Genomic DNA, 62798 nt, shown 5'->3' with positions numbered 1-62798 from the left:
AAGTCATTATATTCTATACGAGAATTAATATACATTGATTCCATTAAAGTATCCTTGACCGGCAAATGATAAAAGTGGACATTGGGTATTATGAATCGTATGAGAAATATGAATGATCTAGATGGGATTTAACCCTCATATTTTAGGATTGATATTATTGGCCTCTTGTGTGAGTTAGACTATGAAATGCGTGGCCACACTCAAATGTTGATATGATATGATAGTCTACTCATTGATCAATGAAACTTGGATTAAACTGTGATGAGGATGACACATTGCATGTCTCTAGTTTAATCTATAATATTTAGTTAAAGGGATTATATTACATTGTACATTATTCATAAAAGATTTAATCGATCACCGGTTCAATTATTATTATTTGGGTAACAATGATGTATTACTAGATGCTGCTCATTGTTTGCGATTTTAAATTAGATTTAAAATTTGTTGCTAACGTAATAATAACCTATAGGGTCACACACTAAGAATGTTTTGAAGGATTATTTAATTTAAATTGGATTAAATTATATTAAAGTAATTCGAATTATTTATAATATAATTAAGTATGGACTTAATTAATTAGATAAATATTGATTTTCGAATTTACTAATATAATTATGAAATTTATTTGTTAAATAATTAAGTGAGACTTGATTATAATACAAATAGGAATTTCGAATTAATAATAACTCCTAATTAGTTATGAGTTATAATTCATTTTTTCTACTCTCTATATAATATCGCTTGTGTGGCTGATATTGCAAGCAAGACTTTTACTAAAATCCTAGCCACCAAGGGAGAAGATGGAGAGAGCAAGAAAAAACGAGTTTGTGCTAGTACACATTCAATCCTTGAGTCCAAGCATTCGTGTGGATACCGATAGAACGTAGATCGCGAGAGCGGGATGCGTGGTGATTGAACAAGCTTTGGATCTCCATTAGTCAACCAATTTGTAAAGCTTCTTAAGGTAAATAATATGATCTACGAATTAAATATCTACTTTTTGCATGGACCCTACGGCGGGTTTCGAAATTCTGATTTTTCATACTTTAATTACTGTTTCCGTTACGTTTATGTGCTCGAAACCCAACAATTATCACATATAAGCGTGTTTGTGAAATCACACTACCAACAAATCATAGACAAATTCAAAGTAGTACACCCCTTACACTCTAAATGAGATATTTTGATTAAATTTGTTCTATATATTACTGATTTTCTGCTATTATTTTTCATTTTCAATCTAACTTTTAATTTAATTTACTTTAAGTATATGAAATGATAAAAGCACACAAATTTCTTTTTATCAGTTTAGTGTAATTGATTAATATCAGTTTTCTATTTATCATTTATTTTTGAAGAATTTCCTTAATCACTTTTCTTAAACATACACACCGAAGTAGAAACTACATCCCTCAATTCGTACTTAGAATACATTTGTACCGGGCTTTGCAAGAGATAAATGTAAATCTGAGACAAATGGGCAAATGGGCTAGATAGGCTGCTTACTTTGAATTAACATAACCACGAACTTGCTCTAGAATTAAATATATCAAACAATATAATATTCATGCTCTAGACTGTAGTATTTAATATAAATACTATCATTATATTCACTACAATCAATGTTCTAAAAGTCGGAAATAAATTGGGATTAATCGGCAATTAATTACCGTTCGGTAGGAAATTGAACCCATCAAGCGAAAATCGGGTCAAACATCATTTTTTTACGAAAATCGGTCAAAACTCAGGTTAATCGGTAAAAAATTGGCCTCCATGGTAATTTTTTGAAAAACATTTAGAAAAATAGAAAATATAAAAATATATAAATTTAAAAAAAATTAAAAAAAATTATATCCTTTTATACATATATATACTTTTTTAAATGATTAAATAATAAACTTTCTTAATTTTTCATCTCAAATTTCTCAATTTATAAGTTAGATCTTGATAGGGATAAATAAATTATGATTGTATAATTAAATACTGCATTAATTGTACAAGTTGTGGGCTGCTAGGCCCAATAAAAAGATATATGAAACTCAGACCAGAAAGGTTAAGCCTGATGGACCAGATCAGGCCTGATGGAATAAAAAAGGCCCAAAAGCCCTAATTATTAATTAATTTCGTAATTAATTAATAAGGGAAAAATCAGCTATTGAGAAGAGTCCCGATAAGGATATAAATCCTTATAGATTAGCCTCAAGGGGACCTAAAAGGATAAGGAATCAGCTTCCTACTTCCTAGGACTCCTAAGTCTATCCTAATTCAGAGGCTTGTCCACCAAGTCTCCTATACCAAGTCCAATTCAAGGACTCCCACATCTATATAAGGGGTCTCACCCCCACCAATCAGAACTACGTTTTTTGGCTTGATTCTCTAATTCACAGAGATACGTAGGCATCTCGTAAAGGAAGATTGAGTCACGAAACACGAGAGCAGCCATTAAAGGCCTTGAGCTCCCGAATCTTAGTATTAAATACAGCAAGTAATAACCTTGGTTTTTTATCCATAACATTTGGCGCCGTCTGTGGGAAAAACGGAACAACAACCATGGCGAGAACACGGAGAACAACCAGCACTCTGGAGGAGGGAACACCATCAGGGACAACCCAGGTGATTTCATCAACCGTGGAGGTTCCTCCCCATTCAACTTATGCATCTACTCAGGGGGAAGCCCAGACAGGGACAACTCATCCTCAGCCACAAGGGACAACTCCCCCGACTATTCAAGGTACGAATCCTCAAGTTCAACAAATACATATACCTGTGAATTCTCGACCCGTCGGGTATGAATATTCAACTATTGTTACTACTAACCCCCCTTATGGGATGCCCCTTCACCCTGAGGTTGGAGGAAGTGGATATGCTGGGCGAAGCGAAGCACGAGGGCGGTCGCCCCCCTATATACGAGGTTTGGATCCTATCCCTGAGGATCGGGAATTTTCTGGTCCATACACTGAGAGAGACTCCGAATCTTCGGATGATGAAGTGGCCCCGAGAAGGAGGCGTCCTGGAAAAGAGCCAATGGCCGATGGAAGGCAACGCCCCCAAAGCACCCCAGGGGCGAATCCCCAAGAAGTGCAGGAAAAGATCAGGGCTCATGAGGCCGAAATCCAAAGGCTGAGGCGTGACTTGGAGGCTCACCAAGCCACCAGAACCCACATACCACCTAGGGGGAGAAATCCTCCTCCTATCATAGACCTGGATGGTCCGGTAAGAAGAAGGGCTGCTGTCCCAAGAACTGATCCAAGCAATCTCCTTCCCCTTGGAGATCCTGATGATCCAACTCCACCCTTCACAGAAGAGATAATGAATGCCCATATCTCAAGGAAATTCAAGATGCCCACTATCAAAGCCTATGATGGCACGGGAGACCCCGCTAATCATGTTAGGACATTCTCTAATGCACTGCTGCTGCAACCCGTGAATGATGCTATAAAATGTCGGGCCTTTCCTCAAACCCTGTCGGGTATGGCTCAAAGATGGTACAGTCGCCTACCCCCAAATTCTATTGGATCATTCAGAGAACTAAGTCAGGCTTTTATTAAGCAATTCATCAGTGGAAGAGTCCATGAGAAAAGTTCAGCATCTCTTATGAGTCTTGTGCAGGGAGCTAAGGAATCCTTAAGAGATTACCTGAATCGTTTTACAAAGGAGGCTTTAAAAGTCCCAGATCTTGATGATAAGGTAGCCATGATAGCATTGCAACAAGGAACTAGGGATGAGTTTTTTAAGATGTCTTTGGCCAAACGACCCCCTGAGAGCATGTTGCAGCTCCAAGAGAGGGCAGGGAAGTATATCAAGGTTGAAGAAAGTATGAGGAAGACCGTAGTAAGTAATGAGCCCACTGGAGGCAAGAAACGAAAAACTGATTTGGAGTATATCGCTAAGGACAAATATCCTAGAACCGAACAAAACCCTGATTCAACCCCCAAGAAGGGAGGACCTGGGCAAAAGTTCACTGAATACGCTAAGCTGAATGCTCCCAGAAGTCAGATTTTGATGGAGATTGAGAAAGATAGAGATATTCGCTGGCCTAAGCCCTTGAAGGCTGATCCCGCCAAGCTAGATAAGGGCAAGTATTGCAGGTTTCACAAAGATGTTGGCCATGACACCGATGAGTGTAGGCAGTTGAAAGATGAAATTGAGTTTTTGATTCGAAAAGGAAGATTGAATAAGTATACTGGAGATGGAGGGGACAGAAATAATAATGGAAGGAAGAACTTTGAAGATCGTAGGAGGGACCAAGATGATCAGGGGCGGAATCCCCAACCTAGAGGACCAGTTATAAACACCATTTATGGAGGGCCGAGACCTCAAGGGCCTGTGATAAACACGATCTTTGGAGGTCCAACTGCTGCTGGATTGTCCAAAAATTCCAGAAAGGCATATACTAGAGAGGTTATGCATATTGTTGGAGAAGCCCCGAAGAGGGCCAGGACAGAAGTAACATTGGCTTTTGATGATTCCGACCTAGAGGGTGTGAAGTTTCCCCATGACGACCCGCTGGTCATAACACCAATAATAGGAAATAGCCCGGTTAAGAGGGTCCTTGTGGATAATGGTGCTTCTGTGGATATCTTGCCCCACGACACCTTTCTAAGGATGGGGTATAACGACTCCCAGTTAACACCAACCGACATGCCGATATATGGATTTGCTGGAGTAGAATGTCCTGTGGAAGGGATAATCAAGTTGCCAACCACCATAGGTACGGAGCCAAGGCAAGCAACGCAGATGCTGGATTTCGTAGTGGTAAAGGCTAGTTCAACTTATAATGCTATCATGGGGAGAACAGGGATACATGCCTTCAAGGCAGTCCCCTCTTCCTACCATTCAGTCATGAAGTTTCCCACCCGAAACGGGATTGGAGAAGAGAGAGGAGATCAAAAAATGGCTAGAAGCTGTTACGTGGCCTCTTTGAGGGCAGATGGAGTCGGGGGGCAGGTTCTTCCTATTGAAGATATGGATGTTCGAGAAAATGATGAGAATAGAGGAAGGCCAGCAGAAGAATTGGTTTCGGTTCCTTTAGATCCCAAGAATCCTGAGAGGATGACTTTCATTGGAGCCACATTAGAGGAGCCCCTTAGAGGGAAGTTAGTGAAATTTTTGCAAGAAAATAGTGATGTGTTTGCATGGTCAGCAGCTGATATGCCAGGCATAGACCCGGAGTTAATTACTCACAAACTAAACGTAGATCCAAGCCGGAAGACAGTGAAACAAAAGAAAAGAAATTTTGCCCCGGAAAGACAAGAGGCTATAAAGCAGGAAGTGGAAAAGCTCTTAGAGGCTGGATTCATTGAGGAGATTCAATTTCCGGAGTGGTTAGCAAACCCTGTAATGGTGAAGAAGGCTAATGGAAAGTGGAGGATGTGTATAGACTTCACCGATCTGAATGATGCATGCCCCAAAGACTGTTTTCCGCTGCCTAGAATTGATACTTTGATTGATGCCACCGCTGGACATGAGATGCTGAGTTTCATGGATGGGTTTAGCGGATACAACCAGATCAAAATGCATAAGGATGACATTCCAAAGGTATCATTTATCACTGACTTCGGTGTTTATTGTTATCTTGTTATGGCATTTGGTCTCAAGAATGCAGGAGCCACCTATCAAAGGTTGGTGAATAGAATTTTTAAGGATCTTATTGGGAAGACTATGGAAGTCTATGTTGATGACATGCTAGTCAAGAGTCTAGTAAAGACTGATCATATAACCCATTTGAGGGAAGCTTTTGAGGTCCTGAGGTACCACAAGATGATGTTGAATCCCACGAAGTGTGCTTTCGGAGTAGGATCTGGAAAATTCTTGGGATTAATGGTCTCAAAGAGGGGAATTGAGGCTAACCCCGATAAAATAAAGGCAATCCTGGACATTGAACCCCCAAAAACTGTCAAGGATGTTCAGAAACTCACAGGAAGGGTTGCTGCGCTAGGACGATTCATCTCCAAGTCAGGAGACAAGTGCTTGTCATTCTTCAAGTCATTAAAGAACATTAAAGACTTTGTATGGAGTGAGGAAAATAAGAAGGCATTTGAAGAGTTAAAGAAGTATATGGGCCAGGCCCCGTTGTTGGCCAAGCCAGTTCTGGGTGAAGTTTTATTCTTGTACTTGGCTGTTTCAGAAAACGCCTTGAGCGCGGTGTTGGTTAAGGAGGAACTGAAAGTTCAGAAACCCGTATACTATGTCAGCAAAATTTTGCATGGTGCTGAGTTGAATTATTCAGCCATTGAGAAATTCGCTTTAGCCTTGGTAATGGCTTCAAGAAAGCTGCGTCCTTATTTTCAAGCTCACCAAATTGAAGTGCTAACAAATCAGCCACTGAGAAATATCATTCACAGTCCCAAGGCAAGTGGGAGACTGATTAAGTGGGCAATAGAGTTGGGAGAGTTCGATCTCAAGTATAAGCCACGTACGGCCATAAAAGCCCAGGCACTAGCTGACTTCGTGGTGGAATGTACCATACCCAACCAAGAAGTCGGGGGGCAGGAAGATACCATACCTCAAGACAAGGGAGTCGACAATGGGGACGAGGAGAAAGAATATTGGGTTCTCTATTTTGATGGAGCATCAAAAACAAATTCCAGTGGAGCAGGGTTGGTTTTGCAAAGCCCTGATGGATTCTTAATTGAGTATGCCATGAAGCTAGACTTCCCAACAACAAACAATGAGGCAGAGTATGAAGCCCTGATTGCTGGCCTTGGTCTAGCTGGGACACTTAGAGTCAAAAACTTAAAGGTCCGTGGAGACTCGAAGCTGATCATATCCCAGGTAAAGGGAGAATTTGAGGCAAGGGATGATACGATGGCTAAGTATGTTCGCCTAGTAAGGGCTGTGATGACCCAATTTAATGAATGCCATGTTGAACACATTCCAAGGGAAGAAAATGCTAAAGCAGATGCGCTATCAAAGTTTGCTTCATCTGAGATTGAAGAAAGTTCAGGAAGTGTGTACTTCCGTGTTTTGAAAACACGAAGCATAGATGTTAAGCTTGTGGCTCCCGTAGGCTTGGGGACGTCATGGATTGATCCCATCAAGGCTCACATTCAAACCGGTTGGTTGCCAAGCGATGCAATTGAGGCACGGAAGTTAACTGTTCGAGCACTAAGGTACTCTTTGATAGAGGGGATTCTATACAAAAGATCTTTCGCGGTTCCTTACTTGAGGTGTCTCAGGCCCGATGAGGCACGCTTAGCTCTTGAGGAAGTGCATGGAGGTATTTGTGGGCAACACTTGGGGGGCAGGGCCTTGGCTCATAAGATAACTCGTTTAGGCTTCTATTGGCCAGAAATGATGGCTGATGCCAAAGAATATGTAAAGAAGTGTGATCGTTGTCAGAAGCATGCACCAGTCGCCAGACAACCCCCCGAGATGCTGACCTCTATCAACTCACCTATTCCCTTTGCTATGTGGGGGATGGATATTCTAGGGCCTTTTCCTATGGCCACAGCACAAAGGAAGTTTCTGATTGTAGCCATTGATTATTTCACCAAGTGGATCGAAGCCAAACCTTTGGCCAAAATCACAACTAAGCAGGTTGCACAATTCCTGTGGGAAAACATTATGTGCCGATATGGAATTCCCCGTATCCTCGTCACTGACAATGGAACACAATTCAACAACGAGGAATTCAAGAAGTATTGCGAAGAAAATGAAATTGAGTTACGGTTCACCTCTGTGGCTCACCCGCAAGCCAATGGGCAAGCGGAGGTAGCAAATCGGATAATCCTGGATGGACTAAAGAAGAGGATCGAGAAGTCAAGAAATAATTGGGTAGATGAGATACTTCCAATATTATGGGCCTACAGGACTACTTGTAGAGTCACGACAGATGCAACTCCTTTCATGTTGGCATATGGGGCGGAAGCAGTAGTTCCCGTGGAGATATCACATTCCTCTCCAAGGATTCAGGCCTTCGATGAGAAAGAAAATGAGGAAGGGCAGAGATTAGCCCTGGATTTAATTGATGAAGTGCGAGATAAAGCACACGCAAAGATAGTAGAATATCAGAAAAAGGCTTCATTCTACTACAACCTAAGGGTTAAAGAGAGGTTTTTCAAACAAGGTGACCTAGTCTTGAGAAAAATAGAGGCTTCTGGTGTCGGACAGAAAGGAAAGCTTGCCCCAAATTGGGAAGGGCCGTATAGAGTCAAGAGCGTTCAGGGTAGAGGAACCTACAAGCTGGAGACTATGGATGGTTGTGAAGTCCCGAGAACCTGGCACGCACAAAACCTGAAGGTTTACTACGTGTAAGATGGTCGAAGTACGATTCTCACTTGTCATTATGACAAGTAGGTTTAAAAGCACCTTGAAGCTTTGTTTGCATAGTAATGGATGGTTTTGAAGTCCCGAGAACCTGGCACGCACAAAACCTGAAGGTTTACTACGTGTAAGATGGTCGAAGTATGATTCTCACTTGTCATTATGACAAGTAGGTTTAAAAGCACCTTGAAGCTTTGTTTGCATAGTATTTTTCTATTATAGATCAGGGTCGAACCCATATTATGTAAGGTTTTGGAAAACCAGACTTGAAATTGAAGAGTTCGAAATTATTTCAACCTATGGATGTTTGAGTTGTGATAATACTTGTGTGGCCCATTAAGCCAAGTTTGAATATTAAAGTATCGGAAAAATGAAGGAGAGAATGCAAATAAGGAAAGTAGCATAGCCCCGCAGGGTAATAAGTTTTAATACAAACAAAAGTCCAGACATAAATTAAGGATAAAATTACAAAATAGAAAAACTACTCCTCCATGTGGGAGCCTTCATTCTCTTTCTCCTTATCAGCGCCTTCAGCGTCCTTCGCAGGAGAAGCGGGAGGAGAAGCAGTGTTAGGATCCAAGATACGATCATCTGGCTGAGGAGAGTCGAAGAGGGCGTCTATGCTGTCCTCTGACTCAGCCTGCTCAGGACTTATAAAGTTCTTAGGGTCGACTAAGCCCTGGTACTTCTCAGAAACAGCCTTCACGGCCGCATCCCATCCCTGAGTGAACTGTAGGGAGTAAAGACCCTCATCATGAATCTCCATGAGATTCTTAAACTTGTCAGAATCCATGTAGTCATCAATGAGCTTATCCTTATCGCTCCTAAGTTTCACCAGCTCGGAATGAGCCTTAGCCAGCTCCTCTTTCTTCGTGTCCAGCTTCTTCTCCAGGACCTTGGCTCTCTCCTCCCACTTCTTCATCTCCTTCTCAAAAACATCAGAGTTACCCTTCCAAGATCTAGCCTGATGTAGGGCCGCCTGGAAATAGGTATTACTCTGCAAAGAAATATGTATAAGTTGGCGCAAATTCATTGGGATACAAGAAAAGTTGAAATTCACAAAAGGAAGAGAAGAAAAAAGAAAATTACCGCAGCTTGGGCTTGAGAACCCAGAAGCTCAATAGTCTCGACATCACTCCCCGTAACAATGTCAGTGAAATCATGGGGAGTGATGGAATGGTACGACCAATCCTTGGCATGTTTGGTGGATCCAACCACCGTATCGCTCCTCCTGAAGCCCCAGTTAGGCCTGAAGGAATGTGCCTTAAGTGGAGGATCCACATCGTCCCCTAGCTCGACCACCGGGACGTGGGGCTTAAGGAAAGTAGGACCGTCAGGTTTGCTCCTGGGGTCCCTGTTTAACTTGGCCCTCTTCTGGCGGCCAGATTCCCCCTCCTTGGGCCTATTGACATTATTAATAGCCTCACAAGCTGAAAGGAAAAGCAGAAGGAATATTAAAATCCAGAAAAAAGAAAAAGTGCGATTAAAGAGAAGGAAAAATAATTACGCAGGTATAAATTTACCCTTATCACTGGCCTGGGAGAGACCAACTTTCTTCAAGGAAAATTCCTCTAAAAGGGTCCAGGTGTCTGTTTTCCCATCATCTGAAATTAAGGCTTGGTAGGCCACCTCCTCCTCATCAGTTAATCTGATGCTACCAGGACTACCATATGATACTTTGCAAAATGGCCTACGGAAGAGTGTGGCCCAATCACCCCCAGCCCAGGTCAGCCTGACAAACTCATCCCTCCATTTAGGGTTGTTCTCAACTATAGAGTTACTGTCAAAGATATGGGGAATTTTGGGCCGTTGGCGAATTAAAACCCAGCCCGGCTGACTCATGGAACTATTATAGAATTGGAAAACTTTCCTAAAGACTGCTACGGAAAGAGGAAAGCTATTCCTGAGACAAAGGACCATAAAACAGATAATGTTCCTCCAGGCGTTAGGAGGGAGTTGACAAGGGTTGATTCGTACATCGGCTAGTAAACGAGGAATAAATTCGTGAAATGGGAACCTAAGACCTGCGGTCAGGGCTCCTCGATAAATGAACAGGGTATCCCCCTCCCAATTACAAGTCCTATCCCCAGGGGCGGCTGGAGTGATCCTAAGGTGGGGTGGAAGTCTGTACAGGGTATTCATAGACTCTATCCTACCATCTAACTCATGAAAAGTGTTACCATGATTATACGAATCTAACTCAGACAGAGAAGGATATTCATCACCTCTCGAGTTAATCATATCAATGAGGGAAGTATATGGAGATTGAATTTGGATGTTTGTACCTCTCTTAGAGACATTCATCTTCTGCAAACGAGCTAGGTCACGGTCCGCCATTAATATGCTTCGGTTGAAGGCTTGAAACCCAGAAATACTTGAGAATGGAGGAGCTGCGGTGGCTTTGGTCGCCGGAAATCGCCTTCAAAAGGGAGAACTTTAGAGAAAAATGTGAGATGAAATGAGAAGTGGGAAGTGAAGTGAGGATTCTCACTCCACACTACACTTATATAGGCGAAAAGCTCGGAATACGAGGCGTTTTTAGGCCCATTTAGCCAGGCCCAACCTAAAGGCCCATCTACAAGAAGTATCAGGAACAATCTAGAAGCTCCTGTGGAATTTAAAAAGTCAAAAATCGACCAGAACCTTAATATGGTTCGATCAGAGTCCTGATCGATGCAAAAGAGAGTCCTGATCGATATCTTATTCGAACAGGAGGGAAGAAATCTCCTAAGATCGATCAGAGTTCTGATCGACAGAGAAGAGAGTCCTGATCGATATGCTATTCGAACAGGAGGGAAGAAATCCCCTAAGATCGATCAGAGTCCTGATCGACACAGAAGAGAGTCTTGATCGATATCTTATTCGAACAGGAGGGAAGAAATCCCCTAAGATCGACCAGAGTCCTGATCGACGGAGAACAGAGTCCTGATCGATATTCCATTCGATCAGAATGGTCGAGAGCCATTTAATTCGTTCAGAGTCCTGATCGAAATCGATCAGGAATCCTGATCGATTAAGCCCGTGTAGCAATCGACTAGGGTGTCACTTTGAAGGCCAATTCGGTCAGAATCCTGATCGAAATCGATCAGGAATCCTGTCGACCAGAGTGTAAGATCCTGAGCTAATTCGATCAGGATCCTGATCGATTTTGGCTGCATCCTGATCGATTTTGGCTGCATCCTGATCGATTTTGTCTGCATCCTGATCGATTTCGAATGCATTCTGATCGATTTTAAGCCAGAAAATTAAGGATAAGTCCCGGGAAATTAGGGAAAAATCCAGAAATTAAGGATAAATCCCAGAAATTAAGGGAAAAATCCAGAAATTAAGGAATAAATCCAGAAATTAAGGATAAATCCCAGAAATTAAGGGAAAATTCCAGAAATTAAGGATAAATCCCAGAAATTAAGGGAAAAATCCAGAAATTAAGGGAAAAATCCAGAAATTAAGGATAAATCCCAGAAATTAAGGGAAAAATCCAAAAATTAAGGGAAAATTCCAGAAATTAAGGATAAATCCCAGAAATTAAGGGAAAAATCCAGAAATTAAGGGAAAAATCCAGAAATTAAGGATAAATCCCAGAAATTAAGGGATAAATCCCAGAAATTAAGGGAAAATTCCAGAAATTAAGGATAAATCCCAGAAATTAAGGGAAAAATCCAGAAATTAAGGGAAAATCCAGAAATTAAGGATAAATCCCAGAAAAATAAGGAAAAATTCGTTGTAAACGTGTAGGTCGCTCCACACTTTACGGAAAAACGAAACCCTGTAAGGGAACAAATAGACTTAACTTCTGCGAAACCTATTCAATGTTTCCCAAAAGTTGGGGGGCAAATGATAGGGATAAATAAATTATGATTGTATAATTAAATACTGCATTAATTGTACAAGTTGTGGGCTGCTAGGCCCAATAAAAAGATATATGAAACTCAGACCAGAAAGGTTAAGCCTGATGGACCAGATCAGGCCTGATGGAATAAAAAAGGCCCAAAAGCCCTAATTATTAATTAATTTCGTAATTAATTAATAAGGGAAAAATCAGCTATTGAGAAGAGTCCCGATAAGGATATAAATCCTTATAGATTAGCCTCAAGGGGACCTAAAAGGATAAGGAATCAGCTTCCTACTTCCTAGGACTCCTAAGTCTATCCTAATTCAGAGGCTTGTCCACCAAGTCTCCTATACCAAGTCCAATTCAAGGACTCCCACATCTATATAAGGGGTCTCACCCCCACCAATCAGAACTACGTTTTTTGGCTTGATTCTCTAATTCACAGAGATACGTAGGCATCTCGTAAAGGCAGATTGAGTCACGAAACACGAGAGCAGCCATTAAAGGCCTTGAGCTCCCGAATCTTAGTATTAAATACAGCAAGTAATAACCTTGGTTTTTTATCCATAACAGATCTTAAGAATTATATTTACTCTAATAATATGACATATTTTAAATGTATTTGTATAAATATTTATCAAAATTATATATGTATAATTAAAATATTAAAATAATGTCCATATGAATAATGTCCATGTAGAGGGTTCTAAACAAAATATCTTCTTAAGTGTTGAAGTCCTTTTATAGTTTACTACATTAAATCTCGTGCAATGCATATGTTCCATTTTATTTAAATAAATTTTTAAATTTCATTCATCCAATCATATATTAATTTTAATATATTTATACAAGTATATAGTAATTATAGATTTATAATATAAATAATAAAAAAATTAGGAAATAGTTGTGATCGTAGTTTAGTATGATAAGTATTGGTCGTAGTTTAGCGCGATAAAAAGGTTATATCTTAGCAATTTAGTAGTTTAGCATGTGTATAACACTATTTATTTTAATTTTTAATTACCAAAATAAGGGGATTCCGTTGAGGCAAAATATAACCCACTACGGTTATTTTATTATAATATAGATTTTCATGTAATTTCATATTTTTCTAAATTTAAAATCTTCAAATGTTATATATTCTATTCTAGTCGCTTTCAAATTCCATGGGAACTCCTTTACTCTACTTATATATACTCAAATTATATATAGGACATAATTATATTAATATATTATAATATTTTAACTTAAATTAATTATTTTTTATTATCACTACTTACCTATTACAAATGTATTAAAAATAATTAGAGTTTATTGTAAAAATTATTTTTTCACATTGTATGTCTTATAAGGGTTGGGGAGTTTTCTAATATGATTTTAACACTGCTTGTGAAATGACATTTTTAATCATAACTACTAAATCACATAGCGATATAAAATGATATTGTTAATCATAACGATCAAATCATATAATCGTACCTTATTATCTTCATTACACTAATTATATATAGGATATAATATCAAATGTTTAAAAAATTATTTTACACCTGACGCTAGGGAACATGGTTCTAGACCAAAATGGTATGGTCATATCTTGAAGAACAGTTCTCCTAGGAAGAATCGATAACCTGCACAAAATGTAGCTAGATAATCCTTCTTTATTAAAATTGAATTCTAAAAGATTGCTTTATCATTATTTTGTGAAGTTTGTCGCATGCATGAATATATGATACGTCCCTCTTTTTTTTTTATTCGATCAGCAAGATGTTTTAATAATAAAATAATCAACTCACATCCTATTTTGTTATAGTGCACCATGCAGACTGTTCTATTTTATATTGAAATAACGGTGAGTGCGATGGTTTATGTAACAAATATAAGCATGAAACTAAACCAATTCCTAAATATAAAATAATATAGTATCTGAACACAATACACATGCACACTCTTATGTGTATAACACAGTGAGGAAGTAAACCACGATACTTCTTATTAAACCAAAACAGCGTCCAAGAGAATAAATAGAGAACAGAACAGAAATGGAACCTATAAAATAGGATCTGCTTAACTACTACTGTTTATCTAGTTAACTACTCCTACTAAACCTCTTCTGATTTTATTCAATCCTTACTCAGAAGATCCATTCCATTTTCACTCCTAATGACTTAACAAACTAATTAGATAAAACAAGCTAAGACATGTTAAGATTAAATATAACACCCAACACATTCCCCCCTAATCTTAACATGGTTCCAGAATCTAGTTCAGCTTCCTGCAGTAAGGTCTTTAACTCCTATTGCCTTCCTCATCTCTTCAAACTTGACTCTTCCCAGTGCCTTAGTTAAAATATCCGCTCTTTGCTCTTGAGTAGCCACATGCTTGACAATCAACTCTCCTCGTTCAATGCATTCACAAATGAAGTGAAATCGAACATCAATATGCTTGCTCCTACCATGTAGTACTGGATTCTTCATCAACTCAATAGCAGACCTATTATCTATATGGAGTATAACTGGACCAACTTGCTGTCTCAAGATCTCTCCCAATAACCCCCGAAGTCATATGCTCTGGCAGGCTGCTGTTGTGGCTGCCATATATTCCGCCTCACACGAGGACAGAGCAACAACCTTTTGTTTTCGTGAGTTTCACGAAATTAAGCTCCTATTTAGATAAAAACACATCCCTCCCGTGCTTCTTCTGTCAATAACATCATAGCCAAATCACTGTCCGAAAACTCGTGTAAAGTTCCACTAATCTGCTCCTTTTCATACACCAGCCCATAGTCAATCGTTCCTCTTATATACCTCAGAATATGATTAACAGCCTGTTGACCAATCACCGGACTTAACTTTTCCAGACACACATTCATCCAACATTTTGAACTTTCCACGTTGCCCGGTCATATGGTTACTAGCACCGTTATCTAGGTACCATACTTGTGATTCCTTTTGATCTTCGTTATTTGTCCGTAATTTTGGTACCACTACCTCTTCCTTCAAGAACATGACCAACTTCTCCGTTTGTCCAACCTCAGCAATCAACAGGGCCGACTCATCCTCTTGAATTCTCGAAAGGTTCGCCTCCCTTGACATGTCTCTTTCCTTCCTTGGTCTACGGCGATCCGCAGTAAAATGTCCATGTCCTTGACAATTAAAACATCTCACTCTACTTCTATACCGTACCCCACGAGTATTTCCTCCACCTCGAGTCCCCTCTATGTTACTCTTCTTTAACCATTCCTCTCGAGTTAATAACAGCTGCCCCTCGCTGCTTTCTTTTCTTTTCCACTCTTCCTCTGTCAGTAGCAATTGTCCCTTGCCTTTCTCCGTTGTTCCCGGTAACCTCTTCTCATGGGCCTTCAGAGAACTAACAACCTCTTCTATCAACATCTCTTCCAAATTCCCAAATTGTTCGATAGTCGATGCAATTTGCAGAAACTTGGAAGGAACCGCTCTGAGCAATTTCTTGACCACATAGGCCTCATCTACTTTCTCTCCCAAAACTCGAATGTTGGTGAACAAACTGTTTAGTTTCAAATAAAACTCATCCAGTTGCTCATCTTCTTTCATATACAAAGCTTCGAATTCACTCTTAAGGGTCTGTGCTCTGGCCGCTTTCACCTTATCTGCTCCCAAGAACATGGTTTTGACAGCCTTCCAAGCATCTTTCGACGCGTGTTTCTCTGAGATTGATAACATCACATCCTCTGGAACCCCCTAGTAAATCACAACAATTGCACGTTTGTCCAGTTTGTCATCTACAGCAACCTCAGGATTCTTAGGCTCGACTGCATCCCACACCCTGCGAGCTTGCATGAAGACCCTCATTTTTAGAGCCCATGCCGTGTAATTTGTTTTTGTCAACAACGGATAACTCAGACCAAACAAACCCTCTTTAGTCATGCTCTCCCCTCCATTCGAACCTATTAAAGCTCTGATACCAAGTATAGTATCTGAACATAATACACACGCACACTCTTATGTATATAACACAGTGAGTAAGTAAACCACAGTACTTCTTATTAAACCAAAACAGCGTACAAGAGAATAAATAGAGAATAGAACTAAAATAGAACCTATAAAATAGGATCTGCTTAACTACTACTACTTATCTATCTAGTTAACTACTCCTACTAAAACTCTTTTGATTTTATTCAATCCCTACTCAGAAGGTCCATTCCATTTTCACTCCTAACGACTTAACAAACTAATTAGATAAAACAAGTTAAGACATGTTAAGATTAAATATAACACCCAACAAATAATAATGACGGTTCAGGATTCAACTTTGGTTACTACCTTCTTATTATTTGATAGACTTAATAAATATGCAGAAATAAATCAGTATAATAGAACATAATAGATTGAAAATAAATATTAAGATTTACATGTTATATATCACACTTATCTCGGTATTGTCACTCCGCGCGTGGAAGGAGTTTGGCTTCTCTGGGTAGTGGCCAAACTGTTTTCTAAAGACGTAGAAGACTGATCTGAGGGTGTGAAATAGGTTGCCACAGGCATCTTTGCTGGGAGAGCAGGCAATGAAGCATCAAGATCATTAAGAACATGAATAACTTGCCTAATGGAAGGCCTACTGGTCCTATCTGGATGTGCACACCAAAGCCCGACAATCATCAATCGTTTCATTTCATGCTCATCGTAATCCCCAGAGAGTTTTGGGTCAGCTGCTTCAAGAATTTGTTCCGTTCCATAAAGGTCCCAAACCCACTTTACTAACTCTTTCCGACTTTCGTCAAGCTTAACATCAATAGGTTTTCGACCACATGCTATTTCCAATGCTACAACTCCGAAGCTGAAAACATCCGACTCCCTGCTAGCTTGTCCTGTGACAAAACATTCGGGGGCCATGTAGCCTCGTGTCCCGGCCACAATAGTTGTTTGTGAGCCCTTATCATGATCGACAAATCTGGCTAATCCGAAATCACCTAGCTTAGTGTTGAAATTTAAATCTAACATGACATTGCTTGATTTAATATCTCTATGCACTACACATTGCTCCCATTCTTCATGTAGATAAAGCAATACTGACGCCAGGCCATGAGCGATTTTATACCTTGCATTCCATGACAACAAGCTCTTCCCCTTGAAAAGATGAGAATCCAGGCTACCATTTTGCATGTACTCATAAACAAGTAAAAGATTATTTTGTTTATGGCACCAACCTATAAGCTGCACCAAATTTTTATGTCTCAAACGACTAATGATCCTCACTTCCGATGCATACTCTTTTATTCCTTGACTAGAATCTCTTGATACTCTCTTGACAGCCACATAAACATTCATTTCTGTCAAGAAGCCTTTGTAAACTTCCCCGAAGCCTCCTTCTCCAAGTTTTTCAGTTGGCGCAAAGTTACTTGTTGCTTTAGCAAGAGCATTATACGAGAACTTTTTAGGTCCAATTCCTTTCTCAAATTCACCATCCATGAAATCATCCCTAATAAGAATAGGATCTTCAATCTCGTCTATCTTTTTTTTCTTGAAGATAAGGTATATGGCCAAAATGCAAACAAGAACAAACCCCCCTACTACCAATCCAACCACCAGACCCATCTTTATATTGTTTGATTTGGAGGTTGTTGGAACATTTGTCCTCGGATTAGTTTGACTTGGACCCTCTGCATTTGGATTAGAATGACTTGGAGGCACTGCTACCGGATCCACTGGACTTGCTTCATCAAACTCCAGATTCGAATTGAATACCCATGAATTGATATGATTGAGCGATATTACCGATCCTGTTGCAGCTGAGAAGCCAAAATTGACCCATTCTGGCAAATATTCTCTTAAATCAACTACAAAGTCGAGAGTTTGATTTGCGGCATTACCAGTGCCATCTGAACTTGAACGGAAGGCAACACTAAGATTTTTCGAACTAGAAGCATAACTTATGCACGCTTCATTTGTCCACCCATTCATAATACTAGATCTGCCATTAAACCAAGGCACACTAGCATTTGATATCACAGAGTTGATATCTACACCAACATGCTCGACAACATCATCCACAAAAATCGGGTCCCAATTATCGTTGTGGAAAATGTCAAACTCAACAGCAACAAATTCATTGGCGGTGCTGTTTATATAATCATCACCATTAGCAAGTCCAAATGCTCCACCTCCTCCCTGGATCCCGCTGCCATTTGCAACTAGAAAAAACGTGATCCCGTCCCCATAATTTGTTTTATTTTGCGAATCAATCACAAATGTAAAATGGGTAGTGAAGTCAGTAAGGTTTCTTGAGGCCTTGTCCCATAGATACAAAGGTTTTTTATAAGTAACCCGTCCTATGCTTGTAACAACTGATGATCCATTTATCTTTTCGGCGAGTTGGATGGCCCCGCTGGAAAAAAAGACATCTCCCTCAGAATTAAATTCAGCAGCATCGTTAGCATTGAAACTGGTAAAGCTAAAATTTAAAGCTGCTGCAAAATGAAATATACTGAAGAATAGCAAAGAGATAATGATGCAACCCATGCTTTAAAATTGTTTGTCAACGACTGAATTCCATCTGCCGTAAAATTGTTTTCATCCTAAAGAACATGGTAATGTGCTGACCGACTTGTACCCTGTCATAATCATTTAAAAAATGTAAGATTGTAACAAGTCAGAGAATAAACTGAGATAATTATAAACCAGCTTGTTACACAGTTTAGCTAACCGGTTACTTTGACATTTGTGAAAGTAACAGATAATGAAGCATGCGTGTACTAATATTTTTATTGATCATGTATGTACGATTAATGAACAAAAAATCAATAAAATTTATTCAAGTTGGAGCATGGGTGTGCCTTGAACAGATGATGAAGCTAGTTATTTAAATTATTTATTTCTAAATATGTCACCGGACGATTGAAACAGGAGAGTTTGACATAGAAATGACAAGAGTGGGCAAGTGGTAATAAAAAATGAAAATGTGTTCTTTTTAATGGAAAGAAAACTTCTTATTAAAACATCTGCTCGGTACACAGAGTCTCCAACAATAAACTCTAGATAAGAAAATATTGTAGCTATTCGACAAACATGATATCCTAGCCAAAAGGTGACAACACAATTTGCCTGCTTCTAGACATGATTTAATAACAGATCTCTCCTCTGTTGTAGCTTCAAATGACAGAACTCAAAAATAGGTTGGACAAATTTAGTATTTTAGACTAAGTTGTGAATAATTTTGAGACTCTATATGAGTGAGACACATTATGTGTTAGTGGTGTGTATTTATTGGAACATATTCTCCTCTTCGAGGGGATTCCAACGCATATTTAAACGCTCAAAATGAGTAAAAGGTGAATGAGAACTGATGTTCCAAAGTTTTACCTTTTAATATGAAAAGTGGTTTTGTACCACATCGAGAGTAGCACAAACCTATTCCTTAGTTTTTCTTATAAATACCATGTACCACATCGAAAAGAAAAATAAGTCCTTTCAAGCCTCTCTTTATAAATAGAGTCTTAGGGCATCAGTTTTATTAAGTCAAGGGAATAAGAGTCATCTCTTTCATTCTCGGTCTCTTTAGTCTTAAATTTTTTCCAATATTCCGGTGATAGTTCTCGGGCTTAGTTCAAGTTCGCTGAGAGTATATTCGATCTATCGATTATACTGGTATCTCGTTTTATCCTGGGAGGCTATCGACTCGCACATACGGTGAGAGGCGAAATAGCTTTAAGGAGACAGTTTCAACTGGACTCGAGGATCTCCATTTGGTTATGTCCTTTCTTTCTCTGTTCGATTTCGTTTACTTACGCACACACTTATTTGATTTATATGTATTAATCGCAGATTATATTCACAAAATATGGCCAACCTTGTTGTAGTACTGCATCTCTTTAGACATTGCTTTCACAGTTGCTTCTAAGTCGCTCTCGATCTCCACATTATGCACTCCCAGATCCTTAATCCACCTTATGCCCTCCTCCACTCCACGAGCTTCGGCTTCCAGAACTGTTACTTGCCCTTGAAACCTCATATTCTTACCTTGAACAAACTGCCCATACTCATTCCTGAGCACCGTCCCCACACTGTATGACAGTTCTCCTGTAAACAGAGAAGCATCTACATTTAGATTATGCCACCTTTCTCTCGGAGGTTTCCATTTAATGTTATTATCCTTCTCTACAGGTTTCATGGACAGTGCTGCTGTCTTTAACTGTTTTGATTTCATTGCTTCCTGCCAGTCATGCTTCTGTTTCATACTAATCTCCACGACTGTTGATGGATTAATAATTTTTCCTTCCCATATTTTCCGATTTCTTGCAAACCAAATGCCCCACAATATCATAGCAACATTCTCCTTCTCGTCGATAGTTCCTGTTGACGGAGAAATCTGGTAACAACAAAGATTGAGATTTCTTGCCGGAATTAAGATCTATGACGCTGGTTATTCGCTGGAAAATCAAGCGGTGTGTGGTGGTTTGTGGTTGTTTTAGGGTGAGATTGATCAGAGTAAGTGGTGACTCTCTTATCAGCTCTTAACTTCTTACCCTCTCAATCTGCCTACGTACCCTTTATATAGGGATCAAGCCTGACGTAGTTCTTGTGGAACAAGAAATCTAATGGGCTTAGACTTCTTATTCCTAGGCCCGGTAGAAGCCCATCCAAAGTCCGTCTTCTTCTAGCTTTAGGAATGTCCAACTATGAGGCACAACCGCGAAGGCCCAAGGCTCGTCCGTAATCGCGGGACTTCACAGATAGTGCATCTCCCTGCGCAAGGATAACACTCCGCTACAGCTATTTCCCTTGATTTACGGACGCAGGTATAGCCACGGTTCACCCCAAGTGCTGGACACATCCCTGTCCCCCGAATGAGAATAACCCACTAGATAACAAGACAGGTGATCCCAAGCTCTTGGGTACAAAGTGCAGAATGACTCCAAAGTTCTCCAACGAGGACACCCGTCGAATACAAGAACAGAGTTCCCAAAACACACACCAATGTTAACCCCGCATCCCCAACGAGGACACCCGTTGAATATAGGAGGAGGCCTTCAATCATCAGGCATACCCCTGGAGGCCCTCAATCTTTTCACAGACATCCCCCTCTTTGACCGTCTCAAGGAGGGAATTCATCAAAGAGTACCTACAACAAATACATTAGTAAAAATAATCTCCACTGCTCCTCTCCATGCAAGCTTTATCCTAAAGTCACCATTGAGAATACATAGACCAGGCAGAGGACGCGTCCTAAGACCCTGGGCGCGTCCTCACCTTCATGAAACATGCATAGCCTCCTCAAAAAACCCTGGCGCAGAGCATTCCACTACACAGGGCGCATCCTAGGAAAGACAGGCGCGTCCTCCAGCTGTTATTGCCACAAAACCACATTTATCAAGTACTTTCACCAAGACTAACGCGTCCACCACGATTGAGCGCGTCCTTCCCTAATCATGCGCTCCCAAACTTCACCATTACTAGACCACTAAACATCTCCTCAAAGGTAGGCGCGTCTAACATTCCTGGACGCGTCCTAACCATCCACGATGCAATATCGGTTTTGACTATACTTAATCTGCATTCGACCCGAGTCAATCCAATGCCAAATTTTGGGTATAACAACTACCCCCCAAATTCTATTTGCAGTTGAAAACAAAATTGGAATTTTACTCACAACCATAAGCAAAATTTGGATTACCCCATTGCAGTACATTAGGATGCGTCCTAAGATATAGACGCGCCCAAGGCTTCTATTCACAACTAACCGTTGCGTTACAGCTGGCGCACACGTCATCCACCCACTTTTCTATAAATACCTCGGTCACATCACATCATTATTACATTCCTGTTTCCTCTCTCTCCAAAAACTGCCATTACCGCCACCGCAAGAAGTTAAGCCCAAGAATCCAACGATTTCACCGGCCATTAATCGATTTCCTTATCTCAATCCAACCCCCAACTTACGAGGTACACAAATCTCCTCTTATTTCTTTATTTGCCGAGCAAATCGATTTTAGTGAGCATGAAACCGTTCGTATGCTTCATTTTTACTTTGAATGTTCTTCATTTTAGTCGAGTATATATATGTGTATATATAATGAATCTCCATATTTTGCTCTTTGGATTCTTGAATTATATATTTTTAGGGTTTTATTACATTTTCCCCAAATTGCTAACAGTCGTTTAGAATTCCACTGCATTGCAACCACATAGGATGCGTCTACCCTTCAGGGTGCGTCTTATATTCCCTTGTTTAAGATGTATGTTTAAATCGTTTTAACCAAAGGCCACATAGGGGCAATACTCTACTAGGACGCGTCTTCGCAGTGCATCCCATGCGATAGATTCTTAGGACGCATCGTCGCATGTTTCCAGTATCTTCCTTCTTTTTTTTTAATATGGACGCGTCCTCAAATTTTTCTTCCTTCTTTTACAGCTGGAGGACGCGTCATCTTCATCACCTTTCCATCCATTCAAAGTCCTCAATAAACGCCTTGGGATTTACTCCCCACACTTAATCTCTTTCAAACCCGATTTTTCCGAATTTCACAAGACGAGTTCCTTCCTTGAAGCAGAAAGACGTGTCTTCGATTCCCTCAAATCAAAGAGCTCTATAATGTCTGAATCCAGTTCTGATTCTATAGATCAAGTCCCCATAAGCTCTAGAATAAAAAAGAAAGAATTCAAACAGAGAAAAACTCCAATTCTCCATGCTAGGGCCGCAATCGAAGATTGGACGGACGATGAGATTGTACCCACCACCAGCCAACAGCCCCAACGCATGACTATTTCAGACGAGGACGCGTCTCCTTCTCAGGACGCGCCAGCTTCTCAGGACGCGTCCCCTCTTAGTGTAAGCGAATTTGAAAAGAGGGTTCCAGACCTTGAGGCATATCCTGTGTCCCCCCAGAAATCTGATCCTCCCCTGGAACATTGGGAACCTTCAGATGTTGAAGTGGATTGTGACTAGACAAGGCTTGGTACTCTAACTGAGGCAGAGAAAAATGCCAGAAGGAAAAAAGAAGGTAAGCTAGCCTGTGTAGCTCTTGACTCTACGACAACTGACTGGGAAATCCAATGGCATATGAAGTACTATGACATGGAGGGCATCTGGGCGCGCCCTCTTCGTACAATGAGGCCACACATTTTTAACATTGGGAACCAAAGGATCCCAATGATAGTTCTCACACCAAAACTAATTTCCTTGAGTGTGGGCGCACCCTTACATCCATACATCAAGAAAATTTTGAAGTGGTATGATGTGGCTCCAGTCCAACTATCCCCAAACTCGTACAAGCTAGCTTGGGCTCTGTACATTATGTACCATAACCTGGGATTGGGCGCGCTCTCAATGAAAGAATTTAGCTTTTCCTACAGCATCAGGAAATCCATTCCCGGGTACCACTTCCTGGTTGTCAACAAATGGCTGAACAACAAGGGATTTAATGAAGGTAAGATCAGTCATGAACGAGACTGGAAGGAACCATTTTTCTACATTTATGATGTCAAAAGGACGCGCGCTCATTTTAATCTAGAGCCGAGTAAGCACAATGTCTAGGGCGCGTCTTCTTTCTCAGACCGCGTCTTCCATTTTGTAACCCTTTCTTTCTTTTCTTTTTGTAACCTCCAACTTTCTTCTCTAGATAAAAGGACTCAGAAAGAGCTAACAGGAAGGAAGAAAAAGAGAGCAGTGAAGGTATTGTAATATGCTGAGAAGTATTTCAACCTCAAGGATATGATCACTGAGGAGAACTTGAAGAAAATGGGAGCTTTGTCCCCACGAGTGGGTTCTCTCTGCAAATTTCAAGATTTTCATAATGGGAAGCCCATTCTCACTACCTCTGAGAAATCCAAAAGGCTCCATGCCATAGAAATTATTCAGCCAGACATTAATAAAAAGGTGGACTTAGAGCAAGGTGAGGAATTATTATGTATAGGACGCGTCATGACTCTATGACGTGCCATTTTTATGCTTACCTTTTCCCTTTAACTTAACCCGACTTATAGACGTTCCTCTACATCTGCGCTTTCATCTTGGGCGCACCTTACTCTCAGGGCGCGTCTCTTTATAAAATTATAGGACTGCTATTATCATATTACTTATGTCTTTCCATATATCCAATATGCTCTTAGTTAGGACACGTCATATCTTTAAGGCGCGTCATACTCGCACATGCATTTTCATATCTTTGCATTCATTTTCCTTGACATCTTTTCATGCACTTACATGTCTTTAACTGCATGCATGTAGAATCTTTATATTATAATATGGGCGCGTCCTATTATCTGGACGCGTCTTCTTTATTCAACTAACACCTTTCCATATTCATATCACATATATGGCTTCTCTTCCGAAAGGATTTGCTATTGGACCTTCCAAAAAGCTAAGGGCCAAGAAACAGGCCCCTGCAAAGTCTGATTCAAAGGTTAAAGACCCCACTCCTGCTGTAACTCCTTCTCCTCCACCAAAAATAATTGACACTACTGTGCTTGACATCCTTAAGAAGGAGGAGGACGCGCCCTCAAAGCATCAGAAAGTAGTCCCAGATGATCAATCCTTTGTGCTTCGATATCTGGGCACGTCCTCAGCCGGCGACTTCTCTGAAGACGAAGTTAGAGGCTGGACTTTCAGGACAGAGCAACAGACAGAGGAGGTAATGGTGAGGGCTGCAGTTGAACTTCATTTACACGCCAGGAAAAGTGCTAACATGTCTGCACGACTCAGGGCGCGTCTTGCTGCCACCGACACTGTAAAGAGCCAAGCGGAAGATAAGATAAAATCTCTGGAAAAGTACATTAATCTGCTTGTCCAAGAAAAGGATGCCGTGATCAAGCGCTTGGAGGAGGACAAGATGCGTCTTGAGGCGGAGAAAGCCGTGTTGCAAGGTAATGTCTCCTCTATGGAGAAAATGATGGAGAGTGTTATCACACTAAATTCCACCATGCAGCTAGAGCTTGACACTCTAAACGATGACAGGCTGCATGGGTGGAAAGAGGAGAAAAAGCTAGTCTACCAAAATGGCTTCGCAGCTGGGTTCGAAGAATGGTGCTCTAGGTTTATTGCAAATGACCCAGAGTACTCTTTTTCTAAGTTCGATGCAGATACCCAGATATGGGTCAATGACTTCAGAATCAGGGCTGCGGATTCCATTAAGAGTAAAAGAATTTTTCTAGGCTTGGAGGAAGAAGACGCGTCCCCTGCTCCTACTCCGCTTCAGACTCAACCTCCTCCTGCAGACAACCAAGACAAGCCTCATGATGCGCCTCCTGCCTAGGACGCGTCCTATGTTTATTCATGGAGTTTTTTACCCGAACTATTTAAGGGTGCGGGCCCCTTGAAGCCTTGCAAATTGTAATGATTACTTTTGAACTCGTTTTGTTTGCACGTTTTCATGATATTTCTTTTTAATTTGCCTCTGCATATCTTTTTCTTTATCAACTTTACTCTGTCACAAGTATGGGCGCGTCCTGTACAGAGGACGCGTCACCTTTGAAACATTATTATTCTTTCGACTATCACATATTAAACAGGTGTTATTAAAGGGCGTGTCCTTTCTATTTGGACGCGTCTGGATAGAGTTGTCTGGATAGTGTATTTTTAACGGGCATGATATGATGCTGCATTTGTGCATTTAGATAAAACAGAGTATGTGGGGCGCGTCCTTAGTAAAGATGCGTCTTCCCTTTAATTATATTTTGTCAAAATTAAAGAAACATAAAACTGTCGAAGCATCAACCAAGATAAGTTGGGCGCGTCCTTGGGAATAGTGTGCGTCTTAGTTCCATTTTCACTTGAGTTTTGTTGCCCCTTTTGACAGCCACTACTTCAATTAACATCTGTATAGAACTATCACTCAGGGCGCGCCCTATGGCTAGGACGCGTCATACAACCAAGTAAATCAACAAATAAACTGCCATTTGGAAAATTTTCAAAGTTTTTTATTAATAATGCGCTCAGGTGTCAGAAGTGCACCAGTCCCATGGCTACTATGCTCTGTGGGGAATTTATTCAAAAAAATAACCCTTCAACTAGTTCTAAGGTAAGTAGTACATGCACTACCCCCCTAGGCTAGGAGAAATTTATTTTATTCTAGTCTATGATCTGGGCATAGCCCTAAATATATAATAAAAGAGGTACGTAAGGGGCCAAGGCCGTGCCTTACTGGTAATACTTTCGGAGATGTTCCGCGTTCCACGCTCGCGGAACCAGCTTCCCTTCCATATCTTTAAGGTGATAAGTCCCTTTCCACAAGATGGCCTTTATCTTGTATGGTCCTTCCCAATTAGCTCCAAATACTCCATGTTGGGGGTTCTTCGTGTTGGGCATCACCTTCCTAAGTACCAAATCTCCCACCTTCAGAAATTGTCCCTTTACCTTTTTGTTATAATACCTTGCGGCACATTGCTGATACGCTGCGAGCCTCAGCTGAGAATTTTCCCTTGTTTCTTCCAAGAGATCCAAATGAAGCCTTTGATTAATCTCTGCATCCTCCTCTATGTAACGGTCTCTGCGAAGCGATCTCGAACCAACTTCCATGGAGACCATAGCTTCATATCCGTAAGTAAGAATAAACGGAGTTTCTCCCATAGTAGATCATGGTGTAGTGTTGTATGACCACATCACTTTCGGGTGTTCTTCAGGCCAATTTCCTTTGCGCTATTCCAGCTTGGCTTTGAGGGTATGCTTTATTATTTTATTCACAGCTTCTGTCTGCCCATTGCTTTGAGGATGATAGACCGTCGTAAACTCCTTCTTAATTTTTAAATCCTCATACAGTTGTCGCAACTCCTTGCTGTCAAATTGCTTCCCTTTGTCAGATACAAGCTTGTACGGGATTCCAAACCTGCACACGATGGAGTTGAAGACAAAATCTCTGATTTTCTTTGCCGTGATGGTTGTCAACGGCATAGCCTCCGCCCACTTAGTAAAGTAATCAACTACGACCACCGCATATTTGACATCCCCTCTAGCTTTGGGCAACTCCCCAATAAGATCTATCCCCCACATGGCAAATGGCCACGGGCTTATCATAGACGTCAAGAGCGTTGCTGGCATAGATGAGTAATTCGCAAAACGCTGGCAGCGATCACATGCCCTGACAAAATTTACAGCATCCCCTCTCATTGTTGGCCAATAATATCCTTGGCGCAAAACTTTCATCGCCAATGAGCTACCCCCCGAGTGATTGCCACAGATTCCTTCATGTATTTCCCTCTGGATGTAATTTCCTTCTTCTTTATCAACACATCTAAGCAGCTGTTGATTGAACCCTCTCTTGTATAGAACTTCGTCGTACATCACATATCTTGCAGCCTGATAGCGGAGTCGACGAGCCTTAAACTTATCCTCGGGGAGTATCCCTTTGTGAATGTAGGCGAGAATGGGCATCATCCATGTTTCCTTGGGAGTCCCATCCACTTGCATAACCTCTATCTCTGGGATACTAGGAATCTCCTGGATCTCAAGGGGTATGGATCCTAATAACACAGCCTCTTGTTGCAACCCCATTTTTTCTAGAGCATCCGCGTTACCGTTCTTCTCCCGCGACACACATTCCAACCTAACTTCTTTGAACATTCCAATCAGGCGCTGTGTGCATCTCAAGTATAATTCTGTTCGTGGGCCTCGCACTTGAAATCCCCCGTTCACCTGATTCGCCACCGGCTCTGAGTCACTCATCGCAATTAGGTTTCGCACTCCCATTTCCAAAGAGATCTTTAGGCCATTAATCAACGCTTCATATTCCGCATCATTATTTGTTGCATAAAACTTGAAATGAATTGCGCTCATCAGATGATGGCCTTTTGGAGACACGAGTACTATACCCACACCTGCTCCTCCATTGTTAACTGCCCCATCCACATGTAAGATCCACCAGGGATGTGGAGACTCCTCCATAGGCTCCTCAATATGAGGTGGATATAGTATCACCAAAGCTTTGTCATCAACTTCAGAATCAAATTCCAACAAGAAATCAGCTAAGGCTTGCCCTTTAATCGCTGTTCGGGGCACATATTCCAAATCAAACTGTCCCAACTCCACAGCCCACTTCAGCATTCTTCCCGATGACTCTGGTTTGTGAAGGACTTGCCGTAGCGGGTTTGTCGTACAGACTTATACTCTATGGGCCTGGAAATACGGCCGTAATTTTCTTAATGCAAGAATCAGGGCATAAACCAGCTTCTCCATGCTTGTGTAGCAAGTTTCAGCATCGTGCAACCGCTTGCTCACATAATACACTAGTGACTGCTGCCCATCTCCCTCTCTTACCAGAACTGCGCTGATCGAATACTCAGACATTGCAAGGTACAATATTAGAGATTCCCCGTCCAATGGTTTTGATAACATGGGAGGGTTCCCCAGTTGTTCTTTGATCTTTCTAAAGGCCTCTTCACATTTTGGTGTCCATATGAAGTCCTTCCCCGCCAGCTTAATAGCTTTAAAGAATTCCTTGCATCTATCGGACGACTTGGAAATAAATCGATTTAGCGCGGCAATCCTCCCGGTTAAACTCTGCACCTGTTTTACATTGGTGGGTGACTTCATATCCAACAATGCCTTGATCTTTGCGGGGTTGGCCTCAATTCCCATATGGTTGACGATGAACCCGAGAAATTTGCCCGACTCCACGCCGAACACACACTTTTGTGGGTTCAACTTCATGCGAAACCTCCTTAAAATGTTAAGCATTTTCATCAGGTGCTTGATATGGTCATTTGCCGCCTTGGACTTTACCAGCATATCATCCACATATACCTCCATGGTTCTCCCAATTTGGTTCTTGAACATCATGTTTACCAACCGCTGGTAGGTTACGCCAGCGTTAATCAAACCAAACGGCATTCCTATGTAACAGTATAACCCCTTGTCAGTGATGAAGGATGTATGTTCTTGATCGGAACCATACATCGGAATTTGATTGTAACCAAAGTATCCATAAAACTTAGCAAGGCATGCCCTGCTGTCGTGTCAACCAACTGATCAATTCGTGGGAGCGGGAAGCTATCCTTTGGACAGGCCTTATTGAGATATGTGAAGTCCACACATATCCTCCACTTCCCGTTCAGCTTTTTCACAAGCACTGGATTTGCAAGCCATTCGGGATATAAGGATTCTTTGATTAGTCCCACCTCCAACAACTGGTCTACTTCTTCTTTTAATGTTATCGCTCTTTCCCCGCTCACCGGGTGGCGTTTTTGACGTATGCCCGTATAATTTGGGAAGATATTCAATCGGTGACTCATTAGTCCTGGGTCGTTTCCCACCATGTCTGAATGACTCCATGCGAAGACATCAAGATTTACAATTAAGAAGCGGGTGAGATTTCCCCTCATTTCATCACCTAACTGAGATCCCACTTTCAAAACCTTGTTCGGGTCATCTTTGTCGACCGGAATAGATATTGTGTCCTCGGCCGGTCCCATCTTTTCGGCGGGCATAGGGATCCTGGGATCCAAATCAAAATCAAATTCTCGGGGGTCCTCGACTTCCACTTTTGCATCTGAGGGCGTGTCCTCATGAGTGGGAGCATCTACCTCAGGACAAGGCATAGTTTTGTGCAACGCAGGTGTAGAGGGCGCGTCCTCATTTGGAGGAGCATCAACCTCAATTCCATTTTTACTATTCAAAGGAGCGTCCTTTTTTTGAGGAGCATCCACCTTGAAGTTATTTTCGAGACCTTCCAAAATCTCACTTCTTCCTTCCAATTTTCCCCGTTAACCTCCTTCTGCATGATCTCTTCTGCATGGTTCACCACAACTTCTTCCACGCTACGGATCTTAGAAACATTCCCCAACGTCAAAACAGAGTTCCCGGTGATATGGGTTTCTTCCTCCTCGGGGCCTTCTACAAGATAGTGGGCATGAACCTCTCCACTTGGTTTCGTATGGATGTCCTCCGCACCCTCAAATGGAAGACCCTTTCCCTCGTACCTTCTCCTGTTGAATTCCTTAACGGCCTTGTGATAGCAGTCGCGTGACTCGTATTGTGACCCGCTTAGACTGCCTACTCCGTTAGGTGTCGGGAACTTTATCATCAAGTGATGTATTGAGGTTATCACCCTGAACGCCCGTAACCACGGTCTTCCCACCAACACGTTGTGCGTGGAATCCTGATCACACACTTTGAAATCTATCATTTGAGTGACAGACAAAGCTCCTTCCCCAAGTATAACGGGAAGCCTAACTGAACCCATAACCCTTACTACTTCTCCAGTAAAGCCATAGATGTATGCATCTTCAAAATACATGTCGTTGTCCGGGAAACCCAATTTTTTGTACGTGCTGTAATACAAGATGTTCGCAGAGCTTCCATTGACCAAGAAGACCCGATGCACGTTCATTGCTCCGATAAGTATAGTTATTACCATCACATCGTTGTGGGGATGATGTACCCATCTTGACTCTCTCTCCCTGAACGTAATATCAGCTGACTCCCCTTTGAATATTTTTGGAGGTCTATCTTCCAAACTATGAATGTTGGTGAGCGGCGGATGCCGTGCCTCTCTCACATTTCTTTTCAATGCTCGATTACTATAACCAACAAAAGGGTGTCCTTCAAAAATTGCCCTGATACTACCAGCCCTCTGAAACTTGACTTCCGCTATTTTTTCAACATCTTCCACCCGCGGGGGCTTTCTTTCATCCTTACCCTTGTCATCGCTTCCCCTGCGTCGTTTCACCTTGTCAATCCATTCTCCCAGGTACCTAGCCTTGATCAATTCCTCAATTTCATCTTTTAGGTGACGACACTCGTGGGTGTCATGGCCGGTAGACTCATGGTAATCACAATACTTCTTCTTGTCTCTACTCTGCCATGAAGTTAGACGGTCTGGTTTCTTGAAAATTCCTCTATCCTTATTTACCTCGAAGATATGATCAATGGATGCTGCCAGTGGGGTATAATTGCCGACCCTTCTCTCATAGTTCGATGGCGTGCTCCATTCTCTCCGCATGTTCACGGTGTTCACCCTATTAGGGCTTCTGCCATTCCGCCGATAATCTGGGCTCAAGGATCTATCTCTTCTCTTGGCTCACCCCTAGGAGTTATGGGTGTTGTCATTCTTTTTTGTTTCTGCAAGCGACTGCTCAATCGCTTTGAATGATTCTGCCTGCGCAAGCACATCAGCTAACGACACAGGGTCTTTCCCTTGCAGGTACTTCTAGAAATCTTTTCCCACACACAGTCCAGCTATAAGAAGTATTTTCAGTGTTTCATCAGTTGCGCCCCTTACCAAAGTGGATTCTGCATTGAACCTTTTGAAGTATGAGGTCAAACTTTCTCCTTCCTTCTGTTTCACATTAGCCAGTATGGTAACTGGTGGTGTGTACTTCATTGCAGCTTGGAATTGAGTTAAAAACAACGTTTTCATCTGTTCCCAGGATGTGATCACACCTGAACCAAGTTTCTGGAACCACTACTGAGTGCCTTCTCTAAAAGTGGCCGCCAGGAGACGACATCGAGCCAAATCAGGTACTTGATATACATCCATCTCAATGTTGAAACACCCCAGGAATTCCACAGGGTCAGAGTTCCCATGAAAACGCAAGTCATTGGTTGTGTTCCTGTATCCTTCCTGCAGTTGCGCCTCCCTCACAACATCAGCCAAAGGAGAAGGAGCTTGTGTAGTTGCCGATAGTCTTCCTCCTTCAAGATGGTTGAGTAACCTCTTGAGATCGTTCACATTAAACGTCCCTACTTCGGGAATGGTTTGAACATTAGGCTGTTGGGGTTGCTCCGCGACTTGTTGTGGTTCCCCTTGATTACCCCCCGGGTGTAGCGGTGGATCTCGCCGCCCCTCGCCCTGAGGCTGCGGCTGTGGCATATTACCATCTCGATTTTGAACATTTTCCCGCACGCGAGGTTCCTCTTGACCATGTTACGGAATTTCATCACTATTTTGCACTCTTACCTGAGTTCTCCCGCCGTCCTGGTCATGAGGACGCGCCCTGGTCCAATTACCCTAGCACTGTGGGAAGCTACGGGAATAACGACAAGAGCTTCTTCAATGGAGGGTGCGCCATCTCTCCTACCATTATAGGGTGTTTTTCCATATTGGTATCCCATCCTTCCTCGTCCATTCCTCTAATATCCCCGGTAGAACTTCCAGGGCCTTACTCGCGGAGGGGCACGCTCGTGCTCGTGGTGCCGCCCCCTGTCATCCCTTTGGAATGTAGGGGGCACACGCGTTGTATCACGGGGCCTCGCTTCTCCAGCGTTTCCTTCATTTTGCCATTCTACCAGCAGCATCCTCAAATCATCATCCTCCAACCTTATGCCAAGCCTTCTTTTCAGGGTTGAGAAATCCCTTCCTTCCTCATATTGATTCTGAGTGTTCTCCGCACGACGACGCTCGTCCATCGTATGCCCAGACCTATGTGGGTGTGGCACCACCTGGTTACCAAGGCGAGGCCTTTCCCTACCATCAGTATCCTCATCGACAAGCTCCACAATACGTTCTACATCATCAGAATATTCTAAGCGCCGCGGAGTGATTCGCGGGTTATCTCCGCTACCCTGGGTATCTCCTTCAACTACTGCGCTTTCCCCACGACGTGGCCGTGACGGGGAAAACGCCGACCTCTCCTCGTTCTCTGACGCTCCACCGTATTTAGTCTTGAGTGAAAACTATTAAGAGTATCCCCCATGCGGTACAATTGTTCCAAGATATCAGCGTTGCTGATAAGAACCGGGGGTGTCCCCCCACATCCGGAGCTCTCGGTGGATCTGCGATGTTTCTGGGAACGTATGGTTCAGGGCGGGTGTAGCCCCCCGCCTTCTCCTTCAGATCTGCTATCACTTCCATCATAAGAACTTCCATTACAATTGCATGACATCTTTTCCTCCTAAGATTACGATCTTAATTAGCACCCCTCCTTCTAGCGCCAATTTGTTGACCAAGGAATCTGGTAACAACAAAGATTGAGGTTTCTCGCCAGAATTAAGATCTATGACGATGGTTCTTCTCCAGAAAATCAAGCGGTGTGTGGTGGTTTGTGGTTGTTTTAGGCTGAGTTTGATCAGAGTAAGTGGTGGCTCTCTTATCAGCTCTTAACTTCTTACCCTCTCAATCTGCCTACGTACCATTTATATAGGGATCAAGCCTGACGTAGTTCTTGTGGAACAAGAAATCTAATGGGCTTAGACTTTTTATTCCTAGGCCCGGTAGAAGCCCATCCAAAGTCCGTCTTCTGCTAGCTTTAGGAATGTCCAACTATGAGGCCCAACCGTGAAGGCCCAAGGCTCGTCCGTAATCGCGGGACTTCACGGATAGTGCATCTCCCTGCGCAAGGATAACACTCCGCTACAGCTATTTCCCTTGATTTACGGACGCAGGTATAGCCACGGTTCACCCCAAGTGCCGGACACATCCCTGTCCCCCGAATGAGAATAACCCACCAGATAACAGGACAGGTGATCCCAAGCTCTTGGGTGCAAAGTGCAGGGTGACTCCAAAGTTCTCCAACGAGGACACCCGTTGAATACAAGAACAGAGTTCTCAAAGCACACACCAATGTTAACCTCGCATCCCCAACGAGGACACCCGCTAAATACAGGAGGAGGCCTTCAATCATCAGGCATACCCCTGGAGACCCTCAAGCTTTTCACGGACATCCCCCTCCTTGACCGTCTCAAGGAGGGAATTCTTCAAAGAGTATCTGCAATAAATACATTAGTAAAAATAATCTCTACTGCTCCTCTCCATGCAAGCTTTATCCTAAAGTCACCATTGAGAATATATAGACCAGGCACAGGACGCGTCCTAAGACCATGGGCGCGTCCTCACCTTCATGAAACCTGCATATCCTCCTCAAAAAACCCTGGTGCACAACATTCCACTACACAGGGCGCGTCCTAGGCAAGACAGGCGCGTCCTCTAGCTGTTATTGCCATAAAACCACAATTATCAAGTACTTTCACCAAGACTAACGCGTCTACCATGATTGGGCGCGTCCTTCCCTAATCATGCGCTCCCAAGCTTCACCATTACTAGACCACTAAACATCTCCTCAAAGGTAGGCGCGTCTAACATTCCTGGACGCGTCCTAACCATCCACGATGTAATACCAGTTTTGACTGTACTTAATCCGCATTCGACCCGAGTCAATCCAATGCCAAATTTTGGGTATAACAGTTCCTGTAGCCATCTTCTCTAATAACCAGTCAGGCGTGCTTTCCACCTCTTGCATTTCATAGTATAAACCAGCACTCTGCCAACATTCTTTAGCAAATGAGCAATCAAATAAAAGATAATAGTGTTGTCTATTCCTCGACTTTGAAGCCTATTCCTTACAAGTATACTATTATTACAGAACCTCCGAATGAAAGTTCTAGTTTTATACGGTACCTGTAGTTTCCATAATAAGTTCCAACTTCTTGTATTTAAACTGGACGATGCAGCATTGTTCTGTGATAGCCAAAATTGGTAACCAGATTTCACAGTATACATACCTGTATTTGAGTTATGCCAAGCAACTTTATCTTTAACAGCTTTCTGATGAATTCTTGTCTATAGGACATGTTGAACATCATCAGTGTGAAAGTCTTGTACTACCTTATGCACATCCCATTCTTTTGTACCAGGATGGAAGTAGTTATTCACAGTCTCATGTCTGATTACGTTCAGAGGTCGATCCTCTACACAAAAATCTGGTTTGCCTTTTAACCAAGGATCTGGAAATGCTATAATATATTTACCATCCCTAATTATCCATCTAAACCCCTTCTTTAGTTCGTCCTTCACTTCCCAAATACCAAACCAAGTAAAACTGGAACCATTACCGTTTGCTGCCTGTAAAATATGTTTGTCTTGAAAGTACCTTGCTCGAAACAATCAAGCCACTAAAGAATTTGGGTGGACATAAATTCCAGATGTGTTTGCCTAATAGAGCTACATTGAACCCATGCAGATCACGAAATCCAAGACCCCCATTACACTTAGCAGTCACCATTTTGCTCCATGAATGCCATTTCAAACCTTTACTGCTGTTACCATTTGACCCCCACCAGTAACTATCCATTATCTTCTCCATTTCTGAGCATAAAGATTTCGGTAACATGAAACATGACATACTAAAAGCTGGGATTGATTGAGCAACATTTTTCACCATGACCGTTTTACCCGCCTTTGACATATTTTTGTGTTGCCAATCCTGGACTTTACGCCATACTCGTTCTTTGATAAAGTTAAACGCAACTTTTTTGGATCTTCCAATGAGAGATGGCAACCCCAAGTATTTCCCACCTTCAATAGTATTAGTAACCTCTAGGATAAACATTATTTCCACATGTTTGTCCTTCCTTATATTTGCTGAGAAAAAATCCCAAACTTCCGATAATTAACTGCCTGACCAGATTCCAATTCATACTTTTTCAAGATGACTTTCACTGTTGCTGTTTCCTGAACTGATGCTTTGAAAAACAAGAAGCTGTCGTCTGCAAAAAGTAAGTGAGTGACACTGGGGGTAGCTGAATTTACTTGACAACCTGTGATTTCTCTCACTCCTTATGTTATGGTCAACTTATGCGATAATTCCTCCACACAAAATAGAAAAAGGTAAGGAGAAAGAGGATTTCCTTGCCTTAATCCTCGTTTTGGAAAAATTAGACCTACTTATTTCCCATTAAAATTAATCATGTAGCTCACTATTGAAACGCACATCATTATCCATATCACCCACTGCTCATTGAATCCCAGGACTATCATACGTTTCTTAAGGAATTTCTAGTCAACTCTATCGTACGCTTTGAAGATATCTAGCTTCAATACCACCTCACCTTCCTGCCCTTCATTCTTCCTTTTCATGAAATGTAAGAGCTCGAATGCCACAAAAAAATTGTCTGATATATTTTATCCCGGGATAAAAGCAAATTGATGCTCTGAAATTATTTCTGGGAGAATCTTCTTGAGTCTATTAGCCAATACTTTGGAAATATTTTGTAAAGAACACTACAGAGAGCTATTGGGCATAACTCTATCATACGTTCCACACTCTTTTTTTTGGAATGAGGACTAAATTTGTGTCATTCAGTGAAGGGGAAATTTCCCATCCATTAGCCATTTATTACAGCTGTTAAAGATTTCTTTACCCAACAGATTCCAAAAGTGGTTGAAGAAGGCTGGGCTAAAACCATCTGGTCCAGCCGATTTATCAGGATGCATTTGCTTTACTGCTTTCGTGAATTCTTCAAAAGTTAAGGTAGATGTAAGCCTCTCATTTTGAGTATGGGTAATGAATCTCCTCACGTGTTCATCCTCCTGCACCTCTGCATTTGAGTTACCAACAAAAATATTTTTAAAGTACTCGACTGCTACCCTGCTCATCGCCACATGGTTGTCTACAGTTTCCCCTCTTTCATTGATTAACAGATGTACATGATTTATTTTCTTCCTTTTCGATGATGTTGCATAAAAGAATTTGGAGTTTGTATCACCCTCAGTTCAGTGGCGAATCTAATAAAAAAAATTCGCTCAGCGATTTTTTTTCCCACAGTAAACGGTGTTTAAAAATTTCTCATTCAACCAATTAATTACCGATTAATCTCCTACAAAGTACTCGACCAATTTGATTTTTGAAATTCGATTATCCTTACAAATTTTCCTTTATTGCAGTATATATAATTATTTATTCAAACTAAAATAATATATTAATTTAAATATAAACAACCATAGAAATTATGATATAATAAGTATATATTTGTTAATAAAAAAATAAATAATCATAATAATATATCTCATATACTTAGAGCAAGTCCAACAAGGTCCTACTAGATGCCTTATAAATATAATAAAATATAATGTCCTAGTGATTTAAGACAAAATTTTTGCATATTAACTCCAACAATATGCCTTATAATGGTGCCCTATTATTAGTATAATATTATATTTGAATTATAATTGGAGGGAAAGAAAATATGAGAGATAAGAGATGTGTAAAAAAAGGGAAATAAATTTTTTATTGATATAAATTAAATAGGGCATGCCTAGTGATGCCTTAAAAATGAGGCATTTGATAAATGTCCTGGTATTTTAAGGCACCACTAGGACATTGTTGGAGCACTCATTTAAACAAAATACCTTAAATTCTAGTTTAGGATATGAGTTTAGGGCACTTTTTGACTTGTTCTTACGATTCTTCTGCACGTATAATCAAACACTTAGAGTTCATTGTGCTACCAAACTATCTTGTTGGGGGTTGTGGTGATTGGTAAACCCATCATATCTTCTCCCCATTCAACAAATTGCTGCAAGTAGACTCTCTAAATACTACTCTTCAATTTTCAACTCAAAAATTTTACCCAGCGATTTAAAAAATTCTTATTCTGATTCTACGTTTTCACCTAGCGGGAGCTGGGTGCGCTAACCTTTAGGTTCTCCTCTGCCTCAGTTAACCAGTGAGCTTTGGCTCGCTGTTTCCAGTAGACTTCCTTCTGGTACTAAAGCTCTTCCAACTTATTCTTTTCTCCAAAGTATCTTTGAATCCCAATATCATCACTTCTGCTCTTCAAAGTGTCAAGGACCTCCTTCAATTTTTTTATTTTATCTCTGAATTTGTGGAAGAAATTCCTTTCCTATTTTGCCATGAATAGATAATCATCCTCCTCTACCACCTCAGTTGACTACATATGAGTTCTCAAACCCAAGTTTGTTCGCAATCTCAAATATATTGCACGAGGTGACCCCAGTTCCTGGCAATTCCAGCTTAACGCTGTGCTCCCAAATTTTTTATGAAAGAAGAGAACGGAATAGAAGAGAAAGGAAAAGAAGAGAATTAAAAAGTTTCTTTAAGATGTTCCCGAATTTTTTTTAAAAATATTGATTTGGAGGGAAATATATTGAAAAGGATGTCAGAGCTTCTCCCCAAATCATCCCATTTTTGAGAAGAAACTTTTGGGTGGAAAATTTTGAAAATTTTCTCTCTCATTCTTTTATCTTCTCTCCTAAAAAAACTCGGGAGCACGACTATGAAGGAAAATTATAAAAGTTTCTTTTCCGTTCTTTTCTTTTCTCTCCTGATTTGAACTCGGGAGCACAACATAAGAGATTCATAATGACTGGATAGCTTACACTGTAAGCTTAACCAATATTGTATTTTTAGTAGCTACATAATCCGTTTCAGAAAATACAGTGACATGTTTAGACTTGTCTCCCTTCATAGACTCTATAGATTGAAGGACTCTTTCTACGTCCATTGTACTTCTAGACGTTGATCCACTTCTCCAGCACTTTCTGTCCTCTATTTCAAGCCCAACATCCTTATCCTCACCCAGCCCATCAGGTAGGTCTAAATAAGTAGATTACTCAATCCTAGGCCTATCATATAATCTGTTATCAATCATAATGAGTTTGTTTTTATTTTCCCCATTATCAGCCCTATAATTACTCCCCCCTACTGGCACCTTATCTTTCCTTCCTTGATTTTCGACCAAAACAAGTGGAATATTATTTGCCCTCCCAATTTTTGTTGTCCATTCCGCAACTCCTTCTTCTCGCAACCACTTACTTCCAATTTGCCCTATTCCCCACCGTGTCGGATCTCTTAACCAGGCTCCCCAGTCCTTAGCTCCCCCATCACCTCTATTATCAATAGACTTTCTGCAGAACCTTTCTATATGGGTTACTAATCCACAAGCAAAGCAGAAATCTCCTAGCTTCTCGTATTTGCATGTCACCGCGAATTCAGAATCGTTCTTTCTTTTTAATTTTTCTTTCTTTTTAAAGGTCTTCTCACGTTCAGACAAATTTTTATCCTCTTACATTTCCTCCAAATGCTACTATATTTTTAGGATCATATGCAACGAATGTACCAAAGAAATTACCTAACTGATGCCCCACTGCTTCAGACATGATACCGTTTGGAGGTCATGGATTTGAATCCATATATTCAAGCACCATAAAGAAACTTTCATAGGTTCTTCTTCAGGGGGTATTTCTTCCAACATCAACATTGTATTATCAAAGTTCCAAGGGCCTCCATTCATTACCCAGTTTTTGTCTTCTCTGTGAAAAAACTGAAACAAATAGATTTGTGTTTCTAGTTTTTTAATGTTAATTCCGTAGGTTTCCACACATCTGTGATCTTTGTTTTCATGAATTTATTGTTTATGTTTTTCTCCGTTTAGAATCTGCCTACCAGATAGAGTTCATACCTATTGATCTCTTCTTCCACATCCCCTTCAAAGATCAAATCCTCATTTTCTTCATCATCTATATTAAGATTTTCCATATGTTCTTCTATATTTTGATATCGAGCCATCTTAGCACTCACACGTTCTGGTATGCAGGAACAGAGAGAATATCAACCTCTCAAATAGGAGAGAAAACTTTTTAAGAGATTTTATAAAAAAAATTAAATAAAAAATTAAAACTCACGATAAATTAAAATGGGAAAAAATCTATAAAAACACACGACAATTATATGAGTTCTTGGTTGGCAATTTGATCCATCTGTGATCTTATAAAAAATAAAGGTATTGGAAATCTTTTGGATAATTTAGATTCCATAAATACAAGAAGCTAGTTATATGTATGTATGTATGGTTTCGTATAATAAGATTAGCTTATTTGGACTCCACATGAGATTCCACGTAATAAAAGTCTGTCCACCTGTAAATGGTACTCCCTCCATCCCATTTTACTTGTCACATTTTCTTTTATATAAGTCAAATTGACCAATCTTTGACCAAAGATTAAACATTACTCTTATATTATTTTAAAAAACTAAAAGTATTATATTAAAATAGATTAAATCTACTTTCCGATGATGTAATTTTTCATTTTGTTCAATTATGAAATATTAATAAATTCCGGTCAAATTTTAGTCAATTTGACCGGGTCAAAGTCAAATGTGACAAGTAAAATGGATTAGAGGGAGTAATAATGATAAAACAAGTCAACAAGCCATTACTAACAGTCAACTTCCTTGACTAACGATGTTGTCATTACTCTCAACTATAGTAGTGCAAATGAGACCCCGATAACTAGTGTGAGTTTTTTGAGATGTGTTTAGTTCTAAGGAATAAATTTTGCAAGGAATAGATAGAAGGTGAGAATGAAATGGAGGGAGTTGTTTGGTTACTACAAATAATTTGGTGCCCTGAGTATCCTTTCGATACTATGAAAAAAAGCATGGATTCTTGGGAAATCATTGGCAGTGCTTTCGGAATGACACATGTCATCTAGGGAAATCTCGTTCTGGGCTGCATGTATTTGATTTGATTGTGAGGCTGTTTCCGTTTGTTTATTCTTAGTACCATAACCATATATTGACATGACACATGTATTTGCATGTATTTAATTTCTGAACGAATCAATTTCGTATCAGATTCACTTTAGGTTTTAAATATTTGCATACAATTCAGATCGGATCGGAATTTGATTCGATACATGTTTAACTTGAATAAAAAACCAGTTAAAATTCGGATTAGATCGGGTGAAATTTGATTTAAATTACACTAGACTTGTATCTTTTCAGATCATTACTTGATATTTTTTAACCAGTGAGAAATTATAAAATATCTAATAAATATAAAAGTTCTAAAATAAAAATTGTATAAAATTTGATTATAGTGCTTAATATATTTTGTTACAAAACATTATTTTAAAAAATTTGCCTAAGAATGGATAATTTATTAACTTCAAGTTAAAAGTGGGTGATTGTATATGAAAGACGAGTAATGACTCGTTAAAATTATAATAATTAAACTAAAATACATTTCATTATTTTTGAAACTAAGATACATATCTAATTTGTATTTCGAGTCATATTCAATTTTGCTAATTTAATTTCGGTTTTAATCTATTTTCAGTGATACCTGGATCAAGTGTTTCTGATTATGTTTTGTTAGAGTTGTTCATGAACCGAGCCGAGCTGAGTTGTGATCGAACCGAACTGAACTTTAATTTTTTCTGATGAACCGAGTCCAGCCGAGCCGAGCTTTCTTAACGAATAAAAAACTGTGTCCGAGCTCGTTCTCGTTAACTAACGAGCCGAACATGAGCTTTTATCAAACATAAACGAGTCATGTCGAATCGAGCCGAACACAAGCCGAGCACAAGCTTTTTCCATCAAAACAAGCCGATCCGAGCTAAAGTAAAAAATTCTAGTTAAACCATCGATCGACTGTTAAAATATCAAACCAAACATATTTATTTTTTTCTATTTTTTATCACTAAAATATATAGATCTCAACATTCGTATGGTTGGATCATTCATATATATTCTTAAAAAAATCGAAACATTAATATGAGGCTAAACACTAGTTAGAAGTATTATTCAAACAATTGGTTGATTGTTATAATAACAAACAAAATAATTTGTTTTATGGAAATTTTGTCTTATCACTAAAATATATAGATCTTAACATCCGTACGGTTGGATCAATTATAATATTTTTTAAAAATTGAAACATCAACAAAAAACTAGCACTAGTAAGAAGTACTTGTCCAACTACTGGTTAACTGGTAAATAGCAAATTAAATAAATTATTTTCTATGAAAATTTTGTCATATCACTAAAATATATAGATCTTGAAATCCGTATGGTTGGATCATTCATAAACATTTTTTAAAAAATCTAAACATCAATATGGAACTAAACACTAGAAAGAAATACTTGTCAAACTACTAGCTGACTGCTAAATAGAAAATGAAATACATTATTTTTCTAAAATTTTTATCATATTACTAAAATACGTAGATCTTGACATCATTATGGTTGGATCATTCATAAATATTTTTAAAAAAAATCGAAACATCAATATGTGACTGAACACTAGTTAGAAGTACTATTCAAACCTTTGGTTGATTATTAAAATAACAAACAAAATAAATTTATTATTTTTAAATTCTTTTATTTTATCACTAAAATATATAGATCTTCACATCCGTACAGTTGGATAATTCATAAATATGTTTAAAAAAATAAAACATCAATATGAAACTAAACACTAGTAAGAAGTACAAGTCAAACGAATGTTAAAATAGAAAATCAAATACATTAATTTTTTTCTAAAAGTTTTATTATATCACTATAATATATAAATTTTGACATCTGTATGATTGGATCATTCATATATATTTTTTTAAAAAAATAAAAATCAATATTGGACTAAACACTAGTTAGAAGTACTATTCAAACCATTGGTTGATTGTTAAAATAACAACCAAAACAAATTTTATTTTTTTCTAAAACTTGTGTTATTCACTGAAATATATTGACCTTGACATCCTTACAGTTAGATCATTCATAAATATTTTTTTAAAAAAATTGAAACATCAATATGGGACTAGACACTTGTAAAAGTACTAGTCAAACTACTAGTTGGTTAATTGTTAAAATAACAAACCAAATGTATTTTCTAAAACTTCTATTATATCACTCAAATATATAGATATTGACATCCGTACAGTTGGATCATTCATAACTAGTTTAAAAAAAATCAAAATACCAATCTAGGAATAAATACTAGTTATAAGTAATAGTCAAATCACTCGTGATTTATTAAAATTTCAAATTTAAATAAATTTAGTTTTATCCGGAACTTTTTTCATATTACTAAAATATATATCTTGACATTCATACGATATAATGATTGGGAAATATTAATAAAAATCTGAAAAATATTCATAATAATCCAATATATAAAATATATTACTTTTAATTTATTTTAGCTGAACCAAGCCGAGCCGAGCCAAGCCGAGCTCGAGCCGAGCCAAGCAGAGCTCGAGCCGAACATGCCAAAAGCTTGGTTCGAGCTGATTTTCTTAACGAACAAATTTGTGTGTTCGAGCACGAGCTCGAAACCTTAATGAACCGAGCCCTTAATGAGTCGAGCTCGAGCTTGTTCGCGAACAGCTCAGTTCGCGTACAACTCTATTTTTTGTTAAATTTTCGATTTGGGTACTTTTTAGATGGGATCAAATTGAAATTCAGATAAATATCGAATTACTAAATTCGTTAAATTTGAATCTCGATTGTACAAATTTCGATTCGATCTTCGAATCATTAACCAGTTTGACAGGTCTAGGTATACTCCCTTTCTTGGGTTAAAGGTTGTTTTAATATTTCCATAAAAGAGTAAACTACAGAATGTGTACCTCAACTAATAATTTTCTGCAGATTATGCGGCTGTACTACTGGAAATGCAACTTATGTGGTTGGACTACCAGAATGGCTGCAGAAGAGGGGCTCCCATTAGTTGCCCACTAACGAACGTTAACGTGCTTGTTTTGTACACAAAAGGGCATTGCCCTTGTGTTTTCCCTCTACTCTTCTTTTCACTTCCCTCTTTTTTTTCCTCCCTTTCTTCTTCCGTCTTTCAGTAAGAAAGTGTGCAATGGCTGGTGAAGAAGACATACTAGACCTACTCCGCGATTATGATAGAATGAGTGTGGTGAAGACGCGTTGATAGGGGGAGAACACAGGTCGGAGGTTTCGAGAATATGGGCATGAATCATGTAGGTTCTTGAAGTGGCTTGATCCACCACTTGGCGCTCATGCTGCAACTACTATTGAAGAGTTGCAAGAGCGTAATTCAAGCAAAATTTGGTCGTTGAGGCATAAGATGGACAGATTGTGTACAAGCCGTGAAATTGAGAAGAATAAATTATAAACGAAGCAAGGCTTCATGGTGGTTGCAATGTTCAATGTCTTTGTTGTGATATTGAGTAGTGCTCTCATCTCTGTTATGCCTGACAATGTTGAAGAATACGACTCCGATGATAGTGTTTCAATCATTTGGTTTTAATTTCATGATATGTATTTTGTTTTGCTTAGTCATTGACATCAATCTTGTTTAGTTTGATGTATGTATGTATCATGTAATGTTGTAATGTTTTAGTTCAATGTTCTAATGTCTGTTTTGTGTTATTGATTTCAATTACGTCAACTGGATATAGACAAAATGATTAAAAACCAAACAAATTATCATTTCATTTCATGGGATGATAGGCATACAAATTTTATTTAGATAAATAAATATAGATAAATTAACATTGAAAAAGACAAGGCATTCCTTGTCTTAGTTGATTAAACGAGATGGCGGATGGCTACCTGTGGTGTGGTCATCTCGATAACTCCCCCATCAGCTGTGAGGAAGTGAGTTTCCATGGCATTTGCACCATGATTGGCATCTGAATGGGTATGATGGAGCTCCACATGAGTCTAGTTCTCCTTAAGAAGCATGGATATCATGTCCACCAAGCCATCCATAACATAATCAAGATCAGGGTTGTTAATTTTTTAGAGTGCACCCCTACTCTCGCTGAAAAGAACCACACTCAACTTCTCACTTTCCCATGCAATCTTCAGGTCATAGTATATGGCCCAAAGCTTAGTAATCTGTTAGGGAAAAAACACGCGCTGAATTACACGCAAGTATACGCATTCGCAAGTAGTATAAGACATAAATCAGATTTGTTCCCACAGAGACTGGTTTAGGTTAAGTTCAATTTATGCACCTATGTAACAATGTATGGTTATCGCTCAATGCTAAGACAAATAACAAATTGGGTTTGTTTTAACTATATTTAAATAAGAAATTATACTAAAGAACATAAATTAAAAGAATAAAAAGGATTGAATACTATATGACACAAACATGGGATTCTAACTTCATTAAATATTTCATTCAATAGCCTTTTCATTTTTAACCTTAGCATGTAATGGTAGTGACACTAATCTGATAACACGAAACTAGTAAACGCCAACTTTCATTGTACGAATACCCTACTACCAAGCATCCACAAAAGAGATAGAAGTTGAATAGACACCAATTATGCTTAGTCCTTATATGTCTATAAGAATTGAAAACATAACCGTTTAATGCGCAAGTTATCTATCGTGATTACATAGGGAAAGTAAGATGGTTAAAATTACCTACGAGTCATGCATAATAATAAAATATGAACCTATGCTAGCATGGCAAGTTCTAAACCTCTATATTCACCGTCGCTTCAATAGAGATTAACACGCTATCTTATATGTTAGCTACGCACAGAAGACGAATAAGCACAACCAATACTAGGTTATCATACAATCACCACACACTAAGGTATCGAAACAATTTAACTAAAGAAATCCTTAAAAAAATCCGTTAGAACCCCACGATAACAATTAGTTCATAATCGAACTCATCATCACCATGGGTTGCAATGAAAGCATGATAATAAACAATATAAGAGTACTAAGGTTCAAGAACAAATCGAAAACAAGCATCCAAGTATCAACTATATTGAAGAAAACAAAAGTCTTCTTCTCCGTAGCCTTCTCGTACTCTCTAGGTCTTCTTATTGCTCTCCCAGGTCTCCTTCTTGTTAAAAACGTCTTTTTATTGGTATATATAGGCTCCAGGATGACCAGGACCCTCAAAATCTTCAATTTCGACTAAAATCAGGATTCTGGGGCAGAAACCGGGCGCGGGCGCGCTGTTTTCGGCCGCGGCCGCACTGGAATAGTGTTTTCAGCAGCCTGGGCACGCTGGTTCTAGCGCGGCCACGCTAACATTCTGGAAAATTTCTGACAATTCTTCTTTTGGCTGTATCTTGAGTTCTGCTCGTCAGAATTAGGCGATTCACCTGTCCACGCGAAGCTAACGAGATTCTGTACAACTTTAGAATGGCCTTGGCTTCGAATTCTGATCGTTTTTCAGCATAATTATTTGAAAAGCTTCTTTCTTCATTTAACTGATGCCTGAAATGTAATAACACAAAAACACATAAAAAATACCAACAACTTGAGTCCAAAACACCAACTTAAGTCTGAAATGAAGCGTTCCAAGTAGATATAAAATCTACTTATCATAATCTCGGGGTCAGCCAATTTAATTATCCCTCCAACCCCTCAAACCCACCTCTCATGTATCTTTAGCACACCTCCCACGCTCGCTTTGAACTAAGGGTGTCAAACACACCCTTTACACATAGTCTGTAAGACATTTTGAAAATGCTCTTGCTATTAGTGTTTGGTTTATGCAAGATGAACAAAGTTACCTTGTTTAAATAGGAACTACAAGTGGTTGGGTGAATGTAATATGGTCAAGAGATAGTAAAAGGCTTAAAGTTACAAGATTGAAAGTATTGACCTTTGAATGGAGTAGCCAGTGCATGCAACTACACTCTTTGATCAATGCAAAGAACCAATGCATGCCACTGTTAGCTTAAGAATAGGCACACAACCTATGGTTGTGTAACATATTAAAAAAAATCTAAAACAAATGTACACAATTGAATGTTAATTTCATTCATAAATAATAGTGTCACATAGTAGTAAACGGTTTAGTACACCAAAAATTATAACCGGTTCAATATAATACTGAGGTTACAATTGAATAACTACTAGTATATATCAAAAATAATTCTACGGTAACCTCTTAAGACAAATTAATTCACGTAGTAATCAAAACGTATTAACCAGCATATTTATTAGTAATATAAGATCATTTTAGATCATATTTTCCATGGTGGCCTTGATGTAAGAGTTGTTGTCCTTGCATTGGCTTCTACTTCCAACTGCTTCAAAGTAGTCACTTAATTATCATCCCTCAAACCTCCAACTCGCTGAACCCCAAGTGGTGATTACTCACCCTAGCTGGTTGGCTAGCAGAACTGAAGATGCCACCTTGACTACCTTCATGAACATGTGGTAGGGTGATTGACTGCATAGGTTCACAAGCCACATTGGAGGCCTTTTTTGGATAAGTCTTCTTCTTTGATGGTGCCTTATGATTTGATTGCATTTAGGCTTAACAACCTTCTTTTGTGGTGCCTTATGTTCAGAAGTGTTGTTAGCAATGTCTACTTTTTGCAAGGCACAACAAAAAATTATGAAATTCAACAAAAAATTAAGGCACATTAAATAAAAATGTTAAGGCACAATAAATAAATTAAGGCACAACAAATTTCAAGTAGTTACCTTTCATGGGCATGTTCTAATGTTGTGAGTTCCCTCCTTGCAATAACTACAAAATATCTTTGTATTAGTCTTCCTTAGCTTGATTGGATTAACTGGCACATCATTCTTTGTATTCCTTTTTTTTTGGTCTACCAGGTTGTATTTTCTTTAAAGAAGGAAATGTAGGTGGTAGTACTGTTAACTCCCAATATTGCTCAGTACTATTAATTGGCTCAATTGTGTGCTCATAACAACTCAAATGCATATCTTTTGTATATGTTCAATGAATGAAATCAGGCATGTTCAAATTCCTCTATTGGATGCAAGAACAAGCACAATAACATGGACGACCTGTTAGGTCATACTTTTTGCATGCACATGACTTTGCCTCTAGGTCAACCACAATCTCTTATCGACCATCAGTCATAGTGACTAAATATTTGGCACCCCCGACCATTGTACCACACAACCATTGGCAAAACTCATAGCCCTACATTATAACATTTGATTAAACAACTATAGATGAATTTAAACAGCTCTAACATTAAACAACAATGCCCTACTTGTGGACTTTTCTCATTGCAGCTGGACAAATGGGATTAAGAGCATAATTTCTTGCCATCTTGTCTCTTCTGGTTTGAATTCTCTTCATCACACTCTTATGTAACCCCTACAACAATTCAACTATTGGCAGATCCTTAAACTCTCTGATACTATAATGGAATACTTCACAGTGATTATTGACAAACATGCACTACACCATAAATGTCCTACTACCACATTTAAATTTGATGTTGGCATTGTTGAATTTGCCATGCTTATTTTGGTTAATTCAACATTTTTATTTTTGTGTTGCCTTACACATCAAAAGTTTGTTGCTAAAGGTTCAAAGTGTGGTTATATTGCTCTAGGTATGAGAATGTGTTGCTATATTTTAATATTAAAATTTTAATTCGTGACATGACACGCGTGCCCTACATATTTGGGTTATTACGGTTTACATCGGTCGAAACATTATGTAAAAACATAATTTTATAAAATTAAAAAATAACTTATAAAATGTAGTTATATACCGAGATAAAAACATGTTAATTAAAAATAATTTTATATTTTCAGGTTAATATCTAATCACTTAAAATAAATACTACAAAAATGTTTTGAACAAATGCTCATGATAATTGGATGAGTGGAAAAAAGACCTCCCAATCCAATTTTTGCCCACCTAGTCGAATTATCATACAAAATTAAACACAAATTTTATTTCTTCTCTTAGACCCACTTTTTCTCTCTCGTGCACACAATCTCATTCTCTTCTCTCCATAAGCTCTCCCCATTTCCTCACCTCTTAGGTCACACGCATACCGACCTTCTTCTTTTCTCCCTTCTATGTATAAACACTCACAGTAAACTCCTTTCATATTTATTACACATACTCTAGATTAGGGCTTTTAATTTGATTTTTCACAATTTTTGAAATTTATTAGGGCTTCAACTCAAGGTTGATTTTGAAATTAGGGTTTCAATTTGGGGCTTCAGTTGAGTTCGATTTTCAAATTAGGGTTTCAATTTAGGGCTTCATCCGAGTTCATTCGGGTTTAAATTTTGGGCTTCGAATTTAAGGTATTTATATCTCTTGTCTTTTTTATATGTTATTTAATTTGTATATTTTATGCTCGTATTGTGTTTTATTTTTTATGTTCCAGTACATTTTCCTGCTATGATAAAGTTATTGAAGCATAAATGACTAGCATTTAGATGGATGTTACAAAATAATTCATGCCCCTATTTTTTAGATTGACAAAGACCAAATGGCCCTGATAGGTACATTTCTGTATGTGTGTGTTGAGGTAAGTATATCTTAGTCCGACATTTTTCCTGATTAAATGTGTTTTTGTGGCTTCTAGTCCAGTTGAATATGATAAAAAAGTTTTGGAGATAATTGGAAGGAAACTGCAGAAAAACAGTGTGTGCTTGATTTGTTAAGCTCGGTGAGAAGAATGATGATAAGACAAAGAAGCTTCAGGCCTTAGTTTCTGCTGTCTCATTGTTCATGTTCCTACTGGTGTTAATGCCCTTTCTGATGTGATTATAAGGTTGGTTACTACCACAATCTTTAATTGTCATTCTCGGTGATCTCATTCTTTTCTTGATGATAATATTAGGTTCCTGCTTTTTTAAGCATATACTTAAGCAAGTTTAAGGGTAACAGTCTTGTTGATGATTCTGGCAGCAAGTGTATATATGGTTTTGGTCTGTCTACATGAGTAATTGTTTTATAAATAATTTTGGTGGTATAAATGGCCAGCCAAAGCAGGCACACTATGTCATGCATGATTTTTATTTTTCATACAAGTCTAATAATATTGGATAATATTGTAATGTATTGATTTGTAATGCAGACCATAAGTTAAATGGAAAAGCTTGTAGACACTTTTTACCCATATTGGTATCAACAGGAAATGATGATGGGGTTGTAAATAATCTTTTATATAGCGGCATATACTTGGTATATTTGTTGAATAACTGTGATATTTTACATGGTTATTATAGGTATAATGCTTAGAGCTGTGAAACTGTTGCTACTGAGAAAGTTCTTCAAGATAATAGCTACAATAACATAGAGCTGCAAACCATGCGCGTTGTGGATCACCCATATGTGGCTGCTATTATACTTTGTTTCTTTTCGACAACTTAAAAGAAAGAGCTATCATTTAAATTGGTTTTGGAGTTTATGTCGGAGAATTGTTCATCGCCTATTTAAAAATACTTTTATATTTGTTTAATATTATGTTTGGAGATACTTTTGTAGTTTGTTTAGATTGTTGTTTAGGATTATTATGTAGTATGATTTTATTTCTAGTGGAAATGAAATATCATGTCATATTCATTTGAGAATTGAATATATTTAATTGTTCACTTGTTCAGGATAGCATACAAAAAGTGTTTCAATTGTTATTCTAAAGTGTTGAGAAATAAAAAAAAAACTAAAAATGTTGGAAGATTATGTTGCTGTTCGCAAAAATTGTGTTGGCATAATAGTGAGCCCCACATGAGCTGATATGGCCTTGCAGGGCCCCACACTTGCTGATGTGGCACAGCTGACCTCGCATGAGCTAACATGGCACTGGTGGACCCTACAAGTGCTGACGTGGAACTTATGGCCCCCGCTTGGGCTGAAATAGCTGATGTTGGACCCACGTTTTCTGACCTGGAAATTGTGGGCGTCACTACCATTTCTCAGATTATTTAATTGAAAGGCAACACATATTTGTGTTGGTATATGATACATATATTGTTGTCATAGACAGTCTATTTCAATACAAGAAGTGATGTTGGCATAGAGTAGTGGTGTTGCCATAGACCCCAAAGGCAACATCGAAAAAACCAACACCAAAAAAGTGTTGCCTTTGAATTTTTTGGGCCTGCAACAACATATTTTGAACCTACAATAACATTTTTTTGTTGCAATAGGTTGTTTATGGTGTAGTGATGTCTGAAATGCATGTTGTTCTAATTGCACTTCTTGACCACTATGTTGTTGGTTTTCCATCATCCAGTCATGGAATTTCTTGGACAACTAGTATAGTCCATATAATTACGATAGAATTAGTATAAGTACACAATATAATAATGTAATAAATTGCATACCTTTTTCAGTTCAGACATATGCTTGTTAAACATGTAATCAGTTATAGCTCAAGCTTCTAGTCACAATAGTGCTCTCAATCCAATGCCTTAAACATGTTGACATTTATAGTTAGCAAACTTAAAAACCAATTCCAAGTCTCACTGTTTTCAGCTTTAAGTATAGCCTAAGCAATATGGTACATACCATCATTTGCATCAAAACCAATAGTCATTAGTAGTTGTCCACCAAAGGGACCTTTTAAGTTACGACCATCCAAATCCAGTTATAGGTCTACATTATATCCTAAAGCCTTTCTTCACAGGCCCTAAACAAATGTACATTCTCTTGAATCTCCTCCCCTCAACACCAGCCTCCTGGTCATCCAGAACAAGCTCCATAGTAAATTCAGGCATTTCCTTCTTCAAAGCAGCATTGTAGTCCCGCAATAATGAATATTGTGCAACATGGTTTCCTTTAATGACCTCTAAAGCCTTTATTTTTGCTCTCCCAGTAGTATGCACACTAACATCATCCTAAGTCATTGACAACTTTCTTATAAAAATAAGGAATTGGCCAATTAGGATTCATTCTAAACTCATTCTCATATTGTTGAGCAATCTATTATGCATTTATCATTTTTATGTGTGGAAGTTGGTGGAAATTCATGAGTTTTTATCAAGGTTTTCACTTGATATGTAGTTGTGTTTGGCTTGGGTGATGCATAAATTTTTCATTAGTATCCCTCACCCTTGCACCAAAACTGAATTTTCCTACCAAAATTTCTTGACTGCATTACACCTTTCCTATTTACTATGGCATGTTGTCTTACTGCTGCTCTAAAAATTCTTGTATTACCAAACATCAAACCTAGCCCAAACTGTGGATTGGCCATGGTAGTCCCCTCATTAAAAATGGGATAACAAGGATTGTCATTCTCACCAGTGCTATTTGTTGCCATTCTTTCCTCTTCACTACTGTACTCCATATCACTTATGTCTGATTCTTCCCCTCCACCAGTGTAGTCTTCTATTAAGGTGCATAAACTGAGTGTAATTAAACGGAGTGGAGGAGGGAGGGTTGTTGGCACTTTGTTATATTACATTTTGTTTCAACTTTGAGTTTAATTTCCTAAGAGCATTTACCTCATCATCTGTGTTGTCCACATTAGATCTATTCTCATGAAAACTAAAATTATCATTGTCAACATCCTCTACATCACTAAATACTACAGCCTCTTCTGCTACCCTTTCTTCAATTTCAATCTTTTCCACCCTATGACCATAATCACCAATGTCATCAACATTATCAATAATACCCTCAACCTCTAACATTTGTCTAATCTGATCTTCTTCAAACTTTTTAGTTTTGGGATCATTAAGATAATTAAGAAAAACTTTCTCATCCCACAAGTAATTCTGTGATGGTTCCTCAACTAGTTTAACAGTCACAACATACACATACACTAGACGGGTATAATCATGTTTTCCACTTGTAGTTTAGCTTACAAAATCCTATAGGGCCAAAAGCCTCTTCGAACATAGTAGCAATCTCTAGAATTGACATCGACTCATCAACATCACACTTATTGACATACCTGGATCCTCCCCTACATATGCTCCATTCTCACTATTATACTCACCTCCATGAAACAATTTAATTGAAAATAAATCAATATCTGCAACAAGTACATGACACACGATTTGCATCAAGTACATGGCAAACAAAATTGGGATACAAACACCTAAAATTATAAGAATATAAAGTAGAGAAGTACAACAAAATGGAGCATATTGCAAAACCAAACAAACAAACCCTAAAACATCATGACAAAAAACCACAAACAACATCAAACACTAGAAGTGTAATGAAGATTGGATGGATGACAAACCTGTGTACACGGGAGCTTCGCCTGAAAAGTAATCAAGATTATCACAACCATCACGCAATAACCAAGGCATGAGCTCAGCTGTCTCACTTTCAAGAACAAGATCAATAATGTACAAGCAAAGCCTCCAATCTTGTTTAGTATTCGTGTGTTTATGTGCATTGTCTACTTTACCCCCAACCAAAACTAATGGTGTTAGAAGTTAACAGCATATCCCCCATTCTATAGCAAATCAGAGGAGCCATAACAACTGCATTTTCAGTAATGCAGTCACACAATTTGTAATTTTTTTGATAGTTGAGGTACACATTCTGTAGTTTACTCTTCCTTAAAATGTATGACGTACCAGGTACCATGTACCATGTCTGTTCCTGTACGAGTGTTTTATTGTCAAAAATTATCTCTGTGTTCAAAACGAGAAACCATTGGAAATACAAGTTTTTTTAATATTTTTACATAATTTTAAGAGTTTTTAATCACACATTTATAAATTTTATTATCAAATATTATATTAAAATAGATATTAAACTAATAAATTTATTCAAAAAAATAAAAAATAACATTTTTAACTATTGAGTTAATCCTCTTAACTACGTGCCAAAAACTAATGACTATAATATTTAAATATTTTATTTTTCTTTGTAAAGACAAATTTTATGGATAGAAAGGCCGAAACCTAGTAGAACTGGCGGAAGTCCCGTCCTAAACTGCTTTACATCTACAAGACGGATAAGGATACGGGATTTACAGTCTCGTCCCAAACTATTTTTAAGTCTACAATACAGATAAGGATATTGGATTGCAAGGCATCTATTACGAGGATAGTAGCCTATTAAGACGAATACTACAAAGGCCCAAATCATATTCTAATGGCTTTAATATGAAGAATAATAGCCCATTAATATTCAAATATATCATCATATTGAACATGTGGAAATAAACCCCCTATCGTTGTCATTTTATAGCGATAAGTAACATGGGCTTGGGGCATCTTCAATCACATCTTTATATGTTAAATTACTTCATTTTTAATTTTGTAAATGAAGTTATTGAGTTCCAACATTCATTTCTCTATCTTTATTTATAAAGGAAAATACTATACAACTCCGAATTTGAAGTTACATTATGCATATAAAGTTATTAATTTTATAATGACTCTCTCACATTTCTATCTTATATATGTCTATCGTTATCTCTATTTTAATATATTTAATCATCACACATAGTGATAAAGTAGATATAAAATAAAGTTTCAAGAAATGATTGAAGATGAAATGCTATTATGAAGTAAAAAAGATTAAAATTGGAAGATAAAATGGTCATAAAGTAGAAGAATGCTAGAGGTACAAAAATAATTACAAAATGACATGACATAGGTGATGTGGCAATATGAAATAATTAAATTGGTACGTCCATTTATATTTCACCAATAAACATTTGAACGTGACATTTGTAATTATTTTGGTTTGTAACTATTTTAAGTACTAATTGTGTACCCCTAACATTTTCCAAAAATTTTTTGGGTCAAAATTATTACTTTTTTAAAATATATATATATGATTTTACCATCTTTTGTAAATATTTATAAAATTATGGTTGTGACCAAAAACAAATATAACTTTTTTTTATGTTTTTGTGAAAAATAATTTAAGTTATTTTTCATTTCATTTCAAAATGTATCTATTGACATTAAATTTTAAAATCATCTTTTCTTTTTCTTAAATCTAATTTATTTAGTTAAAAAAATCGTCTTTTTATTAAAAAAATTGAAAAATTGCATCTTTGTAACTGAACGTGGGAGGAGAATTTATGATTATGTCTCCTGAGCCAAATCTTGTCGCTTAAATGCGGTTTACCTTGGTTCACGTGATTTACAGGCTATTGCGTAAGTTACCCAGTGCTCACCCGAAGGGTAGCGGCTGCGGATTACCGAGGGCATATGACTGTGATCCTCGTAGATGATTTGAAAAAATAAATAATTTTAAGCGTCCCAATTACTCCACAGAGGATGTAAAAAAAATTACTCCATAGAGTATGACCTTCTTTCCTCATGTTTCTTAAATAAAAAGTGATATGTGTGTACCGAAGTTTATAATTGTGTTTTCTAAAATGATTAGCTAAAATAATGTAAAATAATGATAATATAAAATTTATCAAATCTGTAAAAACAATTTACTCTAACGTTTTGTTGGCTATAATAATTGATTATATTTTAAAATTAGAATGTTACTATTATTTCAGATTATTATAAATTATATGTATAATTTTTATATGTCAATGGATGATGTGAAATATTATTTAACCAATATAGTCAACAAAGAGGGGGTTGGCTATAATTATAGTCAAGGGTAATAAATCATTGGAGTGGATATTTTTTTACATATTCTCTGTAGTTTTTATTTATGAAACGTTTGACACATTTTTAGTTAAGTGTTTTTGCACATTGGGGATGTTATAAGTACACATTAAACAAAAATTACCTAAAAAATTGGTAAAAATGAGCCGCCCACTAAAGAGTATCACTCTCTCCAATGAGAGTCGGCCTCTATTTTCAGATCTAGGGTGTTAATCTCCCCTTCTTTTCTTCATTCTGCATAACTACAATCCTATTTCACTGTTTAATCATTTTCAGTCTTCCATCTTCTCTTTTATTTTACAATTTTTTCAAAATTTTGAATAAACATCTTTAATGGGTGGGATCTAATCCTTTTTGGGTGAGATCTTTCTTGTACCTTGTTATCAAGGTTATCCCAAATATTTTTGGGTATGAGTATATTTTATTTAAGGTATTTGTGTCTTTTGGTGTTGGTTCCGTTCGAAAGGATTTATATGGTTTTTTGGCAGATCTGGATTTCTTGCATCGAAACTGAGACGGTGGTGAATATCACAAGTGTTTACTTTTCACAACAAAAGATTTATTCATAGTTTTGGGGCATTTGTTCCTTTGACTTTAGTTGATGTAAGTAAAAATTCTGAATATTGGGCTACAGATGGCATTAATGTGAAGGTCAATTGTGATGCTGCTATCTTCACGGTTGGTGTTGGCAGGATTGGTGGGAATGTTATTATAATCCTTTTTATTTCAAAGAACTTTATTCTATTTGTTAAACAATTTGAAAATAAGACGACTATTTGTTCAGTTCGTTTATTTGTTCTCATAACTGGTATTTTATTTATCCTTAAATCGATATATATATGTGTATATTAAGTAAGTTAAATAAATATTTTGTGAATATGTGTTTGTGTAATTAGAATTATGCTAAATAATTGTGTGATATTATTTGGAATTTTAGAAAAATAGGAAATGCATTATTTGCTATTTATGTAGGTTATAAAATGCATTTTATTATCTAAGAAAAAAAGTTTTTAAAATTATTTTTATTTATAAATTTCGAAATTTATCTTATTTAATCTCTAAAATTCTAAGCTATTTATGACACAACTCTTGTAATTTTTGAAATTATATTTTTGTTTATAAAATTTATTCTTTATAATTAATTTGGTTATTAATTATCAAATTACCTAGATACATATGCATGCATTTTACTCCCAATACAAAGTCAAGGGTACCATTGGAATTTCAAACCCCACCAACTATTCTACACTAGCCAAGTTACCTAGTTAACCTTGCAGGCAAATTTGGTTTATTACTGGGAGAGGGGTAAATTGGTAAAAGCTTTGTCCACTCACTTTTGCATGTGAATAAAAAGTCAAAAGTAACGATCAAATGCCAATTTTACACTCAATCACACCACACCACTCCACTCCACTCCATTTTTCTCTCTTCTTCCTCCCCCTCCCTCACCCTCTCGTCCGAACACCCCCATTCCCCATTCTCTTCCATTTTTCATCAATTTCTCAACCTCTTTTAGTGTAATTTCACTTCCCATGATTAGTTTACTCACTACCCAAAGATTTTTATGCTTAAAAGTTGATGATTTATGGTTGCATGTTATGTTTTTGTTTAAACTCAAAGAGAAAAACCTTGATTCTTGTTAATCCAAGGCTTCTCCATGATATACATTACTTATGTGCTGGTATTATGTTTTTTGTAAACAAAACGTGATAAAAATCTTTGCATGTTAGTGATAATTCATTTATGGCCATTTCTAGTCTTGCATGTTAGTTTTAAGATGAGATTTTGATGGAAAACTATGATACTTTTTCTACTATATTCGAAAACATGCATGCATGATTAAACTCTTGAAATTCGAATTTGTTTGTGCATAATAAGAGTTGTTGCCATGTTATTTTGCTAAAATTAGTTAAGGAAAGATATTATGCATGATTACTAGTATTGGGTAAGTGTTTAAAGTCAAATTTGTAAGAAATGATCTTTCATGTTTAGTCGAAATTGTGATAAATTGTTAACTTGAATTGCTTGAGGTAAATTGTTTGCATGGAGGTGCATTAGGGTATGAATGGTCTCCCTACTTGTTGAGGTATTAGTTGAGAGTATTAGTGCAGTAGGGTTGTTTGGGTTAAGGTTGATTTCTTGGTTTTAAAGTGGGAGTTAAGTTGAAAGGATTTGAGTAGGACACTTGGTTTTTTCCAGATTTGCACACTAGTTGTAGGTGAGTATTGAATGGGCATTTCTTAGGCCTTGGTAGGCCCAAGATGCATAGAGTTGGGACTTGGGTTATACTTGAGTCCAGAAGCCTTAGATAAAAAAAACCTACCATTTAGTGAGGTGCACACACGAAAATACTAAATCTGCCGAAACAGGGGACATTTTAGGTTTGGTGTAGTTTGGAGGTCATAAAGTGGTGCAATGGGTAGGCCCTCATTAGGCCTCGGTTAGCACTGATACTAGGGTATATATGGGAGGTTTACAAGCCATATTTTGGGTGTTTAGAGTTACAACCAAGGATATAAAATGAGAGCAAAATAGGGCAGTTTGAGTGTCACTGGATCAGGGGAGAGTCAACTTTGGGAGTAGGCCCAGGAGGCCTACGGTAGGCCTTGGTGTCATTCCAAGTGAACAAGTTAGGTTTAGGTTCAAAGATTCCAGTGTAGTAAGTTGAGTAGCAAACTTTGAGTGGAAGAAGGTTCAATGACACTAGAAACCGTCCGATGTCACCTAGGTGTCGCACTTAGAAGCACTTTGACTTTGCAATTAGTTTTTAAGTCTTTAGAAATAAGGCCTGAGTTGACCATTGGTTTTTTATGGTAGTTAAAGGTCAGTAGGAGGTTAGGCCAGGGTTGTGGTCAAGTGAAATGAGGTTGGCCTAATAGGGCAATGCGAGTTTGAAGGGATAGTTGGGTGGCACTAGACTAGTCGAGCACTTCGAGTCATGGTGTTTGTGGGGTGAGATCATTCAATACTTATTAATGCGCTATGTTTGAATAATATATTATGTGAATAAATGTGTTATGTGCTCCTATATGACTACTTTGGACATGATGCTATTATGTGTGTACTAAGAGTCGAATTATATATTGCAAGAGTCCTTTGACCCTCTCGAGATATATATTGGGAATTATTCTGAACTATTAAGATGTGTTGCAAGTGTTCTGAATCACTCCTTTGATTTATGATAGCATGCTCGTATAATGTTCATTAATATTTCTGCCACCATGATACATCGTTACAAATACTCTGATCTTATATTGAGATATTGCAAATGTTATGTCATGCTTACGACTATTTGACTTGCTTTAAGTCTATGTATATGCTTATAAAATCATACCCTTATCACTATTTTGTTCCAATTTGACCTAGTACCTTCCTTTGACTTAAATCGAATGTCTTGGCCATTTAGAGATAACCTTATAAACTAAAATACTTCAATTTCCTTGATTGTGTAATCTCTCTTGATTAACCGCTATTCCATTATACTCTCACACCTCCCAGATACCAGTAATTCAACACTTTACATAAAACATTATAATCATACCCAAACTTTTTTTAGATTGAGATGGATTTCTCTTCGCTATCGTGCATCTTCCTTGTACCAGTTGATGCTGCGGCAGTGCCTAATATGGGAAGATTTGTACAAGTTATACGTTTCATCCCCACCACCTTGTGGAAAATCGTTAGGTATGACCAGTTTCGATCGAAGGAATAGGGGACAGGGTGCTGTCACTAGATATATGCCATATATAACCTTCAAAATTTGAGATCTCTATCTAGTTGAATAACGTTATGATTATTTTTCAATACTTTCTTCCCTTGTTGTCAAACCATTGCTGTCCATTTTTGAAAACCCTGCTACTGAAAAGTCAAATCATTCTGATAAGAGTTTCACAACTCGAATCCTTGATTGATGATTTAAACCCCTTTATTTAGATATTTGTAAAGTTCTCCTTGACATCAGTTTTATAAAAGATAATTGCTCTTTAAATAAAGGAATATTTTCTTGAGATTGGTGAATTGGACTAAGACGCAAGTCCCTTTCACACTTATTATAGTAGGCTTAAAAGATGCATAGGGATCTCATTAAATTATTTAGAACCCAGCGAGATTTGGGATTACTTCGCGGATGATCACGGCTGTAATCCATAGCGTCATAAAATGATTTTGAGCAATGATTTGGTTACAAATGTTTTGACTTGAATAATGATGCCATACACCTCAATTTCCAGTTATAAATTGCTATGACGTTAAATTATGTCTTATGATATACCTTGCTGAGCGTTTGGCTCACTTCTTCCTTTTCATTCATGATATTTTAGCTATAAAGTATGGTTAGATTCAAGCAGACTGCTTGTAAGTCTACCGGTGGAGATGTTGAGGCTTATGTGAGAGCTTAGGTTGTATAGTTGGGGTTGCTGTGAGGACCGGTAGCTTTATATAAGTTGTAATAGTTATAGTGTTGGACTGTTCAAACACTGAACCTTTGCGATCTTGGATTATGTTGTTAATAGCCGTTTGTAATAACTTTATATTTGTCAGTTATATTCTGTTAGTTTATTTTAGGGTTGTGACTGTTATTGGTAATAGAGCAAAGGTTTAGAGTCCCTGAACAGTCCATATAGGTTATAGGGTATATATATATAGGAAATATGAGAGTGTAAGTAGTTATTATTCGAGTAAGTCGCTAATATTTTCCTTCGTATATATTGTTTCTCAGCAAATGATGCATTCTTCTTTGTTCTCGACGCCATCTGACACTATAGCATTCTCTGTGTACGCTGACTTGAGGCTCCAATTCGATAGGCTCCAAGGGAAGTACGAACGACTTATGGAATAACTAGATTAGATTTTCAGGATGATACTGGCCTTAAGGAGGAACCTAAAGCACAATTGATTGCGAGACTCGAGTCCTTGACGCAGTTCGTTAACACTAAGCTCGGGGAGATGCCAGCACACCATGACTGCAGCAGCCAGTACACCATCCAGATGGTAGCGGATGAACTTCGGGGAATTGTGAAGGTTCCTCAGGGAGAGCAGTGGGAAGAGATCCCGATAGCTCGAGATTTTAATGAGGAGACCTAGGCAGATGACCGTTAGGCTGAATTAGGAGCCATACTTCCTATTCCCTTTCCAGTTGGCTATCCTTTATGTTGATTGTATTTCTCGAACTATATAGCTTCTTTATTTCCTTTTAGAACTATGATGTCATTGACCTTTAAATTCGAACCTTATTTGGTTGCTTTGTAAGATAAGCCTTGTTTTAATAATTAATGCACTATCGTTTCGTTATCGTTTCATTTCGTTATCATTTTATTTTAGCTTCGCTTCCATTTCTAGAATTTTATATCACCTCTTTTGCTAATAATTGAAATCCGAATGCATGTGACCCCCTTAATTTCGTAGCACCTTGGCTTTAAAATGATTTCCATACTCCTAACTATTTTGTTAAACCTGTTATTTCAGAATCATGTGTGTGATTATCACAATTATTCCAAGCTTATTTATGCACTTTCGTTGTCCCAATTTACCTATCTTTTTCAGCTTTCCTGCTTATGTATAACTTTGTTAAAATCTAAAATCATATGATCAAATTAACCCTGTGATAACCTAGCTTTGAAATATCTGTCATAATCATACCTGCTTGTTACCAATTTTCTTTTCAGAAATATGCCTCCTAAAAAGACAAAGCAAACTAGTATTGCTTCTGAAACATACCCCAATATCCTTCGAATATTGGAAACTCTGCAACAACAAACTAATGCAATTGCCCAGCCACAACAAACTCTTCAACAACAATAATTTTGAAACCAAGAGAATCATGATCAACACCAACATCAACCAGATCTTCCAGATCCACCTCAACAAATTATGACTTTCAAAACTTTCCAGAATGTGAACCCTCCAGCTTTTCATGATACCACTGATCTAGTAGTAGCCAACACTTGGATAAGAGAAATGGGGAGATCTTTTGAATTGGTTCGACTAGGGGAATAACAGAAGACTATATATGCCTCATATTTCTTAAAAGGGGAAGTGATTTATTGGTGGGATTCAGTCAAAGCTTTGGAAGAAGTTCAACCAGTTACTTGGACTAGGTTTAAGGAGATATTTTTGGAAAAATATTACCCCCGGTATATGCAGAAACATATGGAGATGAAATTCTTGGAATTGAAACAAGGAAGTATGACAGTCTTGCAATATGAAAAGAAGTTTACAAAATTGTCAAGATTTGTGACCGAGTATGTGGATACTGATGAAGAGAAGGCTCAGAGATTTCAACAAGGGCTCGAATATTGGATTCGAGATAGAGTGTCGATATTTGAGATTGGTATCTATGCTGGGGTAGTTTAGAAGGTGTCATTGATTGAAATAAAGGAGCACAATCCGCAAAGGAAAGAGATAATAAGAAGAGGAAAGTGTTTCATCAGAAGGAGAGGTCAGAATCAGGGTACCAACAAGATAGAAATGTGAAGAGAGTTGGATTCCAGAAAGGATGGAATGCACAGAAGAAAGGGGAAGTGAACAAGAGACAAGACAATAAAGGAAACCATCAGCAGAATCATGGTCAAGCGAATGATGAAAAATAGTCAAGGGTCGAATGTAGGCATTGTGGGAAGAAGCATTCGGGAATTCGTAACAAGCTCAACATGACATGTTATCGATGTAATCAGAAGGGACATTTGGCCAATGAGTGTAAGGTACAGAAACCTGAGTAACATGCTAAAAGTGCAGAAAAGTTGGACATATCTCCAAGGAGTGCAGGTCAACCGGATTAATTAAAAGCATGATGAATATAGAAAGCACTAGCACCGTTGTTGTGTATATGTTATGTACTTGATGATTTCATGAACAAAACACCTTAGTAGATTTTACTTAGTGAAATAATGTAGCACTCGACGAATAAGATTTATAGTCCCGACGGATGACTCATTATAGTCCCGACGGATGATGACTTATTATCCATCGAGTGAGTAGCTTATGTAACAATAAGTCTATAGCACATTTATGCATTCATCATTGTATAGATTCTATAAGTAGTATTCAAGTCATGTTGACTTTAATTAGATATGCAGAATAGGTTGATTAATTGTACATAGATGATGTCTTGTAATTCTGCATAAATGAAATGAAGTCAAGTGCCAGTTTGCTACCCGACGGATAACCTACAATGAAGTCGACAGATGATCAAATAGACAACCCGACGGATGATCAATAACTCGACGGATGATCATGAACCCGACGGATAAAGAATTCAAATATCTGTTGACAGTGACAACATAGTCACATGCGTCGAGTGGATGCAAATGGAATGTGGTAGCCTATTCAACTGGGTTTTCGAGAACAAAGAAGCATTGCCATTTCCATGCTATTATGAAGATATTCAAAGATGCTGGAATAGAGTAATGAAGTAGTATTGTAATAAACTAGATAGTTTTTGTTTTATTATCTTGTCTTATTACTTTATAATCTTGGTGATATATAAACCAAGTAGTAGCAACTAAAAAAACTATCGATCTAAGCAAGAAAGCAGAGAAACATTTGTAAGCAGGATTCTTAGCATTTTTCTGTAGTCTTAGAAGTTCAATTGTTGTAAGCAGCTATGAGTATTTTTGCACACAGGGTTCTCTCGATATATAATATATCTCTGGTGGAATCATTCAAATCCACCAGAAAGTTTTTAAAGACTCTTGTTTTTAATTACTTGTGTTTTGATTCACTTAAGTTTTTATTCCGTATTGTGCTAATCAATACACTTATATTTATATTTGAGTTAGAATATTTTATTTCAAGAAAAAGTTTCAAGAATTCCATTCAACCCCCCTTCTGTAATTCTTGTCATATTGTTAAGGGACTAACAACCGTAGCACTGCCAGAAATGTTGGCGTTACCTCCACCACCTACCGTGACTCCACAAACAACCAGTAAGGACTTTTAATTGGAAAATGAAGGATTCTGTTCAGAATTCTGAGGTGATAGCAGGTAAGCTT

At 38.3% G+C, this 62798-nt stretch overlaps 5 protein-coding genes across 5 annotated transcripts; all 5 read right to left on the bottom strand.

The window, feature by feature from the left end:
* Window positions 1-14364: 14364 nt before the first annotated feature.
* On the bottom strand, window positions 14365-16002 carry LOC141684982 (uncharacterized). Its single transcript, XM_074490111.1, has 3 exons — window positions 15868-16002; window positions 14940-15816; window positions 14365-14597 (listed from the first exon to the last, which is right to left on the bottom strand). Exons 1-3 carry the CDS (start codon window positions 16000-16002, stop codon window positions 14365-14367), a joined length of 1245 nt encoding a protein of 414 aa, XP_074346212.1.
* A 422-nt stretch (window positions 16003-16424) lies between these two features.
* Window positions 16425-18605, bottom strand: LOC141682897 (L-type lectin-domain containing receptor kinase IX.1-like). Its single transcript, XM_074487584.1, has one exon. It carries the CDS (start codon window positions 18595-18597, stop codon window positions 16504-16506), a length of 2094 nt encoding a protein of 697 aa, XP_074343685.1. The 5' UTR covers window positions 18598-18605; the 3' UTR covers window positions 16425-16503.
* Window positions 18606-19906: 1301 nt separating this feature from the next.
* On the bottom strand, window positions 19907-21976 carry LOC141684981 (uncharacterized). The gene is made up of 2 exons (XM_074490110.1): window positions 21881-21976; window positions 19907-20443 (listed from the first exon to the last, which is right to left on the bottom strand). The coding sequence occupies exons 1-2, from the start codon at window positions 21974-21976 to the stop codon at window positions 19907-19909; spliced, it is 633 nt and encodes a 210-aa protein (XP_074346211.1).
* A 4233-nt stretch (window positions 21977-26209) lies between these two features.
* On the bottom strand, window positions 26210-26638 carry LOC141684980 (uncharacterized). The gene has a single exon (XM_074490109.1). The coding sequence runs from the start codon at window positions 26636-26638 to the stop codon at window positions 26210-26212; it is 429 nt and encodes a 142-aa protein (XP_074346210.1).
* A 69-nt stretch (window positions 26639-26707) lies between these two features.
* On the bottom strand, window positions 26708-28108 carry LOC141684979 (uncharacterized). Its single transcript, XM_074490108.1, has one exon. The coding sequence runs from the start codon at window positions 28106-28108 to the stop codon at window positions 26708-26710; it is 1401 nt and encodes a 466-aa protein (XP_074346209.1).
* Window positions 28109-62798: the final 34690 nt, after the last annotated feature.

The sequence above is a fragment of the Apium graveolens genome, chromosome 9 (genome assembly GCF_009905375.1).
Source record: "Apium graveolens cultivar Ventura chromosome 9, ASM990537v1, whole genome shotgun sequence".
NCBI classification, from domain to species: Eukaryota; Viridiplantae; Streptophyta; class Magnoliopsida; order Apiales; family Apiaceae; genus Apium; species Apium graveolens.
The sequence above is the reverse complement of the archived record's forward strand: the minus strand, read 5'-3'. Positions and strand labels throughout refer to the sequence as shown.

Bases quoted from the DNA above. Each gene is read 5' to 3' on its own strand.
- LOC141684982 (XM_074490111.1), bottom strand. From the start codon at position 16,002: ATGACTAAAGAGGGTTTGTTTGGTCTGAGTTATCCGTTGTTGACAAAA. The intron at 15,817-15,867 runs GTTGCTGTAGAT...GTGATTTACTAG, and splicing joins TCGAGCCTAAGAATCCTGAG to GGGGTTCCAGAGGATGTGAT. The intron at 14,598-14,939 runs GTGATTGGTCAA...TACTCCATATAG, and splicing joins GTCTGGAAAAGTTAAGTCCG to ATAATAGGTCTGCTATTGAG.
- LOC141682897 (XM_074487584.1), bottom strand. From the start codon at position 18,597: ATGGGTTGCATCATTATCTCTTTGCTATTCTTCAGTATATTTCATTTT.
- LOC141684981 (XM_074490110.1), bottom strand. From the start codon at position 21,976: ATGGCCGGTGAAATCGTTGGATTCTTGGGCTTAACTTCTTGCGGTGGC. The intron at 20,444-21,880 runs GTGATGTGACCG...TGTTGTTACCAG, and splicing joins AACAGGAATGTAATAATGAT to ATTTCTCCGTCAACAGGAAC.
- LOC141684980 (XM_074490109.1), bottom strand. From the start codon at position 26,638: ATGGGAGAAACTCCGTTTATTCTTACTTACGGATATGAAGCTATGGTC.
- LOC141684979 (XM_074490108.1), bottom strand. From the start codon at position 28,108: ATGCTGAAGTGGGCTGTGGAGTTGGGACAGTTTGATTTGGAATATGTG.